Genomic DNA, 72,089 nt, shown 5'->3' on the forward strand with positions numbered 1-72,089 from the left:
GCTATCATGTGAACGAATTAAAGAACAAACAATCGAAATCAAATAAGAACAACGAATTGAGAGAGGACGAAGGAAGAAGAAAGGAAGCGAGGAGGCTGCGGCGGCCTCACGAAGAGGCGCAGCAGGGCTGCGCTCCTTCAAGAGGCGCAGCGATTCTTTGCGTCCTTTCTCGACGCTCCTGTCATCTCTGGAAATCCGTAAAAAGAGGTTTTGAACGAGGTTTTAGAAATCGGTTTTAATGGTGTATTCGACATAAACCTTACAATTGTTATACAATAATAAAACACAATAAATAAAAGGAATTATACACCCTCAGACTTACATGTTGACGGAACGAGATGAACTAAGAAGATCGATTAGTGATGCTCGACGCGAATGCAAGGAAAGAGTGCCCTCGAAAGAGGAAAACGATTTAAAGCAGTTGATTAATTAGATTGATTGAGTGTAGTGGTCAAATTGGTCGGTCATGCAACGGAGAGGCTGGTACCGGAAAGATCCGAGCTTACGTGGTCGGAAGTCCAAGCACGTAGGCGCCAATTAGTAAGAACGAAGTCTAGAATGCAAAGGGAGAAGAGAAGGCCGGACACTCGCGTGAGAAATATGAGGAACGAAAGCTCCTATTTATACTAATCACGTGAAGGAATAGGGTTTCGGAGACTCTTTGGAAGTGAATCTCGGAAAGATATAAAAAGATACGTAAATCATGCAAAGAAGGGCCTGGGAAGAGGCGCGCGGCATCCCTGCGTCTCTTGGAAGAGGCGCGACTCTGCTGCGTCTATTCCCGGAGGTTTCCTCTCGCTTAAGAAAGATTTCGCGTTTAAGTTATGGTAGGACGGAAATAATTCGATTATCTTATGAATATTACGGGATATTATTTGCCAAAAGATAAAATTTGAGAAATATGGAATAGAAATATCCGGAACATTCCGAACATTCGACTCGGGATTTAACGGTTATCGAGAAAATGGAGACGGTTTTTGACCGGACTCCGAATGTACTCTAATTACTGCCAAAACGACCGTATCGGGACGTAGATGACATTTAAGAGGTTGACATTAATATTTGAGCAATCACTTGACGATAATCTTACGAACTGTCACAAATCGTTCCGCGTATCAAACATGCGGCCCAATCATCGCCGGGTGGTTTGCGAGGGGTGCAGAAACGAGGTGTCTACAGAGCCCCCACTTTGACTGAGGCTTGGACAAGGCGTAAGTCAAAGTATAGCCATCAGGTCAATCGAAGATTACAACCTGACGACTATGGCGACGCGAGGCGGCTCAAGGGGTCTGAACCAAGGACTGTCGTCGGGGAACATTTTAGAGTCTGTCGACTATCGGGGAGGGTCGTTTAAAGTCCATTAGACTACGTAAGGAGGCTCGCCAGCCATAAGAAGAGACCATACCTAAGACTTCTTTCTCGAGATGCTTCCGGGGTTGCGTAGGAGCTAAAAGGTTAAGCATGGGAGCTAAGGGTAAGACCTAAAAGATATATAAGGATTTGTGCTAGGATGTGGGACCCTAAAGGAAAGCATCGACGGGAAGGAGGCCAAATATAAGTTCAACTTAAGGATAGCTAAGGTTTGGGTATAGGAACTCTAAGGAAGGGATGATCCTAAAGGAATATGATCCTAAAAGGAAAAGGTGATCCTAAAGGAATATGATCCTAAGGGTAGAAGTGTATGAACTCTAGGGAGTTTGGGAACCTAAAGAGCTAGGCGTATGAACCTGGGTATACGAACCTAAAAGGAAAGGACATGCTGGTATGGGAACTTAAAGGCTTATGAACCAAAGAGGAATGAGGATCCTAGGGTTAAGTTTAGGAACTACTGGGTTACTAATTCTTGTTTTAAACGCATGCGTTTTAAGGTTTCTGAGGTATGAGAACTCCAAAAGGATTTATGGGTTTGTGAACCTAAGGTCGTTGGTGTGGGAGCTTAAAGGCTTATGAACCTAAAGGAAGCCATTTTGGGATCTAAGAATCTAGGGGTAAGAATCCTAACTTTGGGTTTATGAACCTAAGGAAGGAGGCTTTGGTTTGGGAACTTTTGGAGAACGACACCTTTGCCGAACTCCGCGGGGAAACAATAATATCGAGGGTAGCAGGACGTCGGTAGAAACTGCTGGGGAATCTGCTTGCGTCGGTCTCAAGCGAACTCTGGCAAAAACTTGAGGTTGAATCTGCTTGCGTCGGTCTCAAGCGAACTCTTGTTGGGGAACATATTGACGATTAGGAACATCTTGACTGCCATGGAATAAATCTTGAGTGAGCAATACTGCAAAATATTGCTGCGCTGGGGACAAATATTTTGACGACTAGGAACATCTTGATCGTCATGGAAGAAATCTTGAGTGAGCAATACTGCAAAATACTGCTGCGCTGGGGAGAACGAAGACTTGGGTGAAGCCCCCAGTTGGAGCGAGCACTGCTTCTGATACTTACCTGCATGGTTAGTAGCCACACAAGAATGCAATCTAATATGCAAATAGAACATAAACACATATGCACGTAAGCAGTTATCACATGGACCTCGAATAAGGAAACACATAGGTTTTCAAAAGTCGTTTCTTTATAAAAGTTGTTAAAAACTTGTTCAAAGAAGTTTGTCATTTATAATGCGTTATGCATATTCAAATGGGCTTTAGACACGTGACTGACGCGAAATGTAGACTTAGGTTTGACTGACGCGACACTAACTTAGATTTGACGTGACACCGGGATGACTCTGACAGACTTTGCTTAAGCATGCGCAACTCCAAGCCAAATATGGGTGATAACGCGTATCAGTTCCAAAGGTAGAAGAATCGCAAGAAAGATGGGGGCATATTAAGGCAAGGCATGAGCCATGGATCATCTGTCACCACCGTTTGCTGTAAAAGAGACCCCTCTTGAAGCACGGTGACTTGGAGAATTGATCTAAGATCTCATCATCGCCTGGACCGAGCACTAGCTAGACTTAGAGGAATAAAGGAAGGGTGGCATCTCGGAAGAGAAGCCCCCAGGATGAGAAGATGACTCTGGACTTTGGTAAAAAGAGACTGGGCGACAATAAGGAGCCCCCAGTATAGAGGTGTTGGTTGTGGAAGGGATGTTAATTGAGGCTGGAAGGTTGAAAATAGAGGTTGAAAGTTAATGGTTGAGGTGGTTGATAATTGAGATTGAAAGTTGGAAGTGGGGATGGTTGTGTCCTTGAGGACTGCCTACGTATTTACGTGAAGTGAAATCAAACCAGATCGTAGTTCTGAGGTTTGGTTAATTTTGTTTGGGTGTTGTGGTTGTATCCTTCTTGTGTAAGAAAGGACTGCCTACGTATCCACCTGAGTAGGTGAAATCAAACCATGCTCGTAGTTCAAGTGTGTGCCTAAGCTTATGTTGTCAGGACCTTAAAGTGCAGGGGTCACAAGGGTAATATTCCTTTGGTGACTCAAAGAATCGATTTGAGATAACTCCCTCTGATCATAGACCAAAGAGGTATAATTAATTTTGTAAAAATTTCCTTGTCATGTGAGCACACATAAGAGTGGACCCTAAGGATGAATTGGGTATGTCCCGTTCTAGCTAGCAAGGTATTGAAGACTCCGTGTATGGGTCAAGGTGAAACTGGATTGGATATTTGGAATGTGGAGCTCGGTAATAAGAGGCTTTGATGAACAAATCTCTGGAGCTTTGATTTTGTGGAGTTAAGGCTTGATGGGATTATGGCTTGTAATGTGGCTTGGAAATAGAGTCTCTTGGCTTGATGTAGCCTGAGCACATATAGGTAGGTTAAAATGACGTGGGATCAAATTTCCATGTCTTGGCCCTAAAGGTTGGGTATATTTGACAAGCTTTGGAGGATTCTCAAAATTCCTAACTATCTCCCTGTAACGGTCTCGAGAAGGACTTAGGGTGTGATGTGTGGAAGGCTAAGTGGGGTGCTAGCCGACCATCTTGATTGATGTCTTGATTCTATATAGACTTCAACAGTATTCCGTATAGCATTTGATTTCAGGCTTGTTCTTGATTCAGACTCGGATTCTCGGTCTGGAATATATCTCGGCCTTTGCTCAGATTCTTGATTCGGTTTTTGAGGATGACTATAACTTTGGATATTGACATTGGCTTGCTTGATTGAGCCTTCTTCTTTTGACTCTTTTGTGTTGGATTACGGGCATAACTGAGGCCTTGGATATTTCTCTTTGATTGAGCCTTTGTCTTTGATCGTGGCTCGTATCGTCTTGAATTTGCTTGCATAACATGGATTTGGGTCAGACTAGCACCTTTGGTGTGAAATGGGTTGGTTTTTAGTAACACAGGTTGTTTATTGTGGGGAATGGGCTTGCCTTCCGTCATGGATCGTTAACAAGGGAGACGGTCTGGATTCGTCCTAGAATCTCTTAAGATAGGCTCGTCCTAAACTAGGGTTATATTGTGGTTTCTATTGCCAGACATGGAATAGGTAAAGAAAAATGAACATGGAGTTTCAGGTCCTCTACAACTTTGAACGGAACATCATTTAAGTGCACTCACATCGACTGTCATTTGTTGTTGTCATTTTTAAAAAAAATGTCTCAAACCAATTCTTGTTGTCACAGGAAAAGGGTAAAGGGAGAGATATGATAGAATATGCGGATGAAATAGTGTATTTTTATTGAAATGAATATTGAATGTATTTAACATAGATATGAGAAAACACGTGACTCGTGGGACAGCCCCCAGATTGCCACTAGAGATGAAAATGGACAAGAAGAAAGACACTAGAACAATTATGGGAAAGAAAGCCTAAGACTCGGACTCGGACTCGGACTTTGACTCGGTCTTAGATCCAGACTCATAATCATCGGCCCACGCTTGAGCATTTTCTTTTCCAGCAACTGGCTTCGGCATCTGACTTTGAGCATTCACCCATTTGAGCACCTCATCTTCGTCATTGGGAACATTGAAAGGATAATAGTCAAGAAAAGTTTCTTGATAAGTGGTATATCCATGAGGATTGCCGAAGTTGCCTTGTGGGTTAAAAGTTGAGAGGGACAACTTCCCATCTTCGATCATATCCTGAATGACATTTTTTAATTTGTAACATTTCTCTGTATCGTGTCCTTTGCCTCTGTGGTATTTGCAGTACGAGTTCTCGTCCCAGAATTTGGATTTCCTTTCGGGTTCGGGAGTAGGTCCTATAGACTTCAACATTCGTCGCTCCATGAGTCTCTGAAGGGCATCGGTGTATGTAATACCGATGTTGGTAAGTTTCCTAGGAGGTGTGCCCTTATTTTCGGAAGCCTTTGTAAATGACCCCGAAGGCTCCATGAGGTTGCCTTTGTTGATTTTGATTCTTGGATGAGAAGAACTAGGAATAGATTGTCCATTTGTTGCTTTCTCCTTAGGACTGTCAAGTTGAGGGTTTGTCTGGACACTTTTCATCTTAAGAGGTTGGGCATCAAGCTTCTTACCCATTTCGGCGAACTGGTTTTCAATGTTGGCAAGTCGAGAGTTTAGGATATCAATGGCTCCTTCTATTTTGGAAAATTTGTTGTCGAAGGCCATGGAAAGCATGAGCATTCCACTTTGGATATCTTCGTCTTCGAGGACATTGATCTCTTCGTCATCATGATGATTGAGGAGATGATGGCAATCCAGGAATGATTCTTCATCATGTTCATTGATATTAGACCCAAGAGGGTCGATCTTCTTGGATTTTTTGGCGGAAGGTGGCTTAGGAAGCTTGCCCTCTTCAATCATATCTTCGATGGTGTGTTTCAAGAGAAAACACTCTTCAATATCATGGCCTCTACCTTGGTGGTATAAGCAGTATTTGTTGCCCTTCCAGAGGTTCACCTGTTTCTCTAATGGTGGATCCGGAGTCGGTCCTATTGGATGTAGCTTACCTTGGGCAGAAAGTCTCTTCAAAGCATCGGCATAAGACATGCCTAAATCGGTAAGCACCCTTTGATGCCTGCCAGGTTTCCTTTCAGCTGTTTTCGGCTTTCTAGGACGATGGTTATTGCAAGACGTAAGCTTTGGACTACCTAGACTAGAGGTTTCCCTAGTTGGCATGTTCTTTTCCACCATTCCATTTTCAAGGGTGAGGACGCGAATGCTCAAATTTTCCACTGTAGCTTGAACTCGTAGGACCATGGCATAAACGTCTTGAAGAGACATGGTGATTGTGGCTTGATCTGCTTCGTGACCTTGTTGATTGACAGAACTTGCTGGATTCCTACTCGACAGAAATGACGCGCATTATACTCGGTTTGACATGGGATCACGCATACTAAGGCAACAAACAAAGGAAGGGATAAGATGACAAATCTAGACTTGACTTGTGAACTCGTGAAATGTCGTGAGTGACTTCTCGCGTTTGAATTCACGGTGCTTGACTGTAATTTAGACTCGAGTGTTGACTTTGACGGAGTGACATTTATACAGTTGACCTTATTGACGGGATTGAAGACACGTGTTGATTCTGGACTCGAGGTTTGCTTATAGGTGTTAAGAAGACTATTGTCGTTTAGACTCAAATATGAGGCCCATTGAGACTCGTGTGTTGAGCCTCGAAACGTGTGACTCGATGTGTCGAAAATGCTTAGATCCTAACTGAATTGGGGTAGGGAGGTCCACAATGACGGCGTGACGCCTTAGGACTTGACTTGAATTTGAAAAGACCCAAAATGTAAAGGAAGACGGGTTTATGACTCGACATAGTTCCGACTAGGACATAGTTGGTTTGAACTTTGACTCTAATTTAGCCCGTTTGAATTTACATATTTACATTTACAAGGTTTGAAAAAAATTTGGTTTGTTTTTTTTTTCTTTTTTTTTTCGGTTTTTTTTTTGTTTTTTTTTTTTTTGTTTTTTTGTTTGTTTTTGTATTTAGTTTTGAAATGGGTTTTAGGCCCGAAGTTTGACTTGACATATGGAAAGAGTTTGGACTTTGTTTTGCCTTTTCTTGAAAATATTTACGTTTTAAAAAGAGGTTTTAATTTTACAAAAATCGTCATGGTTTCGTTTTAGAAAATGGTGATCACATATGATACAAACATTATACAAGCATTATAACGGGATGCTGAGTGCATTTAAAAAGGGTTTTGGTTTAAAGGGTGGGTTGCCATACCGAACCATCAAACCCGAAGTCTGTGGAGAGGCTCGTGCCAAACAAGAGTAAGGCCGATTCCTAGTCCATTTCCTCAAGTAGTGAAGGCCCTTGATACAAACAAGAGTAAGCATCATGGTATGGATGACGTCAATCGCTATCCATCCTTAGGCCCAAATAAGAATTAGGACCGTTTAGACGGGATGATTGGTCGAATGGGTTGGGTTGGGCCTAGGAAGGCCGAATAAACGGTCTAGGAAGACCGAGTTATGAAAACCGACAATTGTCTTGTACAAACTTATTCCCTAACCTTGTTCAAGTTTCACCCTTGCTACACGTAAGTGTAATATCCCAGTGAGTCGCCAAGCGTGGACAGCGGGCCGCCCACGAGGGCGCTTGGTGAAGGGGCTCGAAAACAAGCGTTTGCATTTTGTATGGAGTCGCCACCAATTTTTATGGGAAATTGGAACCGTTCGAGTACCTCGTGTCATGTCAAGACACAAAGTAGTGACATGAACACTAAGCAATCGTTACCCTTAGCATTCTATGTCTAGAATGACTCTCGTGGATGCCAATGAACACGGGTGCTCACGGAGATCTGGAGTAAGGGGCGAGGGTACGTATTAGGAAGCTCTTTTGATCGAACACCTAATCCCGCCCGCCTCGATAGCGGCCTCTACTAATGATTAGGGAAGTTATTCGTACTTGATATATCGTCGGCTATATGCATGCAATGCAACATCCATTGTTTTAATCCTAGCATGTGAGAATTTAATACTAAGTCGGTTGAACAATTAATTAGCATACAATTAAGTCGAAGTAGGATTTAATGTTGATTTACATGTGGAAGCATACAAACAAAGAAAGAAATACAATAATTATGAATTACAATAATGAAAATTACAATAATTACAACGGATAGGCGATTTGTGTCGAAAATACTTTTAAAACGGATAATTTGAGAAAACGAATAAAAGAGTAAATTAACGAATAAAACAGAAGGTGATAATACGGATAATAGTTAATTAAACGTAAGCTAATTAAACTAGGTCAAGCAACAAGGGAGTTCAAGGACAGAATTCAGCCCGGAACAGGCGCAGCAGAGCTGCGTCCTTTGGAATAGGCGCAGCAGACGCTGCGTCCGTTCCTGACCTGAATTCTGGCTGTGAAGCCGGAATTACGGGTTGTTAATATCAATTGGTAAATTTAATGATCGATTAAATTATTTACTCGGATGAAAGTGATTAACAGGTTATTTACATATGATTAATGGGTCATAAAACAACAAAACATGGATGAGACAGAATTAACTAATTAATTACATGAATGAACGATATTAATTAGTGAAATAAACTAACTAAATTAATTAGACTAAACATGATGAACTAATGACAAATTAACAATGAATATGATAAAAGACAGGTTAGAATGTATCAATGACGAATTCCAGAGATTCAATATGAATGAATCGAACCTCCAAAACCCGAGTTTGAATTGAATGACGAAAACCCGCAAATATGGATTACTTGGGATTTAAGTCGGATTTAAAGACGGATTAAACATGTTAATGATGATAAATAATATACATGAATTAATTACGCTATCATGTGAACGAATTAAAGAACAAACAATCGAAATCAAATAAGAACAACGAATTACAGAGGACGAAGGAAGAAGAAAGGAAGCAGGAACTGCGGCAGCCTCACGAAGAGGCGCAGCAGGAACTGCGCTCCTTCGAAGAGGCGCAGCAGTTGCTGCGTCCTTTCTCGACGTCTGTCTACTGGAAATCCGTAAAAAGAGGTTTTGAACGAGGTTTTAGAAATCGGTTTTAATGGTGTATTCGACATAAACCTTACAATTGTTATACAATAATAAAACACAATAAATAAAAGGAATTATACACCCTCAGACTTACATGTTGACGGAACGAGATGAACTAAGAAGATCGATTAGTGATGCTCGACGCGAATGCAAGGAAAGAGTGCCCTCGAAAGAGGAAAACGATTTAAAACAGATTGATTAATTAGATTGATTGAGTGTAGTGGTCAAATTGGTCGGTCATGCAACGGAGAGGCTGGTACCCGGAAAGATCCGAGCTTACGTGGTCGGAAGTCCAAGCACGTAGGCGCCAATTAGTAAGAACGAAGTCTAGAATGCAAAGGGAGAAGAGAAGGGCGGACACTCGCGTGAGAAATATGAGGAACGAAAGCTCCTATTTATACTAATCACGTGAAGGAATAGGGTTTCGGAGACTCTTTGGAAGTGAATCTCGGAAAGATATAAAAAAGATACGTAAATCATGCAAAGAAGGGCCTGGGAAGAGGCGCGCGACCATCTGCGTCTCTTGGAAGAGGCGCGACTCTCTGCGTCTATTCCCGTGAGGTTTCCTCCGCTTAAGAAAGATTTCCGCGTTTAAGTTATGGTAGGACGGAAATAATTCGATTATCTTATGAATATTACGGAATATTATTTGCCAAAAGATAAAATTTGTGAAATATGGAATAGAAATATCCGGAACATTCCGAACATTCGACTCGGGATTTAACAAAGATTATCGAGAAAATGGAGACGGTTTTTGACCGGACTCGAATGTACTCTAATTACTGCCAAAACGACCGTATCGGGACGTAGATGACATTTAAGAGGTTGACATTAATATTTGAGCAATCACTTGACGATAATCTTACGAACTGTCACAAATCGTTCCGCGTATCAAACATGCGGCCCAATCATCGCCGGGTGGTTTGCGAGGGGTGCAGAAACGAGGTGTCTACACCAAGACAGAATACACGACACCACATACTCGACCGAGTATGCCATACTCGATCGAGTACCAGCTTTGAAAAATCGTAGTATTACAGATGGTACCCCAAACCTCTGCGATGTTGGACACCGACTTTAGACAGTATAGCTGTAAGTTTCTTTTCTTTAAAATGCATTCCCCCATCACTAATGACGACCCTAGGGACACTAAATCGGGGAAAAATAATCTTTTTAAACATTTTAATCACGGTCCTGGCATCACATTTAGGTGAAGCAATAACTTCCACCCATTTAGACACATAGTCTACAGCTACCAATATATACCTGTTACCTTTACTAGACGGAAATGGTCCTTGGAAATAAATGCCCCAGACAGCAAAAACCTCGACCTCTAGAATGCCATTTTGAGGCATCTCATGTCTTTTAGAGATATTTTCCGAGCGCTGGCAAGCATCATAAGCTGAAACAAACACTTTAGCATTTGCAAACAAAGTAGACCAGAAAAAACCAGATTGAAGTACCTTAGCCACGGTTCGCGACGGATCGTGGTGACCGCCATAAGCGGACAAATGACAGCCTTCCAGGACTGCTTTGGTCTCCCACTACAGAATACAATGTATGTAAAGACCGTCTGCACACTCCTTAAATAGATAAGGGTCATCCCAATAATATTGCTTTGCATCATAAAGAAATCGTTTCCTCTGTTGATAAGATAGGTCAGGTGGCAGCTCGCCACTTACAACGTAGTTAGCCAAATCTGCATACCACGGATCATGGTTTGTGTTAGTAAAAACTGCAAATAAGGAATCATCAGGAAAAGAATCATTTATAGGTAAAGGATCCTCTCCCCCCTGCTGCGGTAATCGCGACAGTTGATCAGCTACTACATTCTCGGCGCCTGTCTTGTCTTTGATTTGCAGATCAAATTCCTGGAGAAGGAGTATCTATCTCAACAGTCGTGGCTTAGCTTCCTTGTTAACTAGAAGGTGTCTTAGCGCTGCATGGTCTGTAAAAACAGTAACTTCAGAACCTATCAAATAAGAACGAAATTTCTCCAGCGCATAAACTACAACTAATAACTCCTTCTCAGTAGTAGTATACTTCACTTGAGCCTCATCCAGAGTTCGGCTCGCATAGTAAATCGCGCTCAAAGCTTTGCCTTTCCGCTGGCCTAACACCGCTCCTAGTGCATAATCACTAGCATCACACATAATCTCGAATGGCAGCTCCCAGTCGGGAGGCTGGATAATCGGTGCTGAAATCAAAGCCTGTTTCAACCTGTTGAAAGCAAAAAGACACTCTTCAGTAAAAACAAAGGGGGCATTCTTAAGTAACAACTGTGTAAGTGGTTTAGCAATTTTAGAAAAGTCCTTGATGAACCGGCGATAAAAACCAGCATGTCCAAGGAAACTTCTCACTCCTTTAACATTGACAGGAGGAGGTAATTGCTGAATCACTTGCACTTTTGCTTTATCCACCTCGATGCCCCTATCAGAAACTAAGTGCCCTAAGACAACTCCCTCGTTGACCATAAAGTGGTACTTCTCCCAGTTAAGCACAAGGTTAACCTTAATGCAGCGCTGCAACACTTTATCAAGGTTAGACAAACAGTTTTTAAAATTACTCCCATAGACGCTGAAATCGTCCATAAAGACCTCCATAATAGACTCTATATACTCAGAAAATATCCCCATCATGCACCTTTGAAAGGTGGCAGGGGCATTACACAAACCAAAAGGCATTCTACGATAAGCAAAAACACCTTGAGGACAAGTGAAAGTAGTCTTTTTCTGGTCATCCGGATGAATATGGATCTGAAAGAACCCTGAATACCTATCTAAATAACAGAAAAACTTATGAGAGGCTAATCTTTCTACCATCAGATCGATAAAAGGAAAGGGGAAATGATCCTTCTTTGTGGCGACATTCAGCTGTCTATAATCTATGCACATCCGCCAACCAGTCACTACACGAGTAGGTATCAATTCATTTTTGTCATTCTTAACCACAGTAGTTCCTCCTTTCTTAGGAACCACCTAAAATGGACTCATCCATTTAGAATGACCAACAGAGTAGATAATACCTGCATTGAGCAACTTCATTATCTCAGCCATCACAACATCCTGCACCTTCTGGTTCAGCCTGCGCTGACCTTGTCTGCAAGGCTTGTGATATTCTTCTAGCTCAATCTTGTGCATACAAATATCATGACTGATACCCTGAATATCATCCAACGAATAACCCATCGCTTTCCTGTTTTTCTTAAGAACAGCTAACAAAGCGGCCAGCTGCTTATCATCAAGTTTAGCACTAACAATGACTGGATACTGCTCAGTATCATCTAAAAATGTATATTTAAGATGGGAAGGAAGAGGCTTACGCTCAGGTACCTTTACCTCCATAGCGCAAAGAGTGTTTACCAATTGTTCTACTCTCTCTCCTTCAGCGTAGGTGAGTTCACGCTCATCTATCGCAACTTCAAGCAGATCCAACACAGCGTCATTGTTTTCTGGGTTATCTGCACACTCATCTAACAACATCAAAGCTTCCAGTGGATCCTTTATCAAGGAATCCGACCAGGACTCATAAACAGACTCATCAACGATATCAACTGAATAATAAGTATCCTCTTTCATTGGTCTAGCGAGTGTACCAGGCAAACTGAATTTGATAGCGTCATCCTCCACTGCAAGAGTCAAACGCCCTTGTTTGACATCAATAATAGCCCCAGCTGTACATAAGAATGGTCTTCCAAATATAATTGGGGTCCGATTATCCTCAGTTATGTCTAAGTTAATGAAATCTACTGGTATAAAGAATTTGCCTACTTTGACAGGCACATCTTCTAGGATACCTAGGGAGCGTCTAACTGATCTATCAGCCATCCGGAGGGTGATATTAGTCATTTTAAGGTGACCCATATTAAGCTTCTTGCAAATAGAGTAAGGCATGACGACACTGGCTCCTAAATCACAAAGAGCCTTATCTATCACTTCATTTCCTATGATACAGGTAATAAAGAAACTACCCGGGTCTTTAAATTTAGGTGGAGCTTTATTGAGAATTAAATTACTGGACTCTTCCATAAAGGCAACGGTCTCAAACTCACTAAGCTCTCTCTTACGCGTCAAAATATCTTTCATAAATTTAGCATAAGAAGGTACCTGGTAATCAGCTCGGTAAAAAGAACGGTCACCTGAAGGTTCTTGACCGCATCCACAAACTTACCGTACTGTCGCTCGACCTTAGCATCTTTCAGACGTCCCGGATAAGGAATTCTGGTAACAGTAAATGGGTCTGCGACTTTATCTTTACCTTTGTCTAAACGTGACATCTCCACAGCAGAGGAAGATGACCCAGCAGCGTGTTTAGACTTCGAAACAGCGTCTTCGCTATTGCATGTACTCGATCGAGCACTATTTTCACTCGATCGAGAGCTTTTCTCCTAGGATATGCTCGATCGAGGAACTCCATCCTCTCGATCAAGGACTTCAATTTCGACACCTCTCGATCGAGCATTGTTATTACTCGATCGAGAGCTTTCAGTGACACAAGTACTCAATTGAGCACCAAATTTACTCGATCGAGGACTTTGACGAGGATCAGCCGCGTCAAAGTCAATTTGCTCTTCCAAAACAGTTTCTGGACTTTCATCAACAAATAAATCAGCATTTTCCGGCATTTTTGGTCCATCATAGGTAAGACCACTTCGAAGATAAATCGCGTTAATTGGGTCACAAGGAGGTAATTGACTTACTTGGTTCAATTGCTCAGATGCAAATTGTGTGAATTGATCTTGCAACTTTTTCATAGAACCTTCATTTTCTTATGCATTTTTATGGACTTGAAGTGACAAGGATAGCACCAAGGATTTCAACTCTGCTATCTAGATATTTTTAGAAGAAGATTCATCTTGCTGCGGCATTGAATCAATGGGATTAGACACACTTGGTATGGCTAAATCTTCATAAAATTGGGAGAACGGGATTCCTTGCTTGAATTGTTGATAAACAAGAACTCGCCCTACTTCTGCCATACACGTAATCGGATCACGTCCTTCCACGCCGCATCTACCACAAATCACCTCTTGCTCAATCATAGCATGGACCTGCTCATGTTCACCCATTGTCGGGCTCTCTGATTTGTCACACCCAGCATCAAGAACTTCAGTCACAGCTGCAGGGGATTCATCATCCCTTCCGGTTACTCGCCTACCCCCTCTAGGATTACCATACTCATCTACATGTATGGCCATGTCTACAATAAGATGCCATCCCTTGTTGTCATCAATATTTTTCTGAAATCTTCCTTGGGCTGCAGCATCCAATATGGCCCTTTGATCATCATACAACCCATTATAAAAATAATTGCAGAGGGACCATTATTGGAAACCATGATGAGGTACAGAGCGAACCAGTTTCTTGAAACTAGTCCAAGCTTTATTCAAATCTTCAGTGGCCAGTTGTGTGAAAGTAATGATTTGGCCTCTTAATGGGTTGTTGCATTGTGGAAGAAAGTACCTCCTGAAGAAAGCTAATGCTAGGGAATTCCAATCAGTCACACCAGCAGCTTCCCTATCCAGATCTCTCAAGTCTCAAACAATCCCGGGCGTCATCAGTTAAGGAAAAAGGAAAAAGAAATTCCTTGACCCATTCTTGCGTCACCCCAGCAACTAAGGGAATGGCGGAGCAGTAATCAGTGAACAACTCCATATGCTTACCCGGATTCTCACCAGCTACTCCCCTAAAAAGATTCCTCTCCACCAACTGAATGTAAGATGGGTATATTCCAAAGGTATCCACATCCGTAGTGGGAGGTAGGAACCTCTTTGGTAAGGCATCTACAGTAGGTTCCGAGTGACTAGCGATATTAGGCATTTCAGCAGATGTAGTTGTAAGAACAACAGATATAGCAGTGCCCTCTTCTAGGACGGATCACCTGCAAAACGAATTATAGCACTAGAGAAAAATGTGAGATCAGTCTCAAGGAATGAATTCCTTGAGACGAGAGAATTTTTTTAAAATAAAGTAACAAAATAGCGCCACCTCCCCGGCAACGGCGCCAAAATTTGACACGGCTGTCGCAACCCTATCAAAAATAAACTAACCGGCTCTAACTAATATAGTAGAGGTAAATCGGGTATCGTACTCCACAGGGAGATGGGACATCTGTATGCTAACTAAGTCTGCCTAGTAACCGTTTCTTGGGGGTTTAATTGTTTTGATTCTAAACTACGGAGATAAAGAGAAAGAGAGCAAGAGATAAGGAGCAGTAAAGAAATTATCAAAGAGAAAGAAATAGCTAGGATAGTCGGTTCACCATGGTCCTCTAGGGATCAAATCTAAGGTCAAAGGTCAACTTGAACTCGGTTTTCAGGGTAGTGAAAAGGTCCTTCCGGTCAGCTGTTCGCCCTAAAACATTACTAACTTAGCTTCCGCCCTCATTAGAATGTCCTATTGTTCACCGCATGTCTTACCCCTTCCAATCTTCCAATCTAGGTCAGGATGTAACAGATCAACTAGCTAAATGCGTCGACTCAAGCAGCTAATTGCTATTAAATGCAGTAATTAACAACATAACCCTAATTCTAGCCAAACCTAATCACCTTATCATCCTAACTGTTATGGCTCCCCTATGTCCTAGCATAGAAGAATTAGCTATGCATAGTTATTATTAAGGAGTCAATAACAACAAATAAAACAAATGAATTGATCATGGTGATAGATTGCTAAGCAAAACAAGAGAAAGAACGAAGGAGAAAAGATACGAATAGAACAAGAATAATAATTGCAATAATAATTAATCAAATTAAAGATCAGAAATACCAATACCAAGAGAGTTCCAAGCAATGGAGAGTTTTAGGTTTTTAGAAGTACAAGTGCAAAGAGAAGAGATAGGTCTGTTGTCATTCCCCTCCCTCTTATTTATTCTAAGATACAAAATAAAATATCCGAGAATTAACTAAAAAATTGCGTAATTGTTTAAACCTCTCGATCGAGTAGAAATAAACTACTCGATCGAGGACAATAAGTGACAAACCTCTCGATCGAGCACATTGAATACTCGATCGAGGAACACAGAAAACACCTCTCTCGATCGAGCATATTAAAGCACTTGATCGAAGGTCTTCAATATCATAGTTACTCGATCGACCGGTTTTGACAACCAATCTTAGTCGATCGAGCATAACAACATTGCATCAGCATAGATCAACTCAAAACATCTTCCGAGACCAGTTCACGCATCCTTAGGTAGCAATTTCCAGGCTCCGATTATTCTTTCTCCAAAATACATGCAACCGGGACAAGTTTAGGCTCGATTATGCTCTTTCCGGCTCATTCCTGCAATTAATACAAGATAGACCAAAGTAGACTATTCGGGGGCATTTGTAGCTAGTCGCCACATAAATAACACAGAAATGCGTGTAAATAAAGGGTAAAAACCATATATTAAATGCACGCATCACCATTGTTGTTGCCAAATATCAAATTTTTATGTCAATTTTGCCACCTAAAATGAAGAACACGAAAATGGTGTTTTGAGTTTATAAATTGATTTTTGGTGGTTGTTGTTTGGTTTAATTGAACAACAAAGGCTTAACCTTTGTTGTTATTGATGATTTTGTTTGGTATGTGAAAATTTCGTCTTAAATTTTCGAAATATAGGGAGGTCATGCCCAAGTTTCGATTTTCTGGGAGTAAAACTTGGTTTATTTGCCTTGTAAGACTACTATCTTTGTTGGTAATGTGGTATATTGTCTTAAAACGAAACAAATTTTGTCTTAAAATTGAGAAACTTTTCAAGATTTTCCTAAGTACCCATGAACAAATTCTAAATTATGTTTTAAATGTGGTTCAAGTATGTTGCTAAGCTAAAAATTTGATGATTGTTGTTATACCATGGTGTAAACTAAGAAGTTTTCATCCTAAAAAAAAAAAATATGACCAGTTTCTCGAAATTTGGTACTAACCATGTCAAAATTTTGAATTTTATGCTCATTACATGTTTTACTGTTTTGATGCAATTCGTGTTATTTAGGCCGAGTCATTTTTTACGAAACTATTTTGTCCATCAGCCTTCTTTTTTTGGGTGAAATGTAAGAATTTCATTAAAGCACAAACGAGCTATTACAAGCTATACCGTTTTACAAACAAATCATTTTACTAACTACTCCATACAATGGAGTTACATACTCAATCTAACTAAATTCAACCATGTGATATCCCTAGTACATACTCCTGGTTTGATTTTAGTAGACAACCTACACTTCACTTCCTTCCTTATCTGGTCACGAAGCAATTCTGGTCTCAACATTGAAGCATCAACTCTAGCTTTGTTTCGTTGCATCCAAATATGGTACAAAGTTACCAAAATAACACACATTATAACTTTTTTCTGCAAAGAGGAAGCGTGCAGTCCTTCAATCCAGAGGAACAGATTTGAGTCAGGTATCACAACATGACACAAACCAGCCATATCATTCAAAATCCTCCTGCTATACTCACACTTCAAAAAAAGATGAGAATGACTCTTATCCTCCAGGCCGCAAAGGAGACAAGTAGCATCAGCAGAGATGCCCAATGCATACAACTTGTCTTTTAGTTTCAATGCTTCACGAGCTATCAGCCAACCAATAAACTGGTGTTTAGGAATGCTCCAACTGCACCAGAGATAATTAGGCCAATGCACGTCCTGAAATTTCAGTCTAACAAGGTCATACCCAATGCTGACAGAGTAGCCATTTGTATCCAAAGTCCACTGATTATTAGAATACCCAAGAGCAAGCTTATCCTTAACCCTAGAAATAACTTTCCAACCCCAGCTAACATCACCACTAGGGGTATAATTAGACCAAGTTGTGCCCTTTAAATAAACTTGATGGACCCATTTAACCCAAAGTCTATCAGGACATGAGTAAATCCACCATACAAGCTTTCCAATTGCTGCAATATTCCAGGAAAGGCTGTCCCTGATCCCCATCCCCCCTTCAGTTTTTGGTACACAGACCTTTTCCCAACTCACCTGAGGCACCTTGAGGTAGTCCACACTCCTATCCTAAAGGTAGTTTCTACAAATGGAATTTATCTTGTTAAGAACCCCTTTAGGAATTAGGAATATGTTAATCCAGTAGCTATATAATGCAGTGGGCACAGAGTTCACCAACACGAGTCTACCAGCATATGAAAGTTTTTTTGTGCCAAAACTTCGAATTTTGCTAACTATCTTCTCAACTAACACCTGGCAATCAGCTTTTTTTCAATCTCTCACAAGTTACAGGAATCTCCAAATATCTAAAAGGTAACTGACCTTCAATTACTCCTGAGATTTGTAGAATGTCAGTCTTTAAATCCCTTGGCACTCCATTAAAATAAGCATTAGTCTTAGTGGAGTTCATCTGGAGCCCAGAAGCATAGGACAAAGTAGCAAATGATCTCAGCAGAATCATAATAGAGGCCACATCACCGTTACTGAATAACTATAAGTCATCAGCAAACATTAAATGTGATAATTTCAACTGACCACACATTGGATGATTTTTGAATGGTAAGGTGTCAGTTGTATAAGCCAATACTCTGCTCAAATATTCTATGGCCATTGTAAAAAGAAGAGGAGAAAGGGGATCACCTTACCTCAAACCTTTTGCTCCTTTGAAATGGCCAAAAGTTTCACCATTCACCACCAAGTAATAAGTAGCAGTTGTTACACATTCCATAATCAAATTAATCAGATGCTTAGGGAAATTCAGAAGTACCATCATCTGCTCAAGAAAAGACCAACTGACTGAGTCATACGCCTTTTTTAGATCCACTTTAAGCATAAATCTGGGAGAGACAGTTTTCCTCATGTAACATTTGACCACATCCTGGCTAATTAAAATATTTTCAACAATACTCCTCCACTTTATGAACCCACCTTGATTATCACTAATAATGTCAGGGAGAATAGTAGACAGTCTATTACAAATCAGCTTTGAAATGCACTTATAAACCACATTACAACATGATATAGGCCTGAACTGAGTCACATTCTGTTGTATATCACACTTTGGGATAACAGAGATCAAAGTATGATGAAGTTGTTTAAGTAATTTCCCTTCCAGGAAGAAATCCCTAATAGATGCACACACATCTTTGCCCACATTATCCCATGAGTCTTTGAAAAAAGCACTAGAGTAGCCATCTGGGGCAGGAGCCTTATGACTAGGTATAGAGAAAAGGACTTGCTTTATTTCATCATCACTGACTGGGGACAAAAGGATCTGATGATGATCCTCAGTACAAATAGGACCACTCTGAACCACAGTCTTATTCACCTTGGTTGTAGCAGTTGAGGTACCCAAAAGTTCAGTATAAAAATCCAAGAAGGCACTCTGAATACTTCCAAAATCCTTACACATAACCCCTTGAGTGTTCGCAATCTTCAAGACCTTGCTTTTGGACTGCCTACCCTTAATAATACTATGGAAACTAGGTAATATCCCGCGCTTCGCGCGGCCTGTTTGTATATTGTATAATTAATAATTATGATTAAGATTTTAATAATCAATAAAATAAATTAATCTTTTTCAAATTTCCGTTTTTAGGTTTATCTTCAAAATATTTTGAAATAAAAAAAAATACAGTTAAATTATAAGTAATAGGTGATACCTAATTATGCATGATCAATATTTTATAAATGAAATGAGGTATATATACTTGTTGCCGACTTACCGTTGTGTACATACATACTTGTCATCGTTATGCAGACACTCGCTATCACTTTGTACATACATACTCGTTATCACTTTGTACATACATACTCGTTATCACTATGTACATATAGTTACTCGCTAACAATGTGTACATACATACATACTCGATATCACTGTGTGCATATATACTCGTTATCGCACTATATTTAAACTCTCTCTAAATCTTATATGTATTTAATTTACAGTTTGCTCATTCCTATATTATAAAAACTTATCACTATATAAGATATTGTCCACGTCATAATCTCGCTCCTTTATTATATATGAGCTTCTAATTAGATTTACATATGACACCTAATACTTTAGTAGACCATAATTTTTTAAGCATATGTGTTTTAAAACATAATTTTATGAAATATTTTGCAAATAAAAAATACAATTACTTTAATATAGTATTGAAAATTCAAAATCATTTACATGTATGTAGTCGAGAATAAACTAAACAAAGTACTCCCTTGTAGGTTTATTATAGTCAACCCATTCTAATATTTACAAAGTACCATATCCTACTCTCTTACTCTCCTACTCTCTGTGTCTAATCCAACTTATGCATATATGGATAACTAATAAGGTACTCATTCATATCTTCTTACCAATCTCTATTCTTATATAAATTCAAACAACTTTAGGCTTAACCTTTCACCTCCTAGTCATCCTTATCGGTGTAATTCTAGGTTGAGTATATCTTTCAAGTTTGGTGAATACTGAACAATATTGCACCTACAATATATCATAGATGTAACATTGGAAATGTAACAAATAGGAAAATTACCTTTTGTTGCTCGCAATTTTTTTTTTCAGATTGTCTAATATAGTTAGCAATCGTACTCTATTGTGAGAAGTGAAAAAAACTCTATATTTATAGGGTGCATGGCTTGAGGAGAAGTATGTTGAACACTAATGTGTACGTAGCACAAAGATCAAGGGTGTTTGAATACTCTGAATGTGTGGTGCAATTTTAGTTTATACTGAGTATATGCATGTATCTTTGAATAATAAAAGGTTATATGTATGCAATGCATATTTACTTCATACTTTGTACTATAATGCATTAGTATACTATGTATCCTCATTGTGCATGATGCATGTTTAATCTCGTCTTGGAAATTGTACATTCTTTGTTAAGCTAAATGTTGTTCACTTTTTATTTAAATTAAATAAATTAAATGCTATATAAATCTACACCCTCTCAGCCCAATTTTATATATAGATATAAAATATAATGGAAATATACTCAATTGAAAGTATTTTTCGCAATAATTGAAATGATTTATATATTTTTATTTTTTTTATAAAAATTGTTTTTATATAAATTTAGAAACAAATGATCGTATTTATTTAATGTAAATTAATAAATACTACTCTAATTTTTATTAAACTATAATTAATAATTTATTAAGATTTATGAAATATTTATTAAACTATAATTAATACTTTGCTGAGATTTATGTATCATTTATTATATTTATATTTAATATTCAGCTGTAATTAATACTTGTATTTAATGTTGGGTTGACACGTGTCGCATCCACAGCGCTTTAACCCAGTTATATATATATATATATATATATATATATAAGATAAGCAGTATTAGTATCTCCTTTTTCCAACCAATTTGCCTTAGATTTTTGCACCAGGAATTCATGGCAAGCATTATCCAAAAATCTCACACTATTAGCAGCTGCAATCTCCTTCTCAATAAGCTCAGGGTTTTGGGGATCACCCCTTAGCTTATCTTGAATGTACACCAGATTCATCTTGCCCTAATAGCATTATTTTCAACATCGGAAATAATATCCTTATTCAGTTGCTTGAGATGTCCCTTCAAGTTCTTTAGCTTCTTTACCAATTTAAACATCTGAGTACCATACCATCTATCAGACCAGTTAGACCTCACACAATATTTAAACTCCTCAGCTTGACTCCACATATTAAAGTACTTGAAGCTCTTCCTTTTCTTACCCCCATCATCAAACACTTGAATGACACATGGGGTGTGGTCAAAGACTCCCTCACAATGAAAATGAGCATAAGTAGTTCCATTGTCCTTCAACCAGTTATGATTCACAAGTACCCTGTCCAATCTACTATAAACTCTAGTATTATGATCCTGTTTATTACACCATGTATAAAAAGACCCACTAGCAGGTATATCAGAAACTTCACATTCATCCACAATGTGTTTAAAATCTTCCATCTCCTCTAGAGTACTGTTACCCCCTAATCTCTCAGCAGGCACCAATACATTATTGAAATCCCCACAAATAGCCCAAGGACCATTAATACTTCTTTTAAACAAACACAATTTATCCCATAAACCTTTCCTCTCTTTCTACTAATACACATTGTCATCAGCCTTAGATCATGCCATATCACAACTTAAAATACAACGACCTTTAAAATTTATCACTAAAACTCTGATATGGTACGGTTCAGTTACTGTCAAGTTATACATTCATTTCACACTTTCTCCAATAATATACAGTATAGTTTAGTTCATTTTTATTCAATTCAATTCACTTATTTTACAAGTTTACTTTGTAATTGTTTGCCACAAATATTTCTCCCATGGCGAAATAAATTATTGGTCACGACTCACGACTTAGCCTTGTCGTGGCTAAGACAATAATTTGCCACAGGGTGTGGCCTAATTCGTGGCTAGAGTCAAAATTAGCCATGGAAGCGGCCAGAACTCGTGGCCCAAGTGATGATTCGCCACGGCTAGATTTTTCCCATGGCATAACTTTACTTCACATTTTTAATTAAGATTTTTCCCGTGGCGAGGTAATTTTTTGCCACGAATTGTAAATTCCCGTGGCATAATTCGTGGCGCAAGTGTTGATTTGTTGTAGTGGCAGCAGAACGGTTTCCGAACAATTTCATTATCGAAACACATTTAACTTCGCCCAACTTGTGGTGACCCCGGAAGGTCTCGCAACCTATATAAGAAACCGACCCAAGTCAGTACTGTAATGAGTGAAACCCCGCAAAGATAAATCCAAATTGCCCGAAATTCTATAAACCTCGAACCCCTACCAAGCGAGTATTGGGTGTGTGCTTCAAATTCCCTTTCCTCCACCATATACTCAATTAGCCCATGAAAATTAGGGCCATAACCCCAATATACATCTCCATTTACCACCGTTCCTCCCCCTCTAGCAGTAAAAATGTTCTTTAAAAGGGTCAAAATCTCTCATTTTTTCGTTCTAAACGAAGATGAAACCGCGGAAAACGCACTAGTGGCGAGGGCCACATAATCGTCTCTAATTGATGAATAAGAGAAGCAATAGGAATCTAGGATTTCATCCTGCCCTAAGGGAACTTTGACTCGGGAATATTTACCGGTAGTTGGATTCCAAAATACGATTAGATTTGAATCGGTGTCAAAGAAAGATACAACTCCATTACAAGAACCCAACATCTCCCAATCTAGGTAATGTGCAGCCGGTTTTATAAAATCCAAACGGTTATATATTTCTTGAAAGTTTTTGTTTCCTCAAGATTAGCAATGAGTATATTAGACATTGTTGATGGGATTATTAGAAGACAAGGCCGCTTACACGAATGAACTAGATGCGCATCGGCGAATTTCTTAGAATTTAAAGCCTTACAAATCATACCCATCCACAATTTTGAAACTGTTTTGAATTGGAGGATTTTATTGGGTCGGAGGTGGATGAAAATATGCTCGCATATCAATTTGTTGAGCCGGTGAATCCGATGGCAACGCTTGTATTGTATTAGGATCTTGGGCTTCCGCCTCTCTGTTTCTTCATTATTTTCCGTTTCTTCTTCTCCTTCTTTTAATTCTCTAAGGATCACCATTTTTGTAGGGGGAATAGGTTGTTGAAGTAAATTTTTTGTTCTTTTGTTTTTGGAGATGATGATGATGATGATGATGATGGAGGTGGTTTGAAGAGTATTTTTTTTCTCGGTCGGTTAAGGTTGTTAACATAATCAACTTTTTGAATGATACAATGATTATAGTTGTCATTGTTTTTTCTTTTTATGGTTGTTTTTCTTATATCTTATATAGAAAGAGAACTAGTTTTGTAACCCGTGAAATTCACGGGATGTTTTATTTTTGGTATGATGTTTTTAGGGTTTCTAGTAATTGGAATTTTATAAAATATCAAACTACATAGTAAGATCACCACACGAATAATGCATGATAGATCATGTACTAAAACTAAGGGCATTGAAATGTTAACATAAAGATCAATGTCGATAAATTAAATAAGTCAAGTAGGTGAAGAGTGCTATTTTTTCAAAGGTAAAATGATGAAAAAAACCAATAAATACCAAAATAAAATATACATTTGAAAAAAAAAAATCTAAAAACTATTAGTCATTCACACTGATATCGTCAATCTTGTAGTTAGTCTGCAATATATAGTTGTTTAAGCAATCCTAGTCTTTTACTTCTCCATATAGTCTTCTTTCTTCAATAATGAATCGTCCCTATAAAAAAAGTAACTCAGTAATTAGTGGTAATTAACCAACAAAATAGTGAAATTTGTTTTATATTATCGTTATTAACTAAAGCTTCCTCTTAAATAGTGAAAGAAAGAGGGAATGAGAATTAAGACATAGAGATGTAAGTATATTAACCTTTGAATAGCTCAACACCACAAATCTTGATAGGCCCTAAATGATGAGAACAAAACAAATACATACGATGTGATGAACACTTTATAACCTAATGGAACTTATGCTTAAAATAATTATTAGTTTATAATTTAAAAACCTTAGTATACTTAGCTTGATGTGAATAGAATGATATGAAGGATTAGTGATAAATTTAGTTCTACTGACAATAAGGATAAAAAAAATGTGGCTTACAAATTTTGCCTTCCATCAAAAATACATAAACAATTAAGGATACGTTTTATGATTTTTGAGCATCTTTTTTTCATTATTGTCAAATTTAATATAGGCATAAATATGAATCAAGGTTCATGACTTTTGATCATTATTTTTCCATTATTATGAAATTTAATATAAACATAAATAAGGAGTAAGGAGAAATGTAATGTATAAGGATTATTATTATTATTATTATTTTATTTTACAAAATCCACTTTACATGAGAGTAGTTTAAAATTTTATCTTATTTAATTAAAATATGACATGTAGATGATGATAGATAATGTGGCTTGCCTTATAATTAGATATATACTCCCTCCAATCCAGACATATCTAAACATAAGCAAAAAGGGGTTATTTAAGAAAAGGTGGAAACGTGAGGGGTAAAATATGAAATATTGATTGGGGCCACATGAGTTTAGGTGGATTAAATAAGTAGTTGGTGAGTGGGTGGGTGAGTAGATGATAAAGTTGTAAATAGGTAGTGGATGTAAGGGTAATTTAGTTATTTTTCATGCCAAATATGGTATGTTACCATTGGTGTGGTCCATCCATTTTAGGTCAGTGTTACCATCTGCCTGGATTAGAGGGAATATAATTTATATTTAGATTATAGAATTATTGATTTTATATACATAAATATTGAGCAAGGAGAAATGAAATGTAAATGGTTTGCTTAATTATTATTATTATTATTATTATTATTATTATTATTATTATTATTATTATTATTATTATTATTATTATTATTATTATTATTATTATTATTATTATTATTATTATTATTATTATTATTATTATTATTACAAAATACACTTTACATGAGAGTAGTTTATAAATTATCTTATGAAATTAAAATATGACATATAGATGATGATAGACATTTTCGCTTGCTTTTTAATTATATTATAGATTTTTATTATTACAAAATCCACTTTGCATGAGGGTGGTTTATAAATTATCTTATGAAATTAAAATATGACATATAGATGATGGTAGATAATTTGGCTTGCTTTTTAATTATATTTATAGATTATAAAATTATAAATTAAATTAAATTATTATTCCAGGCATGTTATAATGTCAATATAATTAAATTAGCGGGGTGTGAAGTTGGTGACGTGGTTTTTTTATTTTGCAAGGTGGCATTTAGCGATGCTTATGTGGCTTTTAATTGGGAGTTTAGTTTCTTTTTATGGGGTTTTTTTTTTCTTATATCTTATATCTTATATAAAGAGAGAATATTGGGTTTGGGTATTTTGGCGTGTCCTATAACCTTTGACTGCACCTATATTTACAATCAACGCCAATTAATTACTACGGAGTATTATTTTATGTTTCTCTTAATTTCATTTCCTCCATCGCCCGGAACTTTTTCTTCATCTTTCACTCCATTCTTATTCATGTATCAGAAATTTCTCCTTTATCTTCTCGATCCTCCATTTACTACATCCTATTATTATCGTTTCTTATCATCATCTTTAACCTCTTATTCATCTTTTTTTAACTTCATTTTCCTGAGTGCGTAGGTGATGATGCCATTTCAGGTTATTCTTGGTTACGATGTCGCGGTTGATGTTGTATACCCTGGTAAAAAAGTTCGGTGATGTTTGCAGCACTACTGTTCATCAGCCTCATCAGGTTTAATTCTTTACTTTTATGGGATTATATTTTGTCTATTATTAATTTTTTTTATTTGATGATACACATCTAACATCAATCTTTCTTAAATAAGTTCAAAGACAATGTTATATAGATCTAAGCTTATTGATCAATACTACTCCGTATTATTTTCGCAATAGTTCTGATCATACTTATTATTAATATAGTTTGCATAAATGTTGATCAGAGTTGACTTCGTTTGAACAATTGAACACTAAATTCTATGTAGAAATGAGATGGACCATCAATTATGGATGATTGTTTGAACCATTCTATAAGGAAGTTAAAAGAGTATGCTTATCTTCTTTTAATAAAACTCATCTTCTTAAAATCAGCTTTTAGTAATATAGTCGGCTTTTTTTATTGTGTACCGGATCATGAATTTTGCACACCAGGTGTTTGATTAATTGTCTGAGAGAAACGATTGTGCTATCTTACTGACTAAGTATTGTCTAATTTTTTTTTGTGTTCATGTATATTACTACGTTCATGTTAAAACCCTCCCTTAGTCGAAATTTTTTCATTAATTTTAGCTTTTATCTCAATTCATAGAACATTTGCTGCAACGGTTTTCTGTAAAAAAAAAATTCGTTCGTTGTAGGGTCATATTTGACTCTAACTTTGCTAGCTATAAATTTTGAACGGTAATCATGGTTAGGATACACAACTGCAATCTCATCACAGTTTCTTTAACAATGTTTGTATAGGTTACATAGATAAAATCCTTCATCGAAAATAGAATAACACATTTCGTTATGTGTTTTAGGGCTTCACTCTTCTAATGTTGTTTTTGTTCCTATTGTCAGCTCAGGTGATGGATTGCCCCTTGTTCTTTAATGGCCTTACGTCCAGATACGGAGCTATGCCTGGGCCGAAGGGGCCATGGCCCGGGCAAGCTCTAAGAGAATAAGTACCAAGTGTGTAGTAAACTAAGCAGTATTCTGCATTTAGCACGGCGGTAAGTTTAGTAAATACTATGCGCCAGAGGCAAACACATCGCGTGTTCGATCCTAGGCATGCTGTTTTTTTTTAGGCTTTTTCTTTTAGTTTATATATATTCCATTCGTCCAGCACTATTTATGCAATCATTTTCATCGTTGCAAGTGGTCGTTGCTTGCTAAATAATTGTACGACTTTAATTTAGCTGTCTCGCCTTAAATGTATTATTTATTAGAAATACCTTTCACAAAAAAATATAAAATGTAAACAAGCATTTGAGACGTAGGCAGTGACAAATATCGACAATGTTAAATAATGGTGTGAGGTCTATAATAAATAATTATAGACATCGACAAAATTAATATTGGCCCCAGTCATTATATTGTCCTAACTTCGTCCCTACTTACGCTATTTACGAATCCACTTTTCCATTTAAAACTGTTCCGAGTGTAATTCCAGAGCAGGTGTTAGTTACCACTCGTAGCTAGTAGAATGATGTCCTTGCTTGAATCCTCCTTGCGGTCTCCTGAAACGATGAACAAACTGAGGGCTCGGCTTTGGCCGAGCGTACTCACTCCGACGCTCAAGTCAGTAAACTTAGAGAGAAGTTGTTGTAACTTGGCTAAGAGTGTATTGTAGAGAGATAAGCAAGATATTACCAGATGAATAGTGGTTATTAGGTCAATTTATGGATCCTTTCCTCAATGAAGATTGAGGAGTATTTATAGGCATTCACCTTTTGTCACGTAGTGGCCAAGTGGCTATCAGGTGAAAAGACGGTTATACCCTCGGCCGATGGACCTGTGGCAGGCTCGCCGAGGGTCTTGGATATGAGTACGCAGATATGTGTCCCGGCTGGCTAGTTGTCTGGCCGAGACCCAGGTGACAGGCCGATGGGCTTCATCGGCTAGACTGTCTAAGTCGTTGACTTTGCTGTGGATACCCTTGACTTTGCTCAATATGTTGACTTGGTCAGCGGTGCAGAATATGCCCCATCAATTTGCCCCCAGCGTAGTCTATGCCGTGGTATGGGCTCCGATGTATGTTGAGCGTATATTCTGCGCAAGTATTTTTTGCAAAATTTTTGGTATCGGCTTCTTCTGAAGAATCGGCGTGGTTCTTGTTAGGCCGTACCATATATCCCCCCTCCACATGGATGCGTAAAGGGTATCCGATGTGGGAAATAATGTGACGCTGGCCGAGACCAGGGCTGAGAGTGCCGGTTATTTTTGATTGCCCCCGGCCGGTGCTTCATGGCTTGGTCGATCATGTAGCCGGCGGAGAGCAGGCGCCTAGGAATTTGTTGAGGGAGATGAACAGGCGAAGAGATGTGAATGGGCGTGTTGAATACGCTTGGTAACTGTAGCATTGATTGACATTCAACTGTTGCAACGATTGACATTCCGTGGTTGCATGTCTGACACGTGTCCGCTTGCTGATTGGTTGACGCTTCATGGGCTGTGCCCTGATTGGTCCTTCTTCATGGGCTTTTCCCTATAAATAGGGTAGTTACTCCGTGATTTTGGCCATTAATTTCATTTCCTCAAATTTTCAAAAATTTCTCCCAAAATCTTCCTCTCTTTAAACTTTCAAGGGCTTTCTATTCTTCCAATCTTCGGTCTTCGATCCGGCGAGTGTTTTTTCTTTGAGGTAAACAAACATTTTCTTTTATTTCGTTAATAATTTGTTGTGAGCATGTCTTCTGCTGATGCTGGACCTAGTAAACCCGCGTCGGGGGGCCCTAGGTCTCCTTCTCCTGAAGTTGATCCTCAAATTCTTGAGGAATGGGAGGACTCTGATTCTTATGGCGATTTTGGTGATGATTTCGGTGATGAAGTGGAAAGGCCTCGTCGTGATGAAGGGAGGCAGTACGTCCTGGATCACGGCGATGCCTGTAAGGTCAGTCTTGACCGTGCTTGGGCTCATAAGCTCGCCAGTTGTTCAGGCGAGGAATTTTTCGAGGGCCATTTTTTCTTCGGTAGGGGATATAAAATTGTTATCCCTGAGGAGGGTCAGGCCGTCTGTTGCCCTCCACCGGGCCACACTGGCGTGTACATGCGGCATTTGGAGTACGGGCTCCGGTTTCCGCTGAATGGGTACGTTATGGCCATTATTAGAGCCATGAACGTTGCCGTTGCACAACTGCACCCGTTGGCTATGAGGACCATAATCGGCTTTGTCTGGCTCTGTCTCTTCAAGGGAGAGGCCCCAACGGTAAATTTATTCCGCCGGCTTCACCATCTCAAACCATTTTCTGGCCGCGTCGGATGGTACAGTGTGGAGACGGAGCCGGGTTATGTTTCTGTCAACAAACTTTCTTCTTGCAAGGACTGGCAAGGCCGGTGGGTGTACGTTAAGGTGCCGGATGACTATCCCGCCTCGCTTTTTCCAAAGACCGAGTTAACTTGCGGTGTGAGACTCGGGCGGAGCACGATAGATGGGTTTCCCGGAAGAAGCTCAAAATGGATGCTAGCGTGTGTCTATCTCCGGGACGATGAGAGGCTGGCAATGAGGCTCTTTGAGGTGGACAAGAGTGGGGTGCCGAAAAGATGGATTCCTCCGACGCAGATCATCCTTCAGGATGAGCCGCTCTGCCATGTCGGCCTCTCATACCGCCCTAGCACGGGGGTGAGTGGGGTCGGTGTGAGGCCCATCGCCGTTCTTAATGCTCTTGCTCCTCGAATTCCGGTTTATTTCCTCTACTTAACTCTTGCTTTGTTTCTTTCGCAGACCACTTTGGAAAGGGCTTGTCTGAGGATCTTCTCCAGAGAATGGGGCTGCACAAAGATGGGACCGTTGCCAACTTGCATCCCAAGGCTCAAACCCACGACCGTAGGAGGTCGCCGGGTGATCTTATGGAGCAGCGGCTGAGGGGCTTGAGCGTGGAGGATGCTCAGGCGAAGGTTATAAGCGGCGTTGTTCGTCGGACGCGGAAAATGGTGTCTTCGGCGAGGGCGTCGACGTTGGTTCCAACTCCCACCCCCCCTTCTAAAAAGGTGGAGGTTGTTGATATTCCTTCTGAGGGGGACTCCGATGCGGAGGAATCTCCCCTTATCCGAAAGAGGAAGGAGGCAGCCTCTACCGTTGGCAAGGAAGTGCCTCCTCCGGCCAAGAAGGCGAAGCACGGTACCTATTCATTCCGTGGCTTAAATTTAGCCGAGTCATTGGGTGCTCCTGATGACAGGCTTCCTGACATGTCGATATACGTTGATACTGACGTCTTTATTAAATTTTTGTAGGCCAGCCGCAGCCGGCTTCTGCTCTCGTTGGGCAGCAGGTGGAGGGGACCTCTGCGCAGGTTGGTGATCAAGGCGTCACCGTTAACCCTTCATCCCAGAAGGCTTCCTCCTCCCAGCCGCAGGTTGGGGGTCAAATTGTTACCACCGTCCCTTCATCCCAGAAGGCTTCTGTCTCCCAGCTTATAGAGGAAGGCACGAAGCTAATTAGGGAGCTTGCAAGGTGGAACGTGGTTACCGCTGCTCGTCTCATGGAGCAGGAGAAGGCCGTGGCTCGAGCTGTTCATGAGCGTAATGCCGCTAAGCAGGTGGCTGCGTCGGCAAAGCTAGGTCTCCTCAATGAGCGGAAGCTTAGGGGAGATGCTGAGAAGGCGCTCTTGGCTGAGAGAAAACTCAGGGAGGACGCCGAAAAAGAGGTCCTTGCTGAGAAAGCCAAGGCCGAGGCTGCGGCAGCCGAGGCTGCGAAGCTGCTGGAGAAGTGTAACCATGTTCAAGGGCGTGCCGACCTCTATCTCCAGCAGAGGAACGAATCCGAGGGCCTGTTTAAGGCCCAGGCGGAGGTGGTTCGGGGCAAAGAGGCCATCATCAAGCAGAAGGAGGCGGACATTGAGATGCTCCAAACTGTCATGCTCCCCAATCTGTGCGCTGAATTCCGGGACTTGGCCGAAGGAGCTGCTAGGGAAGTGATCGAGGAGCTTTTCCCTCTTGATGGTTCCTTTCCGTGGGGTAGATATGACAAGCTGCTTGATGACAAGCTCGAGGCTAAGGAGAACGCCATGGTGGAGAAGGCCAAGGAGGCGGTGAAGGCAAAGATTGAGAAGGAGGCGGCCGCGGAGAAAGCAGCTCTTGCTGAGAGGGCTAAGGCGGCTAAGGAGGAAGCTGAGAGAATGAGGGCGGCTGATGACGCCGAGGCCAAAGCTGAGGCTGCTAGGAAAGCTGCTGGGTTGCCTATTGAAGAAGATGCGGCTACCGCTACTGATGGTAAGCAGCACCAGGCAGAGGTTGCTTGATGAGAACAAGTTTACAGCAGATCTGCTTCAGCTCCTCACACACCATCATGTGCTGCTTGATGAGAACAAGTTTATAGCAGATCTGCTTCAGCTGTTCGGGGGCCGATCATTAAGCCCTTCCTCCCCGCTATCTTTTGGTGCTTCAAATGACATAATTGTAGCTTTTGCTTTTCTCCTTGTATTTTGTATCCTTTGGTAGGCTGTTATCTCCATTCTTTTCGCCTGCAAACTGTTATTATAAATAAGAGTTCGTTTCTTTTGCCTTCGGCATGGCCGAGGTCTTTACCTTATTTCTTTTGAGCGTCTCAACGGTATTTAGTGTTTCCACTTTGCCTCTGGCTTGGCCGAGGTCTTTTCTCGTTTTTGTCTGAGTTGCCCTCTTACGTTATTAATTGAGCGTCTCTTTTTGTTTGAACCTTGGCTTGGCCGAGGCAGTTTAGAGTGTGCATCTCAACTGTTTTTAACGCTTTTAAGGCATTTTGGTTTGTTTATCAACTGCGCTGGCCGCGACTGTCGCGGTGTCTGCTTTCTGATGGAGACTGCCGCTCTTGTCGGTACGACAGTAAGAGTCGGCGTCTGGATAGCGTGTTACGCGGCGTCTACCACTTTAAGTGACTGCCGAAGCGTCTACTATTTGGGGTGACTGCCACAGCGCTACATTTCTTCGTGGGGACCACCGCTCTTGTCTATGACAGTGTGAGCTGGCGTCCGGATAGCGTGTTACGCGGCGTCTACCACTTTAAGTGACTGCCGAAGCGTCTACTATTTGGGGTGACTGCCACAGCGCTACATTTCTTCATAACGACTGCCGCTCTTGTCGAATCGACAGTATGAGACGGCGTCGGCTTCATTAACGACTGCCGCTCTTGTCGAATTGACAGTATGAGACGGCGTCGGCTTCTTTAACGACTGCCGCTCTTGTCGAATTGACAGTATGAGACGGCGTCGGCTTCTTTAACGACTGCCGCTCTTGTTGAATTGACAGTATGAGACGGCGTCGGCTTCTTTAACGACTGCCGCTCTTGTCGAATTGACAGTATGAGACGGCGTCGGCTTCTTATAACGACTGCCGCTCTTGTCGAATCGACAGCATGAGACGGCGTCGGCTTCTTTCTTCCTGCCAGTGATTTATGGGGAAAATGGACATCTTCATGGGAGACTTGGTTGATTTTACATTCGATATTAACATGCGTCGGGATGCCCACAGCTGTTTTGGGCACCTCCGGCGCTATACAAGGTCTATCAGTTTCCTAATGCCTCATTTAGAGGCGCTGTTCCCCCGTCAGCCGTCGGTCGCATCCATAAGGTCGCCCTTCGGTTGCGAGGATGAGCTTTTCCTCTTCTCCGACTGCTTCGCCACTTTGAGGGATTGCATGTTGCATCCTCTGGCAGATATCTGGATGTTGACCACCTCGTCCTTCTCGTCTTTGGAGACGAGCTTATGCGCTTCCCCCCGGTCCGAGACATACATTAGCGTCAGGGCCCGGATGGACATCACTGCGTCGGCGTCGCTCAGAGTAACTCGGCCTATCAGGGCGTTGTAGGCGGATGAGCCGTTGATGACGACGAACTCGGCTAGGACATTCTTGGCCGTATTCCCCTCGCCGAACATCACCGGTAGTCGATTGAACCCGGGGTACCAGGCCACCGGAGAAGTCAGTATAGTGGATGGGTGCGGGGCTCAAGTCCTTGATTCTCGGCCGAGGTGTGGAAGCACTCCCTGAACATGATGTTCGTGTAGGCGCCTGTGTCTATCAGACATCTCTTCACTAGGTGGTTGGATATGTCCAAATTGACTACGAGTGGGTCACTGTGAGGGGCGATGACTCCCTCGTAGTCCTTCCCTCCAATAGTCATATCGGGAATGCTGGGGGCGGTGGTCGCTGCGTTGGGCACAAAGTTGATGGCCTGATACAGCTCGTTCAGGTGCCGTTTGTGTCCATGAGCCGACCCACCGTTCTCGTTACCTCCGATGACTACATGGATAACTCCTATCCGTTGAAAAACGGATTTCTTATCTGAGCCGCTGGCGTCAGTCTTCTGGCCTTTGGCCACATACTTGTCGAGGCTCCCCTTCTGGATTAGCTCTTCGATGGCATTCTTCAGATGCCGGCAGTTGTCAGTGAGGTGGCCGGCGCATCCGTGGTACTCGCAGTACTGGTTCGAGTCACCGTCTCCTTTTGGCTTGGGAGGCCGTTCCCACTTCTGGCCCTCGCTTCTGCTCAGGGCGAAGACCTTGGCGGCCGATGCGACCAGAGGGGTTTTGTCATGGTAATGCCTTTGGTAAAACATTCCCGAGCTCTCCCCGGCGCCCGTCGGGCCCTGTTTCTTGGCGGATCTATCAGACCGTGACCTGTTATTGTCACGGCGTTTTTCATCGGATCGTGACCTGTTATTGTCACGGCGCCTCTCATCCGGACTATCATCCCGGCGGCTTTTTCTCTCTGAGGGCTCGGCCTCGCTGGGGCCTACCCAGGTCTTGTGGTAATCTTCCACCTTGATGGCCTGGTCGGCCATCTTCCTCGCGGCGTCTAGGCCCAGGCCCCCGTGCTTGATGAGCTCGTCTTTTAAGTTCCCCTTTGGGAGGCCCTTCATCAGTGCGAAAGCCGCCAGTTCGGGATTGATTTCCCGAATCTGCTGGACCTTGCCGTCGAACCTCTTCATATAGCTTCGTAGAGACTCGTCCTCCTCCTGCTTGATAGTTAGGAGGTCCGACGTCTCCACGACCGTCCTTTTGTTGCAAGAGTACTGGGCTAAGAAGGCGTCCTTCAGGTCGGCGAAACAGTATACCGAACCGTCGGGAAGCCCCTTGTACCAGCTTTGAGCCATCCCATGCAGAGTCGTTGGGAAAACTCGGCACCAGACCTCATCGGGCTGCTCCCATACCGACATGTAAGACTCGAAAGCCTCGGCGTGGTCGGTCGGGTCGCTGTCTCCTTTATATGTGAACACCGGCAACTTCAGCTTGGTTGGCACGGCGGTGTCTAGGACATAATCACTGAGGGGCTGTTTGACCACGTGTCGGATGACACGCGGCGACCGACTCCTCGCGTTCCTAGTCCGGCTTCTCTCCTCGTAGCGGGAAGGACTTCTTCTCCGGCTCGGGCTTCTTCTCCGGCTCTCCTGAGTCGGGCAAGCTGGTTTCCCCGGGGTGTGCCTCGTCGGTGTTGCGGCGCGATGTCCTCTCCCGAGTGCGAGAAGGACTTACGTTTACCACGACCACTTTGGGCTCCTCCGGCGTCTTGGTAGGGTCTGCTTCTCCCGGTGCTCCGTTCGGGTTTCTTGGAGTCACGTTAAGGCCCTGGTCTCGGGACGGCTTCCGCCACTCGTGTCGGCGTGCCTATGTGAGCTGGTGTACTCCCAATCAGGTCCAGGAGTGTCTTGATTTCTTTATGTCAACCACCTGTCCCATGATGGTGACCTGGTTGGCGGGCGGCGGCGTGTCCGGTATTATCGGCATTCCGAATTCCGGTTGGACTTCTCCGCCGGTGGAGGGTTGTACTACTCCAGAATGGTGAAATGTATCATCTTGGTAGAATGTGGCTTCGTCGGTTGCGACTACCTCTTGTTGTTTCGACATCTTAGCTTTTTGGGTGGGTTTTTTGTGTTTTTGTTTTTGTTGTTTGGGAAGGAATGTGACTAGCTTCTAGTGTCGTCTCCCCACAGACGGCGCCAATTGTTCCGAGTGTAATTCCAGAGCAGGTGTTAGTTACCACTCGTAGCTAGTAGAATGATGTCCTTGCTTGAATCCTCCTTGCGGTCTCCTGAAACGATGAACAAACTGAGGGCTCGGCTTTGGCCGAGCGTACTCACTCCGACGCTCAAGTCAGTAAACTTAGAGAGAAGTTGTTGTAACTTGGCTAAGAGTGTATTGTAGAGAGATAAGCAAGATATTACCAGATGAATAGTGGTTATTAGGTCAATTTATGGATCCTTTCCTCAATGAAGATTGAGGAGTATTTATAGGCATTCACCTTTTGTCACGTAGTGGCCAAGTGGCTATCAGGTGAAAAGACGGTTATACCCTCGGCCGATGGACCTGTGGCAGGCTCGCCGAGGGTCTTGGATATGAGTACGCAGATATGTGTCCCGGCTGGCTAGTTGTCTGGCCGAGACCCAGGTGACAGGCCGATGGGCTTCATCGGCTAGACTGTCTAAGTCGTTGACTTTGCTGTGGATACCCTTGACTTTGCTCAATATGTTGACTTGGTCAGCGGTGCAGAATATGCCCCATCAAAAACATTCGATGACAATATACACATGTTAAACAATATTTGTAATAGAGCTAAAAATTCTCTTGGAATAGTGAATTGAAAATAGATAACAATACACAAATGAAAATGCTTATCTGTATTATTTTGGCCTTTTGTTTGTTTAGAGTGTCAAAATTTATTGTACGTATTATGTTTATGTGTCCATTTCTAATTGTAGCTTTCACTTCTGTCTAAACGAATGAACAATTGAAAATATTCGACGGCTAAAACTTGAGTAACTTAAAATGAAGTTTCTATTGATGATTCACCTCCTTCCTTGCTCCATCAGAAAAAATGATATTCATTAGTTAGCTTATCGACAATTTTTTTTTAGCTGGCACACGCCAAGATAAATGATAGATTTATGTGTTTCCATACCATCAGGCGATTCTAGACCTGTTCATTGTTAAATACAGGATTCCCCTGAAACATTTCTACATGTGTGAGTGTGAATTCTACATCTACAACTTTTTTGCCCTTCTTACATAGGAAAGTCGAAGCGAAGATTTCGATGTGAGGATATCGCATCGTGTTATAAATGTCACTCTCATACGTTAGTCATATCTAACAAGATATTAGCATGACATCCCTTAAACTATTGTCTTACAATGTCGTCTTTCTATCACTTTCTTCTTATTATTCTATTCTATTATTTACTCACCGTTTCGCCTTCAATTTTTCAGAAACTATATTGGATTGTTATATTGGACTGAACACCGCTCTTCAATATTCTTTATTAATTGGTGAGTTTGTGATTATTTACTTAATTAGATCATAAAATATGATATTCATTACTAAGCTTATCGACAATTCTTTTTGGCTGGCACACGCAAGAAGAAATGATAGGTTTATGTGTTTCCATACCATCAGGCGCTTCTAAAGCTGTTTCACTGTTAAATACAGGATTCCCCTGAAACTTTTCTACGTGTACAAGTGTGAATACTACATCTTAAGCATTTTTGCCCTTCTTACATGGGAAAGTCGAAGAGAAGTTTTCAATGTGATGATGTCGCATCATGTGATAAATGTAACTCTCATAGAGTACTTATATCTAACGAGGTATTAGCATAACATCCCTTCAACTAATGTCTTACAATGTCGTCTTTTTATCAGCTTCTTCTTTATCTTATTATTTTATTTACCAATCGTTTCTCCTATGATTTTTGCAGCAAATATATTGGATCGTTATATTGGACTTAAGACCGCTATTCAATATTCTTCATTAATTAGTAAGTTTGTTACTCCCTCCACAAACCTATTTTCACCGCATTTGCTTATTGTGGTCTCCAAGACGACACTTTGACCGTGTTTTTCAAAGTCTATATGTTACTTTTTTTTCTTGAAATTTTTTTTTCGTGAAAGATGTCATGAAAATAAGTGTAAATGTTTTTGTTATATAATTTAATAATTTTTATTCTCCAAGTTATTTACGGTCAAAGTTTGAATACTTTGACCTCCTAAAAGCACATGGGGTGAAAATAGGTTTGTGGAGGGAGTACTATTTACTTAACTAGATTAAACATGATACTTCGTCTAACTTACGTTTGCTTTTTTAATTGTTAACCTTCTGCCATTTCTACATGTTGTATATGATTTATCTTGTAGTGCTTTCCAATTGTTCAATTAAAAGCGTAAGAGAAAATATTTTCTTATTTGGAAATTTTGTGATTAATAATTGTTTTCATTTACGCTTAATTCCATAACTTTTCTATTTTCGCAAACCAAATTTATGAAGCTGCTTGGTGCTTTTGTTCGGAAATAGATTTAAAATAAGTCGGATTTTGGCTTGCTTTTTTCGGTTTTCCCCAAGTCGGTTTTTTGCTGTTTTGTGCTTGCACGTCTGTGTCTCTTTTTGCAGGAGTTTATGATGCCACTTTTATACCGAACTTATTTTTATCTTGGTAATTCTTTTCACTTTTGCGAATTAATTATCCGGGAATTTTCCCAACGCATTTTTATCGGTTCGGTTTGCTGGGGTTTGATGGGGTGCTGGTGATTATTGTAGATGTTCTTTATAAATTTTCACATTCCTGACTGTTTTTGTGTTCTTGTGAGATGGAAAATGGAATTCGCCTTACTCAACTTGAGAAATCGAGAGTGTCTTACACAGTAAAATTTGTTACAAGTTTAGCTCACCAATCAACTAATTAAACTACTCACCTATGGGGCTGTTCCATTCCATTCAGATATTCGACTACTAAATTGATTGGCTAAAGTTTTGTGTAACTCAGTGAATGAATCCTTATGGCTGGTACTTTAGTGTTTGGTTACTTTCATTCTATGAAACCTCATCATTTAGTTTTTGAAATTGTTTTTTGGGAAATTCTTTGGTTGTATATGGGGGTTAGATTGACACATAATATTGTTAATTTGCTGGAATGTCGTCATTTAGCTTCCCGTTCAAAAGAAGCTAAACTCAAATCATCAACTGCGAAATTCATCCTTCAATGATATTATTTACCAATAGCCAAACCAAAAAAATTCTAATGCTAGAGTTAATACTCTTATTAATTTCAAAAAAAAATTCGCTACTGTATTGAATTTGCAGAATGTGCTTAAAGCGTAGTAGAAAATCAAATGTTGAATACTTGAATCAAAACCAAGCTCACCTTCTAAGGGATTATATGTGATGAGAGTCTTACATGAATTTTACTTAGCAAATTATATATTCTCTTAAGTTTTGAAATATTGTGTTTATGTGAATTTTATAAACTTAAATATGAATTATATGTGTCTCCCATTCGGCAAGATGCATCACGCTTTAACTTGCAACTTACGCCTGAGTTAGTGGCAGAAGATATTGTAACCCGGTTGAACCGTTGCTCTTTGCAGTCATGCCACTTATAGGCTTTTCGATTTTCAGTAAACTTCCTTCTCATTTTATTATTATCTACCACTGCTTACTCTTTCTTTCCTATTTTTTATGCTTTATCCTCTACTTCGCCATTACCAGCCGTCATACTTGATGGATTTCGCATTTAACACCGGCATGGTCAACGCATTCATTTGGTAATTGGTTATTTAAATATTTTTTGGGCAGTTCTAATTTTCTCTTGAGTCGGAAACAATATTTATAGTATCATAGGGTAGTCATGTGTGGCGGGGTTACCAGCGTCCTTCGCATTGTTACTGTTAACCGACTCACATTTTAAGTGTATAGTCGAATTGACTCACTTTATCATATGTCACATACTTGTAATTAAATTAGATTGATACAAGTGTTTGAATAAATGTAAAGATGTTGGCAGATGATTTTGAATAAAAGTTTACTCCTTTTGGTTATGTGCAGATTTGGTTGTATAATCTACTACTAATTAGTTGTAAAAAAAAAGATTTGGTTTCTTTAATCGCATTTGTTTATTTGCGATATATATCTTCTTGTTTTCTCTTTCGCAGTCAAGCGTAATTTTTTGACTATTTCGTAGCAGTTTCATTTTTTATTACCGGTAATAAAAAAATTTACTACTTCTATTCCGTAACTCCGATTCAATTTTTATATGTTAGTTTATGTTGTATTTGTGCTCACGAGTGCGGTTCACGTTAGGGTTGCATTAATGACTCGGCTAAAGTCTATCACCGGCTAAAGTTTATCGTCTATCACCTGTCAATGCCTCATAAATTTCGCCAATTCTAGAATGGAGATAGGTTAATTATGCTTATCTTCCTTTAACATAATCGTCTTTGTGGTGTATTCCTGAATGTAATTTTTTTTTTTTTTTTTTTTTACATTAACCCCAAGATATTTAATTAACCATAAAAGAGAAGTAACTATGTTGTATCAAAATTTGTTTTATTGCTCTTTCTTTCGTATGGTGTCTAATTGTTTTCTCGTGATAAACTTTTATTTCCGGCGTTAATTTTCTTTCAATCGTGAAAGCCTAATTTTATGTCAAAGTAACTATTGTGTATTGGGAGGTCCACAGAAGGTTTTGCCTTTTTAACCCTTTCTAATGATAACTAATCTTATAATGCGAAATTAATAGTGATCAAACGTTTGTTGAGCCGACAAATAACTGGTAAAATATAATTGTGTATGGAGGGATTTGCACACTTTACAAATTGAAATTGTACTAATTTCTATATTATGATATATACGATAGAGTTTTTAGGATTTCTTACATGCTTTTGATAGAAAATTATACAATATGTTAAGTGTGTATTTTTCGGTTAAAGAACATTTTTTTTAAAATGTTTTCACCTTAAGTAGCTACAGTTTTAACATCTAAATTACTATTTTAGCGATAAAATTTAACCTCTGGCAGTGCAGGTTGCATCTCAGGTTGGATCTATCTCATAAAAAACTGTCATGTTGCAGTTTATAAATACTGCTGTTTTTTTTTTGTGTTTCCTGCAATACTTGTTTTTTTAGTTTACTTCTTGCATGTTGATTGTGACATATCATAAGTTAGGTAAGCTGATATTCAGAATCAGATATGATATGTACGTGTTGTTGCTGCCATGCACTATGTTATCATATATGTCTATATATAGATTTGTTTATGTAACTGCTTGCGTTTTAGAGATTATCTTCACTTTTAAGTATGAAATTTTTTTACTTCTCTTTAAATTAGGAGGATGCAATAGCCCACTTTTCTGTCTATATAAATATGTATAACACCATGAGAATGTCACTGCTTTCGTAATCAAAAGTGTCTTATCTTTAACGTTGACATTCTTTTGCTTATAATTTTGTTTTAAAACAAATTTCAAGTTCTATTGCTTCTGTCTTATAAGGCGGTTGTCTGGATACAAAACTGTAGATAGAAGTACGCCTAACTGTAATATGCATGGAAGCCACGTTGATTTCTAATATTAAACATTAAGGATAGCTATGAGTTTTTTCTATTCTCATTAAATTGCCATTGCCAACATCCACCGTTTTCAATTAACCTTGTTTGTTTGGTTCTGGTCGTGCATTCCTTATAAATTGTACTCTTCTTACTTACTCTTTAGGCACTTGCTCTTTCTAATATAGTTTTTTTTCTAATATATATACACATATATGAAGATTTCTACAACACTTTTTGACGAAAATGTTTAGCTATTTTCAAACGTCTTTCACACAGGAAAAGAACATGAAATTACCAATGTCGTAATCTCAACTGTACGCGAGGACGTTAGAAGAGGTACCCAAAATTTTCAAATGATCATCAGGGCTACAACTAAGGTCGTTGATTTAGCTCCCTAAAACGTTAACAATCATTCGTATATTGTGCTTCTAGACTCCTTTATCGAATACTTAGGAAATCAAGGCAGGATTGGTATGTAAACTAAGACGCAAACTTTATTACACCGTTATATAATAGTTGCTTATTTTTTTAAATATTTTTTTTTCCGAAGACATCATAGGCCTTGCTGTTCATGTGAATTCATCAAGAAAGGTTTGATCAAAATATAGGAACACAGAGTTTGATGCTCGTGATATTTTTCTTCTTGATCAAAGGTTTTACCATTTAATTTACAACTTGGAAGTATGTATACAGTTGAAATTTGTACAAATTAAAGTGACTTTTTTCCTTATTTCAGCATGAAGCCAACAACGTTGACTGTTTGGCAGGCCTTTGTTTCAGACGAAGACCAAACGATTTCAGATATTGTTGCTTCACGACCTAGTGTTCTAGCAACACGAGTCTCGCCTTCTAAGTTTCGTGGTGTAAAATCCATTTTTAAATTTATTTTATTGTTTTACGTTATTGTTCATATGTCAATTTTTTATTCTTTATCATGTTCCACCTTACTTTTCGTTTTTGGTTTTCTATGATAACTTTTGGTCGTTCTTATGTATATATTATTTTTATACAAATCAAATTTCATTTCAGTTAACTACGTATCTTTATTTCCTCGACATTTTCTATAATTTGCTATTACTGGTCGATTTCTTTTAGTAAAGTACATGTTTTATATTTTTTGCTTATCGACCTCAAATTGGTGTACTACTACAGGAGGCCGGTGAAATACAACTTTTTTTTTCTACCATTTGATTAAACTATGATGGCCCTGAAGCAATAGCTCTTAGACAATGGTTTGTTCTTTTTTTTTTTTAAATAAAAAGTTTAACTATTGTAATACTAATGCATTTGTTTGCTTGGAATAGTTTAAATCACTAATTATTTATTATATTTGGTTTGCTTATTGTCACTAATATAGGGAAACCGAAAACGCTGAAGAAATAGCTCGAATTGCAGAAGATTTGCATGCAAATGTTGGTGAAACCAGTAGGATAGTCTTACCGATTGCCGCAGTCGGTTTAGAAGAGGTATGGCCACTTCCGATTTTATGATATTACTAACTATCCAACATTTCTTTTGCCATATATTAGTTTTAGATAATTTTGATAAAAAATTGAAAAAATGTGTCAGGACGACGAGACTGTGTGGATAAAGGGTCATGTTACACATGTTATCAATCCGGAGAGGTGTATATACTCTTCTTGCAGTGTATGCAATAGTGGAACAGAAATGCCAAATAGCGAGAACTTTTCTTGTTTTCAGACCGAAACACCGCATATAGGAACATCCGTTTATAGGTTAGTTGTTATTGGAATTTACTTTGTTATTTTACGGATAGGTTTATTTTTGAATTGCTTGACTATGGGATTGTTATAATTACATTATTTTGGTATAGGTGTAACATGCAAATCCGCTTTGACGACGAAACCTCTGCTATAAAGCTCACTCTTTTTGATAAACTTGCCGAAAAGGTCTTAAAACGGACAGCTACAGAGATTGCCTGCCTCTTTTGCGCTATGGGGATATCGCACATCAGTTAGGGCGTCCACTGGGGCTACTCCTTTCTTTTTAACTTACGGCATGGAAGCTGTGCAACCAGTTGAATTGGAAATTCCATCTCTACGCATTTTACTCGAAAGTCAAATCTCAGAAGCTGAATGGAATAGGGATAGATATGAGGAACTCATCCTCTTGGATGAACGAAGGTTGCGCGCATCGCATAATGTGCAGACATATCAGGCGCGTATCAAACGAGCCTTTAATAAATGAGTTAAGCCCAGGAACATCAAAGAAGGAGATTTGGTGCTCAAGTCAGTCAGAGCCCTCCTACAGTCCTACCTGTCGATCCACAAGGAAAGTTTAAACCTAACTGGGTCGGACCTTTCTTAGTCAAGTCCATAATCTCGGGGGGTGCGGTTAGGATTACAGACCTAGATGGGAATGAATTTGCTAACCCAACCAACCTAGACCAACTGAAACGATACTACCCTTAGCATAGGACAAAAAACGCGCCTCGCGTAACCGACGTGCCGCTTATGCGACACGAGATAAAAATGGCCCTTGGCCCGCTGAAAGAAACCTCATGTCACTATGCTCTTGCATTTTGACATTTCGATATCCTCATGTCATCAAATAAATTGAATTGCACTTCCCTTAGGAGTAAGTAAAGCACATGCTTACTTTTTTTTTCTAAAGTTCATTATAAACTCTTGCTTCGAACAATTATTCTTTTACATTTACTCGAACTACGCACAAGGTTTGATTTCATTTTTTTATGAATACGTAGGCAATCCTTCACAGGATACAACCCATTATTTTAAAATGTAAATAGAAGGACATTTGCATTTGCATTTGAAATTCGACAAGGATAAATAAAGGAAAAATCATAACAGTTTCTTAACTAATAAATCTTTTATTCATTGTTCCATAAATAGTAATAATATGTCAAATACATATAAAATAAAATGCTGAAAATAAATGCTAGGCTAGGTTCTAAAAAACCGCCATTTATTACAACCCAAATAATAATAAATGATACTATAATAAATGACTAAGGCTATTCTTCCATCTTCCCTTTGCCTTTGTCACCCTTACTGTAGATACCCGTATCCGTCGATATTGGAATTTATAGAGAACCCGACAAACACCCGATGATGATAGGACACATGTATTCTTTAGTTGTCATTGTCATTATTTGGGCTCGTTTTACGATGTAGAATGAGCGTTGTCGACGAAGTATTTTATTAATTTAAATGATATTTAAATTAAATGTTTTTTTAAAAAGTGAATTCATTTTATTGTTTTAATTTGAATTTATTTTCTTAAATTTATTTTATTGAAAATAAAATATATTTTTGATTTGAAAAATCATTTATTTTAACGTGTTAATTGATTTGAAAGATCGATTTTGAAAGTTGAAAATTCGTTTTGATCACACGTTTTGGAGCTCCATCGCAGCTCGGTTTTTGAGCCCGTTTTCTTTACGATTTGGCACGAATCTCGAGTTCACTAACCGACCTAGGCTTTCACTTATCCAACCCCAGTTCGAACCCCCATACCCACGTTCCAAATCTCGTCCCAAACATACACAAAACAGCCCAACTCTTTCCCCTTACCCGCGTTAGCTCTTCCCCTCTTCCAACCCATTTTGTGTGCTTCAAAGCTTGACCCAAACCTGCCACAACCAACCCAATTCCTGCCCCTCATTACCCACAACAACCCATCACTAAACCCACCATGAAACCTTTCCACAAACCCGTCCCAAACACCCAACAAGCAGCCCGCAAATAACACAAGCAGCCCCCCCTGTTTTGCGTGCTCAAACCCGAGTCCAAAACCCGCTCCAAACACCACTTAAACCCGAGCCCATTAACCCTAAACCATACCCTAGTATCCTACCCATATTATCTTAGCTTAACCACCAAGAAAACCCCCCATACAAACCTTAAAAACCCCACGAAATAGCTGATGGACAGCAGCTATGCAAACCGAGCCCGACTGCTTGTTGCTCTCTTAAACCCTACTTTAGCTCCCTATAAATACCTCCTCTCCACCATACATTCATTCCTCTAAGTTCTTTATACATACTACCGTCACTCAAAAGAATTAAACTCCAGAAAAAAAACCCTAATTGCCTCTCAAAACCCTCGACAAAACCGAGACATCCAAACTGAAACAGTTTGTGTCTCTCTCGAAATACAATTCGTTTCCCCTTCAAATCTCCATTAAAATTCGATTTTATTGTTCCTAATTAACCACATAACATCCATCTACATCTTAGACAAAGATTCACGAGCCAAATTGACCTTGAGAGTACACGAATACCCTCGAAAAACAGAGTGTCATACAATCTATTTTCGCGGCTTTTCCTGTCTGTCCAGTTCTGTTTGTGCTCATTTTTCGTGCCTAATAACTCAAAACAAGCGTGGTTTGTTTTACGATCTTTGTTCTACTCTAGTTCTAGTTTTCAAAACATCTTTTAAATCTAATTTTCACCGTGAAACGAGTGAGAAATTGCAGTTTGAATGTTGTTGTCCAGATTTACAAAAAATGTGTTGTTTGCTTTGTTCCTTCGTCGACGACGGCCTCTCGAGATAAAATCTACCATCGATTACGACCCAAGACGGTGTCAAAGATACATGTAGGTTGAGGGTGCATCAAATCCTCCTCTTCTCCTTTTCATTTCGTTCTTTTATGCTTGTTTTTTTTATCGTTCGTTTTACGTTGTTTATCGTTTTGTTTGTCGTTTGATATCGTTAACTATGAAACTAGTTTAGTCCGAGTATGAGTTAAAGTACAACCATGAACACCCACGTTGACTTGATATGGGAAAGAAATCTGCCACATCGGTCGGTCGTATCCCCCGTCTCATTTACATATCCTCGTGTTCAAGGTAGGGCATTAATAAAACGAATCCTAACTTCGTTCCTCGCTTTTGACCCCTCGTTTGTTTCGTTCAGTTCAACCTACCCTAGGACCCTTCGCATGTTAGTTCGACCTCTGATTGTTAACATATGATTCATCTAGATGGCTTTAGATCGATTAAATAACCTAATTAGACATGTTAGGTGGCATCGACATAGCTTTAAAAATCGATTAACAATTCTATAACCTAATTGAATGCATCTCTCTTTTCACTTGATTTCTCGCTAGTATAAGAGTGCGTGATTAGAACCTTCTTATTAATACTCGACGAGTTAACTTAATTAGCGAACTTGACCTAATTTGACCCTTTTAGGCCGTGTAGAACACTCGGTTTTAGGCGAAGCTTTCTGACCTCTTTTATCATCAATTTCTAATGTACATTCCATATCTCTTTGCAAATCTATTTAACCTAATGAACCTAACCTAGGAACTAGGGTAGCCGTGTCTGGGGCCGTGTGCTTGGCCGTGCCTTTTGTCATTCTTGCTTCATCTTTACATCGTTTATTCATCGTTGTTTTGTATTTTGTAATTACCTTTTGCTTATCGAGTCGTCTCTTGTAATTCACTTGTAATTAGTTTTCTTTTATCGAGTCAAAACCTCTTCAAAAACCTTAGTCTCATTTGGTTAGACGGTTGTGCTCCAATTCATGTAAGAGCGTAGTAAATCGCATGTTGTTTAAAGCGACATGGCCCGTTTTATGCTAATGCATGCTTTGGTGTGTGACCCAATGTCTAATTCGATAAGATTAAGCGAAAGTACGCATTACGAGGAGTGACCCAAGGCCGTGAGTTATGTAAACCGTGGGCCACCCCTTTGTGCACGTTTTCCTAGGCCGAATGACCATTTGTCGTGTATGGTGTCGTATTTAGCAATTGTATTTAGATCGAGTTGTATCTCTAAATTCTCGTTGTGTCGGCATGAAATGCCTGGGTTGTAATAGGGTAGATCCCAACGGCTCCCCCATTCCCCTTAAGCCTTGTTTGCTTTGTTTCGTATGTTGTTAGATCAATCAACCCACATGCTAAATTACAACTTTGACAAAGTTAGTTTAGTTGCATCTAAATCGACATAGAAACTTCACATGTTAGGGTTTTAAAACGATGTTTGCATATCATATATCGCAGTAGCTACGACCTTGTTTGAAATCCGATACTTGACTTAGTAGAGGCCGTTATCGACGGGCGGGGTTAGGTGTCCTTATGGGCTTCCTAACACTTACCCTCACCCCTTACTCAAGATCTATGGTTTGTGGATCTGTCTAAATACCATTGGATTACGAGAGTCATTCAAATCGAGTGATATAGGGTACAAGTCTTTATCTTTAATCACTCGTAGTTGATTGGCTTTATGCTTTTCAACGAAAGGTGTAAAGTTGACTTGAACGGTTCCAAGTTCCCATAAAACTTGGTGGCAACTCTAATTTGTCTTAATTCGATTCGAAAGAACCTCGAGTCGATAATGCCTAGTGTGGATCCCGCGGACGCAGTTCCCGCGGGCGTTGTCCACACTTACCATACTTCTTGTCTCGTCCACGAGCCGGGCGCTCTTGCGTTATCTCCGACTTGATCACCAACGGTCGTTCTCGTGGTCAAGCCTTACCATTTCGATCCATCACCATCTTCTCGGCAGAGGCGGTTTTCGGTTTATTCAATGGACGAACGACTCGGAATCCGACCTCTTCTTCCTCTTCAGTCAAATACTTTTGGTTCTCCTTTGCTACTTCGCGGATCTTATAATCCACGAGCTCGTGCTTCCACAGCTTCTCGCGCTCTTCAGATGTACCAGATTTTCTCCATTGAAAATATGAGTCAGATACCCATAAAGAGCCAATAGGAACTGGTATGAACCACATGTTTCTCTGGGACCACCGATGTACCCATTCCTGACAAGACTCCAAAGTATGTGCCAAGGCAGTCTGAGGAACGGTATCTAGCTTTGGAATTTTCTACTTCAGGCCCACTTGCCTCATCAATCTCTTAGGAAAAATGCAAACCATGAATTCCAACCCAAGGACACGAATTGACCGTGTCATATCCAAAGATGAGACTCTAGTAACTGACCTGATATGCCACCATGGTACAATCCATCGAATAAAGGGACCACTTTCACTCTTCAACTTATTTTCCCAGTAGTTTCATACCCGAGTGAAGTCCACCATGTATAGCCTAGTTCTCATTATAATTGATCGAGCATGATATCCTTGCACGTCAACTAGGGGCTCGATCAGCCGCAGCCGTTCCATCAGCCAAACCTGCAAAAGGGACGAGAATTAATAGCCATATGTCGGCAGAAAACGAAAAAAAAAACGAAAAACGAAAAAAAAAAGAAAAAAAAGAAAGAAAGATGAGAGAAAAAAACGGTCGAATTCTTACCGAATGACAGGACTTCCCAGATAAGGAAGCTCGCAGTTAGCCTTCCTATTATCCAAACCAAGGATGGTCTCCCCTAAGACTAGGCATGCTAGGCTCTTGTGCAGCTCCATTTGCTCTATTATGCTCAGAAAACGAGGATCACCCATCATCTCCTTATTAACATGCCCTTGAAAGACATGGCAATGAAGTAGACAAAACCCGAAGGCCCTGCGCCTCGCAGCATAAGAAATGGTAGGGTGCTCCCCATTTATAAATCGGTCAACAAAGTCAAACATGCGGACACCTTTTGAAGTCACAAAACGGTCCACCTCAGCCTTGGTTAGTCCAAGCAAATCATTGAATTTATTTTTATAGCCTTGAGAGCTATGAGGTATAGCCGGTACAATTTCTGGATCCCATCCCCCAATAGCAGCTATTTCCTCAGGAAAAGGACAAATTTCGCCTCCCGGAAAGGCGAATACGTGAAAATTTGAGTCCCAATACTCAAGACAAGCATCCAAGAAAGGCTTTACCACTTTCACTAACTTGAGACTTATGATCGATCCTAAATTAAAAGCACCCATGTCTTGTTTCTCAACATTTGTAAACTCGTTCGTCCATTCCCTCAGACGGTGTTCAAAGACATCCATAATTTTTGAAATTTGTTTGAGAGGATATGTGAGCTTGACATAGACGGAAGAAAAAAAGAAAGAATTGTGTGAATAAAAGCTAAACCGAAGTCTCTATTTATACTATTCGATGTTTCCTAAATTCTGTCGAGGACTGACAACTTGGGGAAATGACGCAGCGTTTGCTGCGCCTCTTCGAAGAGTCGCAGTATGCTGCGCCTCTTCCCCAAGTCTTCCTTCCGTGTTTTCAGCCACGGATCTTTCCTATTTTGCTTTTTAGCTAAGTTTCCTATTCCTATAGGAGCTCAATTCGGTAATTTCGACTAAATTACCAAGTTTTATGTTTCCTAATCCTTTTCGGGTTTGCTTTTCGAGGCAAAATCGATGTTATCGCCAAAACGCGCACACTTACTCATTTTCATTTCTTTTTTTTTTGGGAATCATTTCACTCCTATTTTCAATACATTTCACACTTAGCCATTTCTTTTAATTTTCTTTTTTTAGGGGGTAGCCCTCCCTACCGTCCGGTCATTTATTGCTCATTTTCTGGGCATTTTTATCATTTTCGCTCATTTTCGGGCACTTTTTTTTTTTTACTTTTTTTCATTTTGCGCTAATTTATTTCATTTTGCGCTAATTTAAGCCACCTGTATGCAATATGTTTTACTTGTAATTTCTATGTAAATTTTGGCAGCATGACGGCAAAAACCGTCACCCACCAAACCTGTTTTTCTAAGCTAACTTACAGGAACAACAAACGCCCAGCAGCAAAGGCACTCAGGCCATTATATACACAACCAAAAGACAGTATATACATCAAACTGGGGGCACTCGCCCAAAACAAAGTCTGAAAAGTCCAAAATGTACAGATATACAAAACAACAAAAAATGACAACTAGTCCTGGTGACCCCTCAACTCGGCTACGGTCGTCTCAATAACGGCAATCTCGGCGTCCCTGACCTCGAGCTCTCTCAACAAACGAGTCGTCTCCTCCTGGGACTGCGCTAGCTCATGCTCCAGGTCACGCTCTCTCTGCATAAAATGGAGAAATGCCTCATTTCAATAAGATGAAGTAACATTTCGTTGCAACAAAATTCGAAATGTCAAAAAATAAATAAGGAAGGGAAGGGGAGGTTCATACCTGTCGTCCCGGGCCAGCTAAGAGTGCCTCGATGGCCGTAGCTCGCAGCCGGTTGGCCATCCTCCACAGCTCCACGTACCTGGATGGTGCAACCTGTATTCAAATACAAAGAAGGTTCAAGAAGAACAAACGCATTCCATGCAATAAAAACAATAAAGACAACCAAAGCTGGGGGCTTACCCTCCTCACAAGGTGCTGCAACTCCTCCAAGCCAGCGTCCGTCACCTCCTCGCTGAAGTCGCGGATCTTTGAGATCGTCGTCATGCCCACCGTGTCAGTGTACTCGAGTGTCTCTAAGTAAGCTGGGGGCTTGGCGCCTGCCACCTCAATCTCCTGCGAAGTTCGAATGATTCTTTATTTGACGATCGTTCGTCATTTGTCAAATCAATTCAAAAACATGTAACAAAGTAAAAGTGCTTACCACGATCGGCCAGTACGCCAACTTTTGGTGGACGAACTCGGAGTACTCCTCGCCAGGAAGAAGGAGGGCGTCACCCCCCGCGTCAGCCAAGTTAGCCTCTCTCTTAGCCGCAGAAGGCTCCCTAAACATCGTCCGTGGAGGATCGATGGGGACCGCAAAGGTGTCGCGAATTCACTGCCGAGTCAAACACTCGCCCAAGTACCACACAGGTCCCATGGGCGTCGTCAGCGACAACCGACTCGAACTCCTGGTACGAAGGACCTCGAACACAAAAGCTGGAACCTCAGGGTAGTCCTCCCAAGGTCTAGGCACCCACTAAAATAAGAAAATGAGGGGTCATTCCTATGATCGGCTCTAAAAACGAGGGATCATTCTTATGATCACTTCTAAATAGAAAGACAGAAAAGGAAAAGTAATCGAATGAGGATGGAAGGCACTTATGCTGTCCAACGTCAGGGCATTCACGCCCCTCCGACAAACATCATAAGAAGAGCGCTGACTCTTCTTACGACACACCACCCAGTCCCTCACGACAGGGTACGCCCTCGGCTCAGGCTCCGTCCTCTTGGGCGCAAAGCTAGGGAAGTAGAAGTACACCCACGCCTGCAGACAAAACAATGATTAGTTTCTACAATAATACCAATAAAGAAATGAAGAAATTGTTAGAAATTATTAATCTCATTATTTCGACATATTCATATATGTGATATTTAATTTAGTCATAAATTAAATCTTGATCTTATGCATGCAAACATATTAAAAATAGAGAAGAAATCGTCATTCTTACTATAGTAGTTTCGGATTTAGGGCACAAGTGAGTTCTCCTTCTCACTTGTTCTTGAGCTTTCCTTATAAATGGAAGAACAAGGATTCAAGCTTAGAATCCCTCCCAAAGATGAATACCCAAGATAACCTCTTAAAAACATAATATTATTTGAACTAGAACAATATTAATCTTATTAAAAATTGACCCAAAAATTTGTATGTTCTCTTGAAATTTCGGCCAAGAGAGGATGAATTTTGGAGTATTTATTTCTCTTTCTAAACTTCTATAAGTTATTTGATGAATGAATAATAATGATGCACAACACAAGTAGTGATTTATGTGCATTATAGAGATTATAAAGGGTAAAAACCCTTTACTTGCTAGGTTGGGAAACCGGGTATGGGGAAGGGGCAATGGCCAATGCATGACCAAGATGCTCTTCACAAAAGCAACTAGGTGTGCATGGCTAGAATTTGGGTTTAATCATTATGCTCCTTATATATTATAAAACATAATAAAAACCCCAACCCACTCCCTTATTTCGGTACATATATTGTAAAATGGAAAGTTCATTTTACAATTTATTTGTCAATTTGTCACATGTAACATGTTCCATGACATCTTACATATAAAATGTATTTTTAACAATTAAAAATCAACATATTAATAAAATATGTCACTTATAAAAATTAACATAGTAATTCATAATTACTTGTACCAAAAAGTGTTTCCGTATCATAAACTACAACATTGTGTATTTATAATAATTTATTCATTCCGTTTCAATTGTTTCCGTAAACAATAATTTCATCTAAGTAATAAAACAATTCGATCACTTAGACCGTATCTTATTTAATCAAATTACAATGAGACACGTAAATATTACTTCCAAAATCGTCCGTCAATTTTTAAGTAATTTAATTAACTCGTATCGTCATACGATCAATTAAATATTCAATTAAGAGTGTTACCCTTTAGGTATGACCTAAGGGGATCAACTGATCACCACCGTCGCACGACAATAATGTCAAACTCTAGTCAGCCAATCATTACCGATATGTGTGGACCAGTTGACTGTAAAATATTACTTCCCTCATGTATTCTTAATATGAGATTTAAACATGTGATCATCATGATCGACAGTTGTGATCGCATTATTGTCGGAGGACACATATTCCAACAATCTCCCACTTGTCCTCGACAAGTGTGCGTCACCAATTCTCTTGTCCTATTACTATCTCCCACTCAATGCAAGGTATCTTTCAGGTCGTACTTGCAAGTGATCATATCGAGAGTGGTTTCCTCGATCTGGAGAATAACTGATTGACCGGAATTTATCTACCATAGATACCTTCCGAGCGTGGCCACGCATTTCCAGTTCATTACTCCTCGAGTGGCCCTGAGATATTGTTATAACCCTGACAAGGGGCGGACAATTCCTATCGCACTTATTCCCTTCGACTAGCCACAGCCATCATAACCCAAAATATGCCCATTTGACCCCATTTACGAAGGTCGTAGTAATATAAATCAAAGTTAATCTGAAACTGTGCCACCTTAGGCGAACAGTCTTTAGTCAAAAGTATCGACTCATTAGAATACTATAGTAGCTCTCGCCACGACCAGGCTATATAAATTTGCCAGAACTCTATAAGCGGTCATAAGGCCCGACAAAGTGTTCCTAACAGTCTGCCTATGTGATCGACTAGTCATCACACATGACTCCATGGCACTTGAACTTGCCATCAATCGTATCACACTCTAGTCACTTCGAGACGTCACCTCATGTAAGTGACTATGGGCGAATACAATGCTAATCTGTGTTCACTTTAACGGGGTTCAATTATCTCTACAACCCGTTTGGATGTAACAAAGTATAAGGTGAGTTAATAATAACTCAAACGACGAATGTCGACATCACACTCGGGTAGTCAATACAACATTATAACCTTGTGATGTATATCATAAGTGTGTAAACACTAGTCAATTTTAATAGAAGTTTAACATACCATGTGTCCATGTGTTCATACTTCTTGTATTGCACTATCCTTTAATTTATATTCATGTTATCTCTCATAGCATGAACTTTACCAAGTACACATTGTTGGGGCTGGTGTCCTTTACAGTTAGTGCAAGGACTTATAAATCTCTAAAAGGATCAAAGGGCATACTTTTGGTATTATTATCAGTTGATCCACGTTTATCAATAACGGTTGGCTTGCTAGATAAGTTTGACGTTATTGTCATACAGATGGCGGTGATCAACTGGTCCCTAAAAGTCACACCTATAAGATACGTTTGAGAGATGTGACAGTATGAAAATACAGTCATGTTGATGCCAAATTTGACTAACCAGTTAGTCGGAGTTATTGACTAGTAATTAGTCAAACGCGATGTTGAGATAATTATTTAATAAGGATTAAATAATAATGGCTAAGACGAATTAAACAGTTAATTCGTAAATTGAATATAAACGATTTATATTTAATTAATGTATATTGAATTAATTATACAATATTGTCTTTATCGGACATGGATTAATATTTCAACTAACCCGTGTTATTAGTTGATATTTTAATAGCCGATAACCGATGACGATTTATAATAAAAACCGCGTCGTATACATTTAGCAATTTTCGAGCCGGACCACGAGGTAAGATTAAGAGGAAGTGGAAGCCCACTTCCCCATGCAAACCCACGGTTGGCCGAAACACACAAAAGGAGAGCTCCTCTCCTTTTGTGACCTAGACAATTCATTTTGCACAAAAAAATTAGGGTTTCAGAGTATTTTTCTCTGAAATTTCTAGATCTCACATCGAAGAACCTCACATATAGCTCTCTCAATATTGCAAGTCAATTAGAGAGCATTTCTAGCACAAGGGCATAGTCACAGACGGTCTTGGGTGCAACGATTAGGAGGAAATCTCTGCTGATTTCTGTTCTTTACGCCGCACATCAAAGGACCCGAGGTTGATTCTTAATCTTTATCGTTTTCTATTGTATTTCGTTTATGACCATAAATCGCATGTTATATTTACGTTATAATCCTTAAAATTAAGGGAATTTTACGGATATTTCCCTACAAGTGGTATCAGAGCGAGGCCACGTAAATTTACATTGTGATTTTTCATAAATCGATTTGAAACGATTTTGTTTTTGTCATAAAAACCGTGCGGCAGCCTCTCGGCAGAATTTTTTTTGTTTTGCACACGGCTGCTTTGAAATTTTTGTCTTGGGAACCGTGTCCAGTTTACACGGTTGCACTTGTTGTTGTTTTTATCTTGAAAACCGTGTCGTCGCATGTTTTACACGGCTGTTTTTGCTTGATTTTTCGATTTGTTCTTTTGCATATTGTTATTTTATACGGAGATTATAACAATATGTTAATTTTTGACAATTGTTGATTTGATTTTCCGCGTTTTAGATCAAAAATTGCAATTGTTTTGCTATGTCAAACTGTTTTCACGAGGGTTTTATGTTTTCAGCATGTTTTTGCCCTTGATCGAACATGTTACTACTCGATCGAGAGCCCTTCTTTGTTGTTTTTGCTCGATCGAGCACTTCGACTTGATCGACCCTGTTTAAAACCCCACTGCTCGATCGAGTAGTCCTCGTACTCGATCGAAAGCGATCTTCTTTCGATAAAAGTCCTCGATCGACCACCAGTTTTGTCGATCGAGTTCTTTCTGTTTGACATACCTCTCGATCGACTAGCAGTTCAGTCGATCGAGCCCTTTTATTCCTCGATCGAGCACTTTTGTCCCTGGATCGAGGGATTTTGTTTTGGCAGCTTTGAATTTTACTCTTTTGTTTTAAATTCTCTTTTGGCAATAAATCGTACATCATACGGATGTTGTACACTCGCTTGATAGTGACACGGTTCACTCACGTACCATACAGTTATTTTAAAGCGTATTTAAAGTAACGGATTGTAATAGATTAAAATTAATCAGATGGAAGCGGTTTTATCACATAATTTTGATCGTTAAAAGGTGGTTTGGATAAATTTAACATAATTACGGAATTATGTCACGAATAAATTTGTTTTAGTTGATGTATTTTATTTATCGTTTTGTTGAATGCCTTGAATGCTTTTAATTACGTATTTATTTTACAATCGGTTGTAACTTAGTGTGGCCTTAGTAGAACGTGTTACCGTAATGATGGAACACGGTCTTGGTTGTATTTTGAGATCTCGTATCTCCGTTTTGGATTTTTCACTTGTAATTACAGTTTTTATTTAGAATGTAAATAGGTTTATATTTTGTAAATTTTAATTGTTATTTTGAGAAGACCAAAGATGGAGAATCGGATGCTCACTCCCGCTACATGGATCAAGATGGAACATCAAGACAAGCTTCTCGGGTCCAACGGTGGATTCCAAAGTTGTTTTATGTTCTTTTTATTAGGATAGGCCACACTAGGAATTTTATTTACGTATTGCATTCTTTTATTTATTTTTCGTAACGATTATATGCATCATATTCCGCCTAAAACCAAACCACCTAATTTATTGCATGAAAACTGACTCATATAGAGGTCACGCGTTAGTTTTCTATGACATTCATATGTCACACGATTTTAAGCCATCTCCTAAGTTAATTCATTCACGTATTGCTAGTTATTCGTTCACTTAAAATGAATTTAAACTAAGTTGATGGGATCTTCCTTGTATAAACCAAAATTGAGAATGGTCTTTATAGGTCAAACTCCAATGAGTCCCTTCTTCGTCGGTAGGCATAATATGACCCCTTCTACGTCGGGTAAGTTGGAACCGATTGACCTATTTTATCTCAACACTATGGTCACTCGTACGATCCTGTGATTATGATGGACTATAGATAGGATTTACGGAAATCTATCGACCAAGAGTTCTTACGGAAGAATTAGCTAAACAGTTGGCTTATCAATTGAGTCTTGGGATCACTTGTATCATTCTTGAGGGAGATCAATTATGCAAGTGCGAGAGTCTACACGTTAAAATGAATTTTTAAATAGACTTAAATCACCTCGATGAGTTGCATATTTCGTTTTTGTTTTTCTTTCTTTTTCAGTGTAGATCACGAACATTTAACTGCTAATAACGAAATGGCTGGTCCTACTAACGACCCAATGCCAAGTGCCACATTGGACCGTGAGTCCTGGCTTCGGATCTTCATGAATCAGATGAATCAGTCTACTCGACTGAAGAATGATGGATCAAACTTCGCGGACTGGGAGGCGGCATTACGGAATGCTGCCGCTGCTGACGGGAAGCTCAAATATCTATTAGAGCCCATCCCGGCAAACCCAGGTCCCACGGCTAGAGCTAACGAGATCGCCAAGTTTAACGATTTCTGTATGGAAGCGCGTGCGATTAAAAACGTACTCATTTTTGCAATGGAACCCAATTTGCAGAAACGCTTCATAGCCCATGGTGCAAACAAGATTTTCACCACGCTCACTAAGGAATTCTCGAAAGCACCGAGAATCGTGACCTATGAGCATACCACTCGCTTCTTTGATGCGAGACTCCAGAAGGGCCAACCAGTTAGCCCATACATTCTCAGCATGATTGAGAATGTCGAGAAGCTGGAGACGCTTGATTGTAAAATCAGCGAGAACATTGTGATTGACCGCATGCTTCATTCACTCCACGATGGTTTTGCGCTCTTTAGAGCGAATTACTATATGAATGATTTGAAGAAAAGTCCCCATGAACTGCACTCCCTTCTCGTACAGACCGAGAAGGACATGAAGTTAAGTGGGAGCTTGAAACAGGATGTTCTCGTTGTGTCAAACAAGGGCAAGGGTAAGGGCAAAGCTCCGGCAAACCTAGCAGTAGGTAAACCGAAGTTCAAGAAGTCAGGGTCAGGTAAGAGTGGGCCTGGTGAGTCGAGCAACTCATCAAGCGCGACAAAGAGCAAAACCGAAAACATGGAATGCCATCACTGCCACAAGACTGGGCATTGGAGGCGCACATGTCCTGTTTATCATGAGGACATAAAAGCAGGTCGCGTTAAACCTGTTGGTATGTCTTCTTCTTCTACTTTTATTCATATGATTGAGATTAACCACGCAAGTTACGGAACTTGGGTGCTAGATACTGGCTGTGGTTCTCATCTGTGTAATCATGTGCAGGGGCTCCGAAACATCGAACCCCTCGTAAAGGGTGAGGTGGACCTGTGTGTCGGGAATGGAGCACGAGTGGCTGCCGTCTCGAGGGGAACATATGTGATCCAGCTTCCTAGCGGATTTGAGTTATCTTTATATAACTGCTATTATGTACCCAGTCTTTCTAAAAACATTATTTCAGTTTCTGCACTTGAAAAACTTGGTTTTTCATTTGTAATAGAGAATAATTCTTGCATTTTCTCATTACACGATATGATTTATGGCAAGGCAGTCTCCATGAACGGAATTTATGTTTTAGATCAGACCACCAAAATATTACACGTAATGAATAAAAAGTTAAAGGTTGGTGACAAAGATCAAACATATCTATGGCACTGCCGTATGGGACACATTAATGAGAAACGCGAAAAAATGACTCTCATCAAAAATGGAGCTATCTCGGCCTTTGATTTTCAATCATTTGGCACGTGTGAATCATGTCTCATCGGTAAGATGACTCGGATTTCCTTCAAAGGTGTTGGAATGCGCTGCCGACCTATTAGGACTCATACACACGGATGTATGTGGACCTATGTCAATCACCGCACGAGAAGGCTATAGGTATTTCATCACTTTCACGGACGATTTAAGTAGATATGGCTATGTCTACTTAATGAAGCATAAAAGTGAATCCTTTGAGAAATTCAAAGAATACCAGAATAGGGTACATAACCTATTGGGTAGAAAGATTAAAACACTACGTTCAGATCGTGGTGGCGAGTATCTTTCTCACGAGTTTGATCAACACCTCAAAGACGGTGGGATTGCCTTACGCTTAACTCCACCGGAACACCTCAATTGAATGGTGTGTCCGAACGGAGAAATCGAACTCTACTTGATATGGTTCGATCCATGATGAGTCACACCGTGTTGCTTGACTCATTGTGGGGTTATGCTCTTCTGTCAGCTCTAATACTTAACCGAAGTCCGTCTAAAGCTGTTGACAAGACTCCATATGAACTATGGAAGGGATCGGTCCCCAACTTGTCCTTTATATGGGTTTGGGGCTGCGAGGCTTATGTCAAGTGGAGACACGAGGATAAGCTCGGCCCGCGATCGGTCAAGACATACTTTATAGGTTATCCTAAAGGAACACTTGGTCATTACTTCTATTCGCCAACCGAACAACGCGTTTTTGTTGCGGCTAGTGCGACATTCTTAGAGAAGGAATTTCTCGAGAATGCAAAGAGTGATAGAACCTTCGACCTGTCGGAGATTCCAGAACCAAATACCGAGCAACCATTGGAGGAACCAATTCCTTCAATCCCGGCTGCGGTGAATATTCCTGAGGAACCTAGGAGGTCGGGAAGAGTCTCTATTCCTCCGGACAGATACATTGGTATGGTCGAGGAACATGACATAGATGACATTCTACTCTTAACGAGTAGTGAACCCGCAACCTATAAAGGTGCCATGACCAGTTCTGACTCAAAGCTATGGCTTGAGGCCATGCAATCCGAGATGGACTCCATGTATGAGAACAACGTATGGGATCTTGTTGACTTGCCTGCTAAGGTTCGTCCCCTTCAATGCAAATGGCTTTACAAGATAAAGCATTCTGTGGAAGGTCAACAAGATATCTATAAAGCACGACTAGTTGCTAAAGGTTTCACCCAAGTGCCAGGTTTGCACTACGATGAAATTTTTGCACCCGTAGTCATCTTTGCGTTCCATTCGGATTATCTTAGCGATTGCCGCTTTTCATGACTATGAAATTTGGCAGATGGATGTGAAAACCGCCTTCTTAAACGGTTATTTGGAGGAAGAGTTGTACATGGTACAACCCGAAGGGTTCATCGATCCAGAACATCCTAAGAAAGTATGCAAGCTTAAGCGTTCCATTTATGGACTTAAGCAAGCATCTCGGAGTTGGAATCATCGCTTCGACCAAGTGATTAAAGAAAATGGATTTACTCGATCGGTCGAGGAACCATGTCTTTATATCAAGTCGAGTGGGAGCAAGATTGTCTTCCTAATATTGTATGTCGATGACATACTCCGGATTGGGAATGACATACCTCTCTTAACTTCGGTGAAAGTATGGTTGAAAAACCATTTCCGGATGAAAGATCTGGGAGAGGCACAAAGAATTCTAGGCATTCGTATCTATCGAGATAGATCACGTCGGATGTTATCTCTCGTCAGAGTCTTACATAGACAAAATCCTAGAGAGATTCAAAGCATGACTAACTCCAAAAGGGGTTTCTTCCTATGGCCCTGGGGTGCATTTGAGCAAGTCTCGGGCACCAGAGACACGGAAGAGAAAGAGCGCATGACACGGATTCCTTTATGCTTCGGCTGTAGGATCAATCATGTATGCCATGATATGCACACGTCCGGACGTGGCATATGCATTGAGTATGACAAGTCGATTCCAACAAAGATCCAGGTGAACCACATTGGATGGTGTCAAGAACATTCTTAAGTACCTACGGAGGACTAAAGATTGGGCATTGACTTATGGAGGCCATCAAAAGCTATGCGCAACCGGTTCTGTGCAGATGCTAGCTTCCAAACGGATCGAGATGACTCGAAATCTCGGTCTGGATTCGTTTTTACTCTTAATGGCGCGCGATCACTGGAAGAGTTCCAAACAAACTGTTACAAGAGATTCTACGACCGAGTCCGAGTACTATGCCGCGTCGAAGCTATAAAGGAAGCGATATGGATGCGTCAATTCTTACATGGACTATCCGTAGTGCCTAGTTCGAATGACCCGATCACCATCTATTGCGACAATAGTGGTGCCATCTTCCAAGCTAAGGAGCCAAAGTCTAGCAACAAATCTAGACATGTACAACGGAAAGCTCATCTAATCCGAGATTACGTGGAGCAAAAGGAAGTAGTGATAGAAAAGATTGCTACAGATGATAATATAGCAGATCCTCTCACTAAACCATTACGACAAGATAAGCATGAAGGGCATGTTAATTCCATGGGAATTAAACGTGTTCCTAAGTTGTAGTACTCTTTTTATGGATTAGATTCATTCTCTTTTGTACTCTATACGACATCATCGTTTTGATATTTATATATTTTGTTTTTCATGTGGAATTTGTACGACAATTTTGAACACCACAAAGTGAACTGAACAAACATTATATTTTTGGTCCTTAATTGCCCACGTGAGCTGATAACTCTGGCAATTATTTTGTGACGTTGGTTGATGGTGGGTTCAACGAGCCATAAGTCAAACGGTTGACTGACCAATCACAGAGGCGAGTTATACGGATATCTCGTAGGACACAATTGTGACATCGACGTGGAGTCCTAAATGTTTTATAACATTCGGTGCCAGGTCGTGGATAGGACCTCCATGGTGATCCTAAGAGTCGATTCTTTTGACTATCGACTGTCTCTTGAGACTAAGGCAGATTTTGGGTGACTTTGGTTTCTTTCTCACGGTCATCCGTAACAGGGGGCCAAGTAGTTTTTTTCTGGGTCATTTCATGCTGTGCTTAGATCGGAAGGAGTCGAGTTGAAGGAAATATTCAGCCTTTATCAGGTACTCGATATTTCTCAGGGCCACTCGAGGAGTTGTAACTGAAATGCATGACCATGCTCGGATACGGATTCGTTTTATCAGTTAAGTTACTCTCTAGTCGGGGAAACCACTCTTGACATTGATCGATTGTAAAATACGACCTTTGCGGATCCGGATCTGCAAATTGTTTTACATTGAGTGGGAGAAATTTTAAATGAATATGAGAATCGGTTATCGCACATACACTTGTACGGACAAGTGGGAGTTTGTTGGAGCTGTGTCCTCCAGTGAGTGCGGATAACGTCATTGCACGTACACTTGTACGGACAAGTGGGAGCATGTTAGGGCTGGTGTCCTTTACAGTTAGTGTAAGGACTTATAAATCTCTAAAAGGATCAAAGGGCATACTTTTGGTATTATTATCAGTTGATCCACGTTTATCAATAACGGTTGGCTTGCTAGATAAGTTTGACGTTATTGTCATACGATGGCGCGTGATCAACTGGTCCCTAAAAGTCACACCTATAAGATACGTTTGAGAGATGTGACAAAGATGAAAATACATCATGTTGATGCCAAATTTGACTAACCAGTTAGTCGGAGTTATTGACTAGTAATTAGTCAAACGCGATGTTGAGATAATTATTTAATACGGATTAAATAATAATGGCTAAGACGAATTAAACAGTTAATTCGTAAATTGAATATAAACGATTTTTATTTAATTAATGTATATTGAATTAATTATACAATATTGTCTTTATCGGACATGGATTAATATTTCAACTAACCCGTGTTATTAGTTGATATTTTAATAGCCGATAACCGATGACGATTTATAATAAAAACCGCGTCGTATACATTTAGCAATTTTCGAGCCGGACCACGAGGTAAGATTAAGAGGAAGTGGAAGCCCACTTCCCCATGCAAACCCACGGTTGGCCGAAACACACAAAAGGAGAGCTCCTCTCCTTTTGTGACCTAGACAATTCATTTTGCACAAAAAAATTAGGGTTTCAGAGTATTTTTCTCTGAAATTTCTAGATCTCACATCGAAGAACCTCACATATAGCTCTCTCAATATTGCAAGTCAATTAGAGAGCATTTCTAGCACAAGGGCATAGTCACAGACGGTCTTGGGTGCAACGATTAGGAGGAAATCTCTGCTGATTTATGTTCTTTACGCCGCACATCAAAGGACCCGAGGTTGATTCTTAATCTTTATCGTTTTCTATTGTATTTCGTTTATGACCATAAATCGCATGTTATATTTACGTTATAATCCTTAAAATTAAGGGAATTTTACGGATATTTCCCTACACACATCTAGGTTCCCAACCTAGGTTTAGATTCTTTATCTTGAAAGAACTTTCTTGTTGTTTATCACATAACCAACGAATTGTGGTGGAAGATATAACTTGCACCGGTCAAGTGTTCTACCAACTCGCAATGCACTAGGTATACGTTTTGTAGGGTCTTGCAACAATTGTCAAGATGATTAGCTTAGCACTTCTCATAAGTCCTAGCATATTAGAAAATATTAGTTTTGAGTAACTTCTTACTATAACTAAGTATCTTTCCAACTTCTTATTTCTCCTTTTAGCTTGAATAGCTTAGGATTTTCATAAATCCTTACGCGTTTTCGAACTTCAATATGTGCAACTTTTTGTCACATAATAGAGTGTTCTGTCAAACACTAGAATAGCTCATTAGTTCTCCTCGAGAATTCATGATGATTCTTCTATGGCTTGCCAATGACTCATCATGCTCTTAAGTATATGATTCATTATTGGACATGTGCATGATTATTCTAATGGCGGAAACATTAGTAATTTTAATCATGTGATTAACCATTTTTAGGTTCAATGAATGACCATGACTGCTTATGGTAATTCCATTTTCACGATATGATTAACCTACGTTTCTCGTTGATTTGATGTGTATATCTCAATACTTATCCAACATCCCATGATGTGATTGGATTCATCATAGTCCATTTTCATCCAGAATTGAAAACTCAAACACTTCTTTGTGAAAGATAGTGCTAGCTCGTCATTCTCAATGAGTAATAAGTTATAAATTTTACAGGATGATTGCTCCCACTAAATTCCATATCTTCACATGATAATTTCAAACTCCCACTCAATTCCACATGTTTCGCAATTGACTACTCAATCGAAACATTTTAAGAATTGAAATACATTTTGCTTTGCCAAGTTATTAAGATAAAACCAAATATGTTCTCAACATATCTTTTCAAAATACCTATTTAGAAAAGGTTTCAATCTTAAACTTATGGAAAAGATTTTTAATCTCTAACTCATTCATTTTACAATGATGCGTAGCAATGTCATTATTTAAATGTGAATTTCTTTTAATACACGTCCTTCTCAAAATACCCTTTTTCGGAAGGAGGTTTAACCATTTCGTTTTCATAATGAGGTTAAGTAATGACACTAGCGTGGTTAACAATTAACTTAGCTTTTGTAGATATCAGCATATCTTCCTTTGCAACTTTTAGTCATAAATCTCATTTATTTTCAAGGATGCAACTTTGTTTCATTTAGGCTCTTAAGTAAATATCAATATTAAAACTCATGGTCAAGTGTTGTTCATAAACTAGCCAAATCTCTTGTTAAGACTTTTCTTTAGTCATTTTCTTCCAAAACTTTCTTTTGGTCTCCTCGTGTAGTTATCTTGAGAACATATTCTTTTGATTACTTCACTTGGTCTCTTTTGTCATGTAGATCTCATCTATTCGAGACCATAGATCTCATCTATTCGTGTATACTTTTTATTTAGGTATACAAATCATTCTTTCTTTCGTAGATCTCATTTACTCTACCATAGATCTCATCTATTCGTGTATACTTTTTATTTAGGTATACAAATCATTCTTTCTTTCGTAGATCTCATTTACTCAAGTATACAAATTATCTTGGCATTCATTGTGTCTTCATTTTTCTCCCACTCTATCTTTAGAATAAATACACTAGATATTCAAAGATAGCTTATGAGACACAAATAATGATTTTGAAGTATAAGGAGGACTATCTCATAGATTGACTAATCGTTTTAGATTTGATGAGTGTACCTGGTAATTTACATTCCTTTAGGAGAGTTCATCAACTCAACATAACTTTATAATTGATCATACACAATGTAGGAAATATCGGTATACTTCCCTTTAAATTATAAGGATTATAACGAAATTATGTTTATGAATACGAAGTATACCCTTGTGAACCTATAAGAGATTTATAAATGTTATCACACTAATTTGTGGAGGGCACAAGCTCCAACAAACTCCCACTCCCACTTCTCCTCACAAGTGTATGTGCGATAACCGATTCTCAAATCCTAAAATTTCTCCCACTCAATGTAAAACAATTTGCAAAATCCGTATTCACAAAGGTCGTATTTTACAAGTGATCAATATCAAGAGTGGTTTCCCCGACTAGAGAGTAACTTAACTGATAAACGAATCATCATTCGAGCATGGCCATGCATTTCAGTTACAACTCCTCGAGTGGCCCTAAGAAATAACTAAACCTGATAAAGGTTGGATATTTTCTTCAACTCGAATCCTGCAGATGTAAGCACAGTATTAAATGACCCAGAAAAAATCTACTTAGTCTCCTGTTACGGCAGACCATGAGAAAGAAACCAAAGTCACCCAAAATCTGCCTTAATCTCAAGAGACAGTCGATAGTCAAAAGAATCGACTCTAGGAACACAATGGACGTCCAATCCACGACCTGGCACCGAATGTTTTTAAACATTTAGGACTCCATTACGTTGTCACAAAAAAATTGTCCTACGAGGTATCGTTATAATCTCGCATCTGTGATCGATCAGTCAACCGTTTGACTTATGGCTCGTTGAACCCACCATCAATCGACTGCACAATATAATAGCCAGAGTTATCAGCTCATTAAGGCGATTATAGACCAAAACAAATATAATGTAATTCAGTTCACTTTGTGGCGTTCAATGTTGTCGGTACATTCCACATGAAAAACAAAATATTATAAAAACGATGAAGTTATAAATAGTATATGAAAAAGATAATGTATCAAATCCATAATCAACTACTTTAACTCAGGAACACGTTTAATTCCCATGTAAATAATGTGCCCTTCATGCTTATCATAATTCAACGGTTTAGTGAGAGGATCCGCGATGTTGTCATCCGAAGCTATCTTGTCAATCACTATCTCTTCTTGCTCCACGTAATCACGGATCAGGTGAGCTTTCCGATGTACATGTCTAGACTTGTTGCTAAACTTAGGCTCCTTAGCCTGGAAGATGGCACCTCTGTTGTCACAATAGATAGTGATCGGGTCATTCGAACTAGGAACTACCGTAAGTCCTTGTAAGAATTGACGCATCCATATAGCTTCCTTTGCTGCTTCCGAAGCGGCATAGTACTCGGATTCAGTGGTAGAATCTGCTACAACATCCTGTTTGGAACTCTTCCAGCTGACCGCAGCACCATTAAGAGTGAAGACGAACCCGGACTGAGATTTTGAATCATCTCGATCCGTTTGGAAGCTAGCATCTGCGTAACCGATTGCGCATAGCTTAGTATCTCCTCCATAAGTCAATACCCTATCCTTAGTCCTCCGTAGGTACTTAAGGATATTTTTAACAGCTATCCAGTGTGTTTCACCTGGATTCTTTTGGTACCGACTTGTTATACTCAATGCATATGCCACGTCTGGACGTGTGCATATCATGTCATACATGATTGATCCTATTGTAGATGCATAAGGAACACGACTCATGCGCTCAATCCCTTCAGGCGTCGTGGGTGACTGAGACTTGCTCAATTGCATCTCATACGTCATTGGAAGGTTCCCCTTCTTGGAGTTGGTCATGCTGAACCTTTCAATAATCTTATCCAAATAAGACTCCTGACTTAATGATAACGTCCGTCATGATCTATCTCGGTAGATACGGATTCCCAATATGCGTTGTGCCTCACCCAGATCTTTCATCTGGAAATGGTTCTTCAACCATCCTTTGACCGAAGATAAGAGAGGAATGTCATTCCCAATCAAGAGTATGTCATCGACATACAATATCAAGAAAACAATCTTGCTCCCACTTGACTTGATATATAAGCATGGTTCCTCGACCGATCGAGTGAAACCATACTCTTTTATCACCTGGTCGAAACGATGATTCCAACTCCGAGAAGCTTGCTTAAGTCCATAAATGGAACGCTTAAGCTTGCACACTTTCTTAGGATTCTCAGGATCTATGAAACCTTCGGGTTGCACAATGTACAACTCCTCCTCCAAATAACCGTTTAAGAAGGCGGTTTTCACATCCATTTGCCAAATTTCATAGTCATGAAAAGCGGCAATCGCTAAGATAATCCGAATGGAATGCAACATAACTACGGGTGAAAATATTTCATCATACGTGCACTTGAGTGAAACCTTTTGCCACTAGTCGTGCCTTATAGGTATCTGGTTGCCCGTCTACAGAACGCTTTATTTTGTAAAGCCATTTGCACAGTAGAGGTTTTACCTTATTAGGTAAATCAACTAGATCCCATACGTCATTCTCATACATGGAGTCCATCTCGGATTGCATGGCTTCAAGCCATAGCTTTGAGTCGGAACAGGTCATTGCACCTTTATAGGTAGCGGGTTCATTACTCTCTAGGAGTAAAACGTCACTCTTCTCGACCATACCAATGTATCTGTCCGGAGGATTAGAGACTCTACCCGACCTCCTAGGTTCCTGAGGAATATTAACTGTATCATCAATTAGAGGAATAACTTCCTCCATCTGTTCCTCGGTTGTTGGTTCTGGAATCTCCGACAGCTCGAAGGTTCTATTACTTGTCTTGTTCTCGAAAAATTCTTTCTCTAAGAACGTCGCAGTAGCCGCAACAAAAACTCGATGGTCGGTAGGCGAATAGAAGTAATGACCAAACATTCCTTTTAGATAACCAATAAAGTATGTCTTGACCGATCGCGGGCCGAGCTTATCCTCGTGTCTCCACTTGACATAAGCCTCGCAGCCCCAAACCCGAATAAAGGACAAGTTAGGGACCGTTCCCTTCCACATTTCATATGGAGTCTTGTCGACAGCTTTAGTCGGACTTCGGTTAAGAATAAGAGCAGCTGACAAAAGAGCAAAACCCCATAATGAATCAGGTACTACCATGTGACTCATCATGGATCGAACCATATCCAGTAATGTTCGATTTCTCCGTTCGGACACATTATTTAGTTGAGGTATTCCAGGTGGAGTTAACTGTAAAACGATTCCACAGTCTTTAAGGTGTTGATCAAACTCATTTGAAAGATATTCGCCACCCCGATCTGAACAGAGTGCTTTAACCTTTCTACCCAGTTGGTTCTCAACCTTGTTCTGGTATTCATTGAATTTCTCAAAGGACTCACTTTTATGCTTCATTAAGTAGACATATCCGTATCTACTCAAATCGTCCGTGAAAGTGATAAAATATCTATAGCCATCTCTAGCGGTAATTGACATAGGTCCACAAACATCAGTATGTATAAGTCCTAATAGATCACTAGCGCGCATTCCAACACCTTTGAAGGAAATTCGAGTCATTTTGACGATAATACATGATTCACACGTGCCAAATGTAGAAAAATCGAATGCGGGAATAGTCCCATTCTCGACGAGTTTCTTTACACGTTTTTCATTTATGTGTCCCATTCCACAATGCCATAGATAGGTTTGATCTTTGTCACCAACCTTTAATTTCTTATTATTCACGTGTAATATTTCTGTGGTTTGATCTAAGATATAAATTCCATTCATGGAAACTACTTTGCCATAAATCATTTTATTGAAAGAGAAAATACAGCTATTATCCTTTATTAAAAATGAAAAACCGTCTGTATCAAGTACGGAAACTGAAATAATGTTCTTAGACAAACTGGGTACATAGTAACAGTTATATAAAAATAACTCAAAACCACTAGGGAGTTGGATTACGTATGTTCCCTTCGAGACTGCAGCAACTCTAGCTCCATTCCCGACTCGCGCAGTCCACATCACCCTTTCCGAGAGGTGTGATGTTTTTAGGCCCTGCAAATGATTACACAGATGAGAACCACAACCAAGATCAAGTACCCAAGTTCGAAACTTGCATGGTTAATCTCAATCATATGAATATAAGATGACATACCAACAGGAACGACGCGGCCTGCTTTTATGTCCTCACGGTACACGGGACAGTTCCTCCTCCAATGTCCAGTCTTGTGACAATTGTGGCACTCAATGTCACCGCCCTTGCTCTTTGCCTTGCCTTGTGAGCCACTAGTCTCACCAGGCCCACTCTTACCGTTTCCTGGCTTCTTGAACTTTGGCTTACCTACAGTTAGGTCGCCGGGAGCTTTGCCCTTACCCTTATTCTTGTTGGAAATCATGAGAACATCCTGCTTCATGCTCCCACTCAATTTCATATCCTTCTCGGTCTGTACGAGAAGTGAGTGTAGCTCATGAGGACTTTTCTTCAAGTCATTCATGTAGTAATTCGCCCTAAAAAGGGCAAAACCATCATGAAGTGAATGAAGCATACGGTCAATGACTATGCTCTCACTGATTTTACAATCAAGTGCCTCCAATTTCTCGACATTCTCAATCATGTTAAGAATGTGTGGGCTAACCGGTTGGCCCTTTTGGAGTTTCGCATCAAAGAAGCGACAGGTATGCTCATAAGTAACGATTCTCGGTGCTTTTGAGAACTCGTTAGTGAGCGTGGTGAAAATCTTGTTTGCACCTTGGGCAATGAAGCATCTCTGCAAATTGGTTTCCATTGCAAAGATGAGTACGTTCTTTATCGCACCCGCTTCCATGACGAAATCACTATAAGCAAGTGACTCGTTAACTCCTGCATTGGGGCCTGGGTTTACCGGTATTGGCTCAGTTAAGTACTTGAGCTTACCGTCAGCAATGGCAGCATTCCGTAGTGCTGCCTCCCAGTCCGCAAAGTTGGACCCATCATTCTTCAGTCATGTGAACTGATTCATGTTGTCCATGAAAACTTTAAGCCAAGACTCGCGTCCAAGTGTGGCACTTGGCATTGGGATTTCGTTATTTCTAGCCATTTGTTGTAACAATATTATCAAAATAAACGTATTCTACACTGCGAAAAGAAGAATAGAAGAATAAAAATAATAAGCATATGCATCGTTATGATTTTAAGTCTTAATGCAAAACTGTTATAAGCGAAGACTCAAGCATTTATAAATTGACCTCCCTCAAGAATTATATAAATGATCCCAAGACTCAATTATCTGTAAATTGATAAGCCAACCTTTTGGCTAATTCTACAGTTAGAATTCTTGGTCGATAAATTTCTGTAAATTCTATCTTTAGTCCATCATAATCACGAGAACCTCTTCGGACTATAATGTTGAGATAAACTAAGTCAACACAAACTACTTACCCAACGTAGAAGGGTCATATTATGTCTACCGACGAAGGAGGGATCATAGTTGTTTGCCCTTATAAAGACTAGTCTCAATTTCCGTTTTAGAGGAAGATCTCATCAACTTTATTTTAATTCATTTTAAGTGAACTAATATCTAGCATACGTGAATGAATAAACTAAGGTGATGGCTTAATGAATATGTGACATATGTATGTCCATGAAAACTAACATTCAACCTATATATGAGTCAATTTTCATGCATTTTAGTAGGTGGTTTGGTTTAGGCGGAATATGATGCACTAACTATCATGTGAATGAAAAACAATAAGAACGGTAAAACGTAAAACAAAAATAAAGTCCTAGTGTGGTCTATCTACAAAAATGAACATAAATACAACTTTGGAATCCATCCTTGGACCCGAGAAGCTTGTCTTGATGTTCCATCTTGATCCATGTAGCGGGAGTGAGCAATCCAATCTCTATCTTTAATCTTCTCAAAAAATTACAATTTAAAATTGCATAATAAACCTATTTACATTCTAATTTCAAAACCGTAATAAATAAAGAAAATCAAACGTAGATACGAGATCTCAAATTACATTAAAAATTATGTTTCCATCATTACGAAAACATAATTTAACTAAGGCCACACTAGGTATTACAAATTACAACCGATTGCAAAAATACGTAAATAAATCCATTCAACGATTCATTCAACTAAAAAAATGCATCAACTAATAAATTAAACATGCAAGACATAATTCCTTAATTATGTAGATTAATTTAGGGTTATTTAATGAAAATACTCTAAAGTATTACACATCTTCTCAAAATACTCTATACTTTAAATTAACTACGAATATTACCAACTAAAGTACCATCTCCCTTTTAACAGAATTGTTCTCTTTTTTACCTAATACAGCAGGTAATGTGTTATACGGAAGCTCATTTTTTTCCTTTACTATGAACTTCATCTTCTTCCCTTTTACATTTCTAGAGAATACCTGCACATTTTTTTTATAATATAAATTTTCTATCTCTCCTGTCTTATTTTTTAATCTCTAGTCTCTAAACCAAAGTTTATCACTTCCTCTTTCGCAAAATTCACGAAAGGGGATGAAGAATCTGCGAAAATAATATAGCAAGAAAATAATCTACATCATCGACGGGAACAGCGAAAATTGGCGAGTATATTACATTTACTGCTTGTGAAGACGAGATGTCCATTAGTTACATACTGTAAACTAACAAATAACTGATTGTCAAGAAATCAAGCAACTAGAGAGGTTTGAGAAATTAGAAAAACAAATTAGTTGGCATAAGAGAATAAGAGATTGGGAAACAAAGATGCATAAATTACCGCCCCAGATCATGGGGTATACTTTAGTTGTTCAATACTCCCCAAAGCCCAATAAATAACCCAAAAAGAAACATGCTTTTTGATGTCGATGCAAATGAAGAACAATAATTTGGGGGAAAAAAATCAAATTTAAGAAAATAAATAAATAATATCAATATTGTGGAATCAATTGAGGGCGAAATCAATGTTGGGTCGCCTTCACTCAGGTGATTTATGCAGAAAAATGAATGGCGATTAAAGATTAACAATGGCGATAAAGATCAACATGTAAAAGAGAAATAAAGGTGCAAAAGAATTAAAAAGATAAAACCGTAAAAGAGAAACAAAGAGATTGACCCAGTAAAAATAAATGTAATGAATAAAAGTAGAAAAATAAATGTGAAAACAATTAAAACTAAGTTTTAAATAAGGTAACCGGTTGAACAGGTAGCCCTTCCACCTGTTCTATTTTGTGGGAACGAGTATATTAGTTGCTAATATTCGTAGTTAATTCAAAATATAGAGTATTTTGAGAAGGGGTATAATAGTTTATAGTATTTTCATTAAATAACCCATTAATTTATCCAAACCACCTATTTAAATGATCAAATTAAGTGACAATTACTCAATTACTCAAATTAATTTCAATCTTAATTCACATTAATCTTGTAATATGAATTAATCCAATATTATTTTAAACCTCTTTAAAATAATTAGGTATCTTAATTTGTGAACCTTTTCACGACAATAATCATACATTATAAATTTAATGTATAATCAATATTGGCCAAAACAAAACAAAAAAATCCCCTTTTTTTCTTTTTGGTCTCGGCATTCCAGAAAAAAACAAGAATTTTTTTTTTCTCATAGCTCTCGGCATATTGCAAAAACAAAAAAACAGAAACCTTTTTTTTTTCTTTTCTTTTCGGTATTTCTGTAAAAACCGAAACACAAAAAAAAAACAGAAACCCTTTTTTTTCTTATGCACTCGGCTGAAAAAATTGAAAACAGCCCTATTTTTTTCTTTTCATTTCGGCATTATGCCCTAAAACAAAAAAAATATTTAGATGAACAAATTCGTTTATAGTTGCTATTAGAACAAGATTGGCATAATCATAAACATATGAATTAATGAAATACGATAAAAGGGGTGACTTGGGTTGCAAACCAAGCCACCATAATCCAAAATACAACAATTGTTTAGAAAGGATCAACCATTTCCATGTCGAACACGGAAATCAAAATAGTTCTAAAAATCCAAAACACAACTTAAAATAAGACAATAATAAAAAGCCAAGCTTCATTGGAAGCTACTCCTAGCTCCTTGATGATTTCTCAAGCTTGCTTTTCCTTTCCTTTGTCTTTCCTTGGAGGAGGCCCTATTTACAATAAAAAGGGGATACATTATCACAACTTTGTATCAAAATACCATAGTTGAATTAGAAACATAAAAGAAAGGATAGTCATTTACCTACTGGAGTGATCTTTCCAGTTTTAATGTCACCAAGGTACTTGGAACAATTCCTTTTCCAATGTCCAACACCATTACAATAATGGCATTTATCAAGAGGACCCTTCTTGGTCTTGGAAGTGCTAGCTTCAAAAGTCTTAGCCTTGGTGGACATGAGAGCTTGCCTCTTATCCTTTTTCCCATTCTTCTTGAACTTCCCCTTGCTCTTGGTGCTTATGTTAAGCACATCCTTAGGTGGGTTAACATTTAACCCCATGTCTCTTTCGGCTTGCACAAGTAACTTGTGAAACTCTTCAAGAGACACGTCCTTGTCTTGGATGTTAAAATTCACCCGGAATTGAACATACGCTTTGACTTTGGATAAGGAGTGTAGAATCCTATCTACAATGAGTTCTTTGGGGATTTCAACTTTTTGAATCTTCAAAGTCTCGACTAGCTCCAACAATTTGAGCACGTGAGGGCTAACCTTTTGGCCCTCCTTGAAATCGAGATCAAAGAATGCCGAGGCCGCCTCATATTGGACGATCCTCGGTGTTTGTGAAAACATTGTCACAAGTTTGGAACAGATTTCATTAGCGGTGCCCATTTTAAAGGCTCTCCTTTGGAGATCCGCCTCCATCGCAAAAATCAACACATTTTTCATTGCGGCGGACTCTTTGTGGTAAGCCTCATATGCTTCCCTAGTGGCGGCACTCGACCTAG

At 39.5% G+C, this 72,089-nt stretch overlaps 1 protein-coding gene across 1 annotated transcript; it reads right to left on the reverse strand.

Annotated features, from left to right (window-relative positions):
* Nucleotides 1-13,718: 13,718 nt before the first annotated feature.
* On the reverse strand, nucleotides 13,719-19,567 carry LOC141620390 (uncharacterized). Its single transcript, XM_074437275.1, has 5 exons — nucleotides 19,543-19,567; nucleotides 18,463-19,327; nucleotides 18,108-18,300; nucleotides 17,046-17,887; nucleotides 13,719-14,166 (listed from the first exon to the last, which is right to left on the reverse strand). The coding sequence occupies exons 1-5, from the start codon at nucleotides 19,565-19,567 to the stop codon at nucleotides 13,719-13,721; spliced, it is 2,373 nt and encodes a 790-aa protein (XP_074293376.1).
* Nucleotides 19,568-72,089: the final 52,522 nt, after the last annotated feature.

The sequence above is a fragment of the Silene latifolia genome, chromosome X (genome assembly GCF_048544455.1).
Source record: "Silene latifolia isolate original U9 population chromosome X, ASM4854445v1, whole genome shotgun sequence".
NCBI classification, from domain to species: domain Eukaryota; kingdom Viridiplantae; phylum Streptophyta; class Magnoliopsida; order Caryophyllales; family Caryophyllaceae; genus Silene; species Silene latifolia.

Bases quoted from the DNA above. Each gene is read 5' to 3' on its own strand.
- LOC141620390 (XM_074437275.1), bottom strand. From the start codon at position 19,567: ATGACAAGTATGTATGTACACAACG. The intron at 19,328-19,542 runs GTAAGTCGGCAA...ATATACAAACAG, and splicing joins AAGTATGTATGTACACAACG to GCCGCGCGAAGCGCGGGATA. The intron at 17,888-18,107 runs GTAACTTGTGAG...AACTACCTTTAG, and splicing joins TTAGATATTTGGAGATTCCT to GATAGGAGTGTGGACTACCT.